Raw genomic sequence first — 72,089 nt, 5'->3', positions numbered from 1 at the left:
TAACAAGAGGCTCAGAATCAGTGACCTGGCTGAAGTCACGTGGCTAATTATGGCAGCAGCAGGAGAAGGAGAACACAGGTCTCCTGGCCTGAAGCCTGAATCTTTTCAGGATGCACAGAGTTGCTGGTCTTCCGTATGTCTGCTTCGGGTGCGTCCAGAGGTGTTCCTGGTACTTTGCACTATTTTGGAGCCTCAAAGAGATGAGAATGTCCATTCAGGGGCACCCACATGTTCCAAATCAAATGGGTCCCTACCCGACATGCTTTCTGAACTATCTCATTTGACTGGCGTAACTGAGCATCATCAGTCAGGGTAACTTGAATGTTTCAAGCACCAGTGTTTTGCTCTGGGTCCCAGGAGCCTACTTTCCCTCTAGAATCCTCAGCTATAAATGGCACCTTAACAGCACTTCCTTTCTTCATTTCTTTCAGTTTGACAATTCAGATATAAAAACATTTGCCAAAGATAAATGTAAAATAAGGATCCAAAAGAGAAAAATTACATGGGTTCACCTCGGAGAGTACGATTTGCTTCAATTAGGCCCAGTTGTCAGCCTGTGATCAGATGGCTAAGCAGATAAGATCCTCATGAAGAGTCAAGCTCTGAGGTTTCCCTGGGAGGGCAGCAGGAAGGAGATGGTCCTTACAAAGCAGGGTGTGGGCTGTAACAAAGTCAGTGTCCAGCTTTACAAATAATTCTCTTACTCAGGTGGGCTTTCTACCAATTTTGTTTAAATAAATCAGTAATTAAAAGCTTTCGTGCACATCACAATGGAACTCTAGTTAATGATTGTTCGATGGATTACTTTAGATTAAAATGTCTATCTCCATGGTTCCCTTCTAAGAATCTAAATCACAATCCCATCTCAACTCATTCTGTGAATTCGGACCTGTTGTGGCCAGGATGGCAGACACATTTCTGCTGAAGTAGTAACCTGGGTATGAGATACGGGGAGGAGCAGGGAACTAAGGTATCACAAGTCTTGATCTCTGATACCCAACTTAGTAATGCTCTTTTACTCTGCCACATGAAGGGCATGGAATTTATTCCTGGGTAGATGTGATATATTAAAGCACCTCTACCTTGTTCTCCTGCCTGAGATTCCCTTCCAGCTCTTTTCCCTCTGAAGAACTCCTACTCAACCCAAATGCATGATCTCCTGAGAGAGGCTAAAGGCCCCCAAAGTGCACAAATGGCTTTCCCAGCACCTATGAGCCATTCCTTCCAGTGGAATGATGGTGAGGCAGGGGCTGAGTAAGGAGGAGCAGTTAGAGGAACCAGGAGTAAAAGGAAGAGTATGGTGGGTTGTGCCCAGAGACACTGCCTCGAGTGAAAAACCAAACTTGCCATGGTCCAAGGGTTGGCACAGGATTGAGAACAGAGTTGCAACTAGAGGAACAAGGCCCAGGTCAAAGGTGAACTACACAACATAGAAAAAAACATCATGTGGGAACAAAGAGAGGCACGAATCTGGGAAGAGCTACACTAGTACTGTAACCAGGTGTAGCTGAAGCCCAGTCTAGGTGGTGTCAACTGCAGAGGTAAGAATGTTTTGCTTTTGGTGGGGTAGGACAGGACATTGTGATTGGGTTAGGATATTGTTGAGGTCAAAAGCACACATAAGAACATTTTCTCCATTGCATCATGTTTTTACTGCCACTTGACAAGAGCCCATACTCTTTATTACCTCTGTATCTCCAGTTCTTAACAAATCCCACCCACTACAGAGTAGGTGCTCAAAAGCAGGTATTACTGTATGTTGTTCAACTTCCCAAATGGAAGTACTTTCTTCGGGTAAGATAACCCTGAAAGGTGCTCAGTGGCCCCCACTTGATCCTGTCGCATGAATTCAGGTAAAACAACTCTCTTCTTCCAGGCAGACCTTTCCATCATTGGGCAGCTTTAGCTGCAGAAGGACCTCTCATATAAGTTGCATCCCTATAACATGCACACTTGAGTCAGCTCTGCCATTTGAAGCCACTAAAAATAATTCTCCCTATCCCTTTTCCACATGGCAGTACCCATCTCAAGGTTAGGGAACTATGGAATGACCCCAGAGACATCTTCTGAAGCTGACATGATCCTGCAACTTCACTCCTTTGAAGAGGTTAATTTGGAGTAATATCAGCTTAAAAACTCATGATGGAGCCTTTTCTCCCACTTTCCTCCTTAATTCCTACCCTTTATGTAGACCCAATCTCCTGCCATATCGCATCTCAGGGTCTTCCTGCCAAGGAAATTTCCAACAGCAAGATAAATGTCATTCTTCCCAGAAAGTCTTCTCTGAGCTCCCCTGCCCTCAACTATAGGGGGCCCCCCATATTTTGTCTAACATCTCCCTATACTTCTTTTGTATGATAGGTCTCACAATTGAATTTAAATATTCAATCATGGAGTCAGTTATTTAAGTCTGTATTCTCCACTAGAAGGCAAACTTCATGTCTGTCTTACTTAGCTTTGTATTCCCATCTAATGCCTGCTTCATTTAATGAGTTACTTAAATTTTTTTAATTTAATTAGAGTTTTTCATATTTTTTCCAAGGATCAGTATCAAGTCCATAGTACTATAGTTTATGGACCCCAATAAATGATATTGTCCTCAAGGTAATTTATCAAGCTCCAAACTTTTTGCAAAAGGAAAAGCTGGCAGACATTTGGATGGTAGGATTCACCCATGACACTGCCACATTTGAACTCTGTTTTAGTTATCACATCAACATCTGCAGTTTTCACCTGGCCAGGTAACTTATCATACACCCTCACCACTAACCCCAAGCCACTTATGTTCTCTCTACTTTTATGTTCAGTAATGTTCTCTACTGCGCATTTATGCTTCAGTTTTGTAAACATCCATAAATAGCTAAGGCTTTGGGGTATGCTTATCATGTCTGTTTCATCTGTTTACTTTGAACATGACAAACCTTTGCATGTTGTTCTAAATTCTAGCCCATAATGTCCCAGTGTTCTCTCTGTCATGGGATTTAGTTCGTAGTGTTAAGAATCCAGGTTGATTTTATTTATTACTTATACTCTGTATATAATCTGAGATCATGAATATAGTTCTCAAACATCTACCCTGTTTTTTTCTTCAGTAAATTACTGGGCACCTCCCTCATTACTATTCTTTCTGTACCATGCCAGCTATCTTCCTAGTATCTAGTTAATAGGTCATTTTTCTTCTTCCCTTCAAATTTCAGTTTAAGGCTTTCTTAGTTAGATTGGTGACTCTTCTTGCCCTTTTACTTTATTCTTTACTCTTCCTAGTGTTTTTGGTGTGTACTCTTCCTCTTGTCATTTTGCATCTTGAATGCTTTTAATGTCTTCCTCTTCAATATAATTTAGTTTCTGGTATCCTCCTTGGATAAAACGTCCTGCCTGTCCAGAAAGGTTTCTTCAGCCCTTCCAAGAAGCCAGGTTTTAGAGTGGCTTTCTTACAAAGGAATTTAGGGTATTTACTCCAATAACAACCTAGTAAGAAAGGAAAATATCCAGACATTTGGAGGACAGTTGAATACAATATCCAAGTAGATATTGATACTCAGGGACCCATGGTGTCACTCAAGTGTCCCCCGCTAGAGTGGGTTTTATAGTAACCAGATAATAAATGGAGTCCTGGCACCAGATTTACAAAGAATAAATCTACTTTGTCCATGAACTTACCTGGTAGACATTTCCATTGTTCCAAAATGTTTAATAGAAACCACATACTTGGTAATGGCAAAACATTTATGTTGGACTATAAGTTTAAGAGCTATTAAAGTGAGGAAGTCTGAATGGAAATCCTGAAGCTAACTCTACCCCAGCCAACACATTGAATCAAAGCAATATTAAATCCTAGGGACATGGTGAAGATGTGTGTCATGCAACAAAGTCAATTCTCCAGTTACATACGTACATCACTGCCACTTATTCAGACCATTCTTCAGTTATTACTTATTTGTTAATGATTATCTCCCTTAAGATTTACTATAATTAGACACACCTATAGTCAAAGGTATTCTGGAGGCCTTATTGATTTCCTCCTGCTGTTCCTTTCCACAAAAGTTACTGGGGGAGGGAAGAAGAGGCACCTATGTGATTCTAAGAGGGGAAATGGCAACAGGTGGCATGGGGTTTTCCTGCCTCTATATGAACTTGATCATTCTCCTTTGCCTTTCCCATTGTATAGCAGGGTTGTGTTTAATAACCAATTCATTCCAAAAACATCTGTTACAAGACTACTTCATATAAGACTGTACCTAGATGCTGTATATAAGTAAGGGTATTGGCAAATGCACATAGATTTTTAAAAATGTAGCTGAAGAATAACATTATAAACACACAACATTAAAAAAAAACTTTAAAGGAACTTTTATAGAGTCTAAAATACTTAGTGCCTCAATGGGTATTTAGTGAATGAATGAATGAATGAATGAATTGAGAAATGGTTCTCTTCAGACTTCTGGAAAATACTGCCTCCTTGATAAGAATAGTGATAACATCACTCCAGAGGGGCTAATGTGACTCCTTCACCAATATGTTTCTAGATGTGTATTGTGTTTTCAGGTCTTCATCTTTGTTAGGGAAACATCTTTTCTAAGCCAAATAACAGTTTTCCTATTTCTTTTTTTTTTAATTTTATTTTCCCACTGTACAGCAAGGGGGTCAGGTTATCCTTACATGTATACATTACATTTACATTTTTTTCCCACCCTTTGTTCTGTTGCAACATGAGTATCTAGACATAGTCCTCAATGCTACTCAGCAGGATCTCCTTGTAAATCTATTCTAAGTTGTGTCTGATAAGCCCAAGCTCCCGATCCCTCCCTCTCCCTCCCCCTCCCATCAGGCAGCCACAAGTCTCTTCTCCAAGTCCATGATTTTCTTTTCTGAGGAGATGTTCATTTGTGCTGGATATTAGATTCCAGTTATAAGTGATATCATATGGTATTTGTCTTTGTCTTTCTGGCTCATTTCATTCAGGATGAGATTCTCTAGTTCCATCCATGTTGCTGCAAATGGCATGATGGCATTCTTTTTTATGGCTGAGTAGTATTCCATTGTGTATATATACCACTTCTTCTGAATCCAATCATCTGTTGATGGACATCTGGGTTGTTTCCATGTTCTGGCTATTGTGAATAGTGCTGCAATGAACATGCGGGTGCATGTGTCTCCTTTAAGTAGAGTTTTGTCCAGATATATGCCCAAGAGTGGGATTGTGGGGTCATATGGAAGTTCTATGTATAGATTTCTAAGGTATCTGCAAACTGTTCTCCATAGTGGCTGTACCAGTTCACATTCCCACCAACAGTGCAGGAGGGTTCCCTTTTCTCCACAGCTCCTCCAGCACTTGTTATTTGTGGATTTATTAATGATGGCCATTCTGACTTGTGTGAGGTGGTATGTCATGGTAGTTTTGATTTGCATTTCTCTTATAATCAATGATGTTGAACATTTTTTCATGTGTTTGCTGGCCATCTGTATATCTTCCTTGGAGAAATGTCTATTCAGGTCTTTTGCCCATTTTTCCATTGATTGATCAGCTTCTTTGCTGTTAGATTGTATAAGTTTTTATATATTCTAGAGATTAAGCCCTTGTTGGTTGCATCATTTGAAACTATTTTCTCCCATTCTGTAAGTTGTCTTTTTGTTTTCTTTTGGGTTTCCTTTGCTATGCAAAAGCTTTTCAGTTTGGTTAGTTCCCATGGGTTTATTTTTGCTCTAATTTCTATTGCTTTGGGAGACGGACCTGAGAAAATATTCATGATGTTGATGTCAGAGAGTGTTTTGCCTATGTTTTCTTCTAGGAGTTTGATGGTATCCTGTCATATATTTGAGTCTTTCAGCCATTTTGAGTTTATGTTTGTGCATGGTATGAGGGTGTGTTCTAGTTTCTTTGCTTCTTTGCATGCAGCTGTCCAGGTTTCCCAGCAATGCTTGCTGAATAGACTTTCTTTTTTCCATTTTATGTTCTTGCCTCCCTTGTCAAAGATTAATTGACCGTAGGTGTCAGGGTTTATTTCTGGATTCTCTATTCTGTTCCATTGGTCTGTCTGTCTGTTTTGATACCAGTACCACACTGTTTTGATGACTGTGGCTTTGTAGTATTTCTTGAAGTCTGGGAGAGTTATGCCTCCTGCTTGGTTTTTGTTTCTCAGGATTGCTTTGGCAATTCTGGGTCTTTTGTTGTTCCATATAAATTTTTGGATTGTTTGTTCTCGTTCTGTGAAAAATGTCATGGGTGATTTGATAGGGATTGCATTGAATCTGTAGATTGCTTTGGGTAGTATGGCCATCTTTACAAAATTGATTTTTCCAGTCCAGGAATATGGAATATCTTTCCATTTCTTTACATCTTCTTTGATTTCTTTGATTAAAGTTTTATAGTTCTCGGCATATAGGTCCTTTACCTCTTTGGTTAGGTGTATTCCAAGGTATTTGATTTTGTGAGGTGCAATTTTAAAAGGTATCGTATTTTTGTATTCCTTTTCTAATATTTCATTGCTGGTATACCATCAGTTTTCCTATTTCAACCTGAGCCACCATTGGCACAGTTTAGACCCTAATCTGCACAATTACCCACATCTGATTTTGTCATTTCCCATTTGGCAAACTCCCTAATCTGTCCTTCATCTCACCATCACCATCATGTACCAACCCCATATCCTTTCATGCACAGTCCAAGGCTTAACAAGGCTCACAGAGTCTACTGGAGTGAGATGGTGAATACCCCTCAAGCCTCATTTCTTACCTCTTTGCAATCATCCTACATTGAATATCAATTAATAGTTTTTAGAGACAATAAAATGCACTTCTTCTCTTTGCATCTTTGCACAGACTGTTTCTTTCTTCTCCTGGGTAGTACTCACTGGCCGTTGAAGATTCAACTCAAGCATCCTCCCTCTTAGGAAGCTTTTCTAGAAAAAACTAGACTGTCATGAATGTCTCTTCTCAGGCTCCCAAAACATCCTGTACACACAGTGTCTTAAAATTTTATGTATGTACAATGTATGTATTGTATTATGTATGTACATACTGTCTTGCAGTATGTATGATACATATATATATTACCAATTCACTAGCTGCTTAAGGGCAAGAACTGAGTCTTTTTCTTTGCTGTACCTCTAATGTCCATCCTAGGGGCTGGAACACGGTAGAGAGGTGTACATATGTGTGAATGCGTGTGCGTATCCACACATATATGGTACAGAAAGATAATGGAAAAGGAGCAAAAAAGAAAGCAAAAGGCACCTGGCCTTGGAATCTTTGGCTCTCTAAGGTTGCTGGAAAGCAGGCAGGAAATTGCCAATGTTGACTGAGCTCTCTCTCTCTCTCTTTCTCTCTAAAGACTGGAGAGAAGCCAAAGGAATTGAATATTCTAGTACTTAGAGATTTTGCAGCCCAAGAAGGAAAAAAGAGCAGGCATTTAAAAAAGTAATAAAGCTTAGGATAAGCACAGGGATGGAGAAATACAAATCAATAGCATGCAAACTGCATTATTATTTTACGACTTGGTTTTTAGAAGATATTTGGTGATACAAACTTTTGGCATTATTTTCATGTTTGGGGAAATAAGGAGCTATAAGAAATACAGACCATCACCAGTGGCCACCTAAGACATCACTAAGATGATAAGCAAAGCATGTTTTCAGAGCCACCAGCACACTTTTTTTTTTTTTTTTTTTTTTGTCTTTTTGCCATTTCTTGGGCCGCTCCTGCGGCATATGGAGGTTCCCAAGCTAGGGGTCCAATCAGAGCTGTAGCCGCCAGCCTACACCAGGGCCACAGCAACGCGGGATCCGAGCCGCGTCTGCAACCCACACCACAGCAACGCCGGATCGTCAATCCACTGAGTAAGGGCAGGGACCGAACCTGCAACCTCATGGTTCCTAGTCGGATTCGTCAACGACTGTGCCACGACGGGAACTCCGACCAGCACACTTTTAACTACATCCTATCCCTCAGTCAGTGAGTTGGTTTGGAGGGGACAGATCACATGTAAACAGAGCTGGTGAAAGATGCCCCATTGGCGTTCTGCTGACAGAAAAAGGCTTCTCTGTGCCACTATCATCCTGATCCCCTGACTCTGCTCATAAAATAACTTACATGTCTGGGCTCGTTCCCATGGGCCCTGTTTTCTGACGGGAAAGGGAACACTTGTCCAGCATTTTCTACATACCACGCACATCTGATTTAATCTCCAAACGACTACAGGTACAGAAGAATATGGCCTTCTTATGAAAATGAAATTTAGTTTCTGAATAATCTGTGATCACATGGTTAATAAGCAATAATGCCAGAATTCAAACCCCACCCCTTGGTGCTAAGGACTGAACGTCTTCCATTACATTAAACTACTTATGCTAAGGTGGCTTTAACGTGTCTCTTTACCCATTAGAATTAATACAGGGACCTTTAGTTCTTTACCCCCCCAAAAGTACCCAACAAGGCCATGCTAAGAACCACAGCAAGGCTGGCATATTGGGGAATTTGGGCCATAAGAATCTTGCAACCTTCCCTCCAGCTACATCAGGTGGGTACCATGGACTCCTCTTAATCTGTCCTAACAGTCATTTTACTGAGTTTCTTTAAATGTTCAGCATGTGCAATCAAAAGCAAAATTATGTGGAAATTCATAGTGATGTAAAATAGAATACCTCATATATCCACAAAACTGCCTTTGTATTTATAATTTCATCGGGAAGGGCAAACTCACAGAAAGATAATAGCACCATTTATTCTCAAAAGCAGGTTTATACCTGTGACTACATATGAGTTAAGGTTAGTTTAAACACTGTAATCTCTTTTCATGCATTTTTAAAATTTTAATTTGTGTTTAAAATATTTAGATGGCTTCTTTGTACCCATGAATAAATAATCCTATATACGCTTTTTTGGCCTGCTTAGCAGAAAGTGACTGATCTATATTTTAATCCTTTTGTATAACATCACTGAAATCACAGCTTTCTTAGGAACTCAGGAGAGAAAATGTGAGCTCTGCCCTTTCACCTTCTGATTCTCCTTTGCCCTGACTCCAGACACAGGAAGAAATAAAAAATGGGGAAGGGGAGAGGAGCTTGGTATCAGGGGAGCCTCTGGAAAAATGATGTCATGTAAGGGAAGAGCTGCTTCCAGGTTTTTTGTACAGGGTAGTCAGTTGCTGTGCAAGGATTATCAGGGCGCATCCAAAGACCCTTGCATCACCTCTTTCCTCTAGGATTAGGGTCTAAACTGCTGTAAAAATTCTTCTAAGACATGTCTTATTGGAATTGTGCTGAGAACTGAGGTGGTTTATTATGACTGAAAGCTCAGAATGAACATGAAAGAAGAGTGAGATATGGAGAGAGGTGTTAATTTGAGGCCTGGCACTAGCATAGAATTATTTAGAAAAGCAGTCAGAGTTCAGTGTGTGAGCCAGATTTATTTTTGCACATGATTAGCTGAGTTAACCAACATCAGATACTCTGAAGCCAGGCTTCCCCACTCTCATCATCCAATCCAAAACTCAGAGTTGAAGCATTAATAGCAGTTAAAAACACAGCAAACAAACAAAGGAAAAAAAAAAAAAAACTTCATGAGCATGTTAAGAGGACTTCCCCTTTCTTCTGAGGTTCTCCAAACACCAAAGCAAAACGAATCTATGTGGCAATTTGCACAGCCTAAACTGCACAGTGAGTCTACCTGTATCAGAAATGTTCATAATCGTAGGGTATATGACGTTCATGATTTTCACTTTAGAGATTACGATTCTCAAGTTCAGCACCCAAGAAGTTATTTGTGGGGGGGTCATACTGACAGTACTAGAGGATGCCCTCCCTATGAGATGTGGTGCCTTTGTAAGTTGTTGTTTGACGAAAAAAAAAAAAAAACCCTAATATTCAGATAACCAATTCTCCAACCAGTAACTTTTATCAATATAAAACTCTTTCTCAAAGCACTTAGTTGATATTAAACAAAAAGCAAAAGAAATTTACATAGAGATATAAAGTTGTTTTGGTAAGAAATTGTGACCATCAATAAAATCTTATGACCAAAAAAAAAAAAAAGTTACACAAGGTCCTGGGGGAATGTGTTCCACATAAGTAGCAATTATAATTAAAACTGACACGATGTATGACAACATGACAACATTGGTCTCAGGCTAATAATAGCTTGTATTTAAATGAAATAAATGTGATGGAAACACACCGGCTTTGATAAAATTATATCTCATCTGTTATTTATTTACATTTTCACAAAATCCTCTTGTTATATATTAGGCAAATATTATCTTTTTCAATTTTAAAATATGAATTATGAAGGACTGGAGAAAAATTTGAAATGTATAATATTGGTAGAATTAAAACATCCACACAATATACTGACAGTTATTATAAGAGCTGAGATAAGATTACAGGTTTCCTAATATTCATTCATTCACTGGTTCTTCCACCAGACCAGTACAGCTACTTATACTTCTAATGCTCAGTGCTATCATAGGACCCAAAGGAAATATTAGTGCAATGAGACCAAACAGTGTTAACGATGTTTGTAAGTGTTTATAGACCCCTGCACACTAAAATTCCATTTGACATGAGGCAGGGAGAAGGTAAATGAAAAATGGTTGATAGAATTATGATCCAAAAAAGATCCTGACAGGCCATGGCATGGGCCATGCTGATAACACTCTTTCCTGAAGGGGTCCATCCATCCTTGGATACCTCTGATCTTTAGTTAATGACCCCTAACCATTCTTTCATGTATGCCCACACTTAAAACATATCTATTAGGTGCTTTCTCTAAAAGGTAGGCATTGGAGCTAGATTCTAGAATTACAACGGTATATCAGTTAGCTGTTGCTGCATAACAAACCACCCCTAAACTCAGTGACTTAAAAAAATACACATTTATTACTGATTATAAACCCACAGTCAATGTGGTGGGTCTATTGATCTAAGCCAGCCTGTGTCTGGTCAACTGGTGGGATGATTTGTTACATTAGTCTAAAATGACCTAATCCACAAGTCTGGCAGTTGACTGACTTTTGGCTAGGGCAACAGGGTGAGTAGACCACATAATGTTTATCCTTTAGCAGTGAGACCAAGAGAGCAAGCACATACAATTCTCCTTAGGGCCTATCCTAGAAATTGCACACACATTTCCACTGCATTCTATTTGCCAAAGCAAGGACAGATCCAACTCAGAAACAAGAGATGAGATAATAGAAGCCATGTCTTAATGGGAGGAGCTGAAAAGTTACATTGTAAAGGATACGGGAGCAGAAGGGCATGAACAGCTGGGAATTTTTTTTTTTTTTTTTTTTTTTTTTTTTTTTTTTTTTTTTTTTTTTGCTTTTTAGGGCTGTACCCGCAGCATATGGAATTTCCCAGACTAGGGGTTGGTCAGAGTTACAGCTGCCAGCCTATACCACAGCTGCAGAAACACCAGATCCAAGCTGCATCTATGGCATACACCACAGCTCACGGCAATGCCAGATCCTTAACCTACTAAGTGAGGCCAGGGATTGAACCTGGACCCTCATTGATCCTAGATGGGTTCATTACTGATGAGCCAGGATGGAAACTCCAACTAGGAACATTTTTGTAACCAAGCTATAGAAATCATGAAACAGACAAGCACTGACCCTACCCTATTAGAACTTAAGAACTTTATTACTGTAACTTTTAACCAGGAATTCTGGTTTATAGAACAAATCTAATCACTTTCCACATGAACAGTTCTTCAAATACTTGAATTTATCTCTCATATCTTGCATGAGATTTTTTTTAAGGCTAATTATGTCAAGTTCCTTCCAACCATCATGATGCAGTATGTAAGACAGGACTCTGCAGTAGTGAGAATGTTTATTTCATAAGGTTTCTAAAAGCAAAGAGGGAGAAATTATGGCAAAGATATGTTGCAACTTGTTTCAGTTTAGAGATAAGATACACTCTCAAAGTAACACATGGCTGCCTGGCAGAATAGATCTGCTACATATACTTACATATTGTGATTTCTAAATAAAAACTATTAATGTCAAATCAAATAAATCTTTTATTTTTTGCCCTTTTTTTTAGAGCCACTCCCGTGGCATATGGAGGTTCCCAGGCTAGGGCTAGAATTGGAGCTACAGCTGCCAGCCTGTGCCAGAGCCACAGCAACACCAGATCCATCTGAGCCACGTCTGCCACCTACACCACATCTCACGGCAACGCCAGATCCTTAACCCACTGAGTGAGGCCAGGGATTGAACCCGCAATCTCATGGTTCCTAGTTAGATTTGTTTCTGCTGTGCCATAACGGGAACTCCAAATTCAAATAAATCTTAAAAGTGATCCAGTAGAAGCTGTCAAAAATGTTGTAGGGATAAAGTAATATCAAGAGGAAGAGATTTTTACAGTGATGATGAACATGATATTGACCTAAGTTATCCATCCATAGGGCTTATAAAAAATGGCTAAAAGATAAGAGATTTGGAGTCATTCAAATAGAAGACTAACTATGAGAATTTAGGCTGACTAGGTAATAGTAGGTAAAGAAATAAGTTCACTCTGGGGGAAAAAATGAGTCATTTTTGTTTGTTTGTTTTGTTTGTTTGTTTTGTTTTGTTTTGGCAAAGATTGTACCACATACTGGTAGGACTAGTCGGAGATGACAGCATGGGTTTTTATCAATCAGGGAAAATTAATGACAACACACTATATTTAAGGATAGTAATAGACTATGATGAAACGTGTTTTCAGCATGACCAGAAAATAAATTACAAGTCTCTAATAAGAAGCCCTAAGAGCCCTTTAAAATGAAGCAAAAACAACAAAATCTATGTCCAAATCACAAATATAAATGATGCTGAATTTGTTTCTCTGGTATCTGTAGTATTTTTAAAGAAAAACTCATCCCTAAAGATGGACTGACTGTCAGATTTAGGATGAAACGATCTGAGGATTTGAACGTGCCTGCTCCATAAAAAGGAGTGGGCAGCAGCCTATTATAAGCTCTAGTTTGCAATGAGTTTTCCTTGAAAGTTTTTGATGGAAAACACCATCACCCAGTTTGACCACTCACTGCTGGCTCTGAATGACTAGTACAGTATTTCCCAAGTCAAATTCCATTTAAAAAGGCACAGACATGCCACCACTGCCACCTCATCTCTGAAGATAAAGTTTTTCAAAGCCCCTTGAAAGATAAAGCACTATTAGAGTAAGTGGGCATCCCCCTCCAGTAACGACTTGAAAAGAAGTTTTGGGTATTGGCTGGGCTGATCTTCATCTAGTAGACACTGGGAAGACATGTCTGATGCAGACAACATTCTTATATAAGATGGTAAACTAGGGAGTTCCTGTTGTGGTGCAGTGGAAATAAATCAGACTGGCATCCACGAGGATGCAGGTTTGATCCCTGGCCTCGCTCAGTGGGTTAAAGATCTGGTGTTGCCATGAGCTGTGGTGTAGTTCCCAGACTCAGCTCGGATCTGGTATTGCTGCACCTATGGTGTAGACTAGCAACTACAGCTCCAATTCAACCCCTAGCCCGGGAACCTCCATATGCCACAGGTGCAGCCCTAAGAAAAATTAAAAAATAAAATTAAATAAATAAAATAAAATGGTAAACTAGGGGTCAGAACTAGCACCCTTAGGCTAAATCCAGTCCTTGGACTATTTTTATTAATTAAGTCTTGTTGGAACACGGACTGCTCATTGTTTACATTTTGTCTATGGTTGCTCTCACCTACAATGGCGGCAGAGCTAAATAGTCCATAAAGCCTAAAATATGTATTACTTGGCACTTTACAGATGTTTATCTACTCCTGATTTAGACTATCACCAGTTATATACTTACTGACGTTTGTGAGTTTTCGACCATCTCTTTTATTTTATATTTATTTCTCTATTATTATTTGTTCATTGGCTGGGTTATTTGTATTGTCTTTGGTTTTTTTTTTTTAAGAAATCATTTCATTGAAAGATAAAGCAGAGATAAAGTACATACACCAAAAAATGAAGAGTATAATAAATTATTATAGGATAAAATCTTTTAACCAGGTCAAGAAATTAAATGTTTCCAAGCCACCCCAGATGGCTTTTTCAAGTGTCTTCCACCCAAATGCATAACCAATAGCCTAACTGTTATGGTAATCTTTTTCTTGCATTCTTATAGTATTATCACCCAAGTATGTATTCCTGGAAACTAATTTTACCTGAATCACTTTTTTTAAAAAATTAAAATTAAGTCACTTTAATATATAATTCCCACCATCGCCACCTCTACTTCTTTGTCTTCCTTACAATTTGCCTTTTGAAGGCCTGAGAATTCCCCACAGTCTAGCTCTTTCTCACTATATATTCCCAGCAGAGTTCACCATGTTCCTCTGTCCTAGGTATTTCCTACAATTAGAAGCTGAGACCAGAGGCTTGTTAAGACTGCTTTGAGGGAGTTCCCATAGTGGCTCTGCAACAAGAAACCCAACTAGTATCCATGAGGACATGGGTTCGATCCCTGGCCTTGCTCAGTGGTTTAAGGATCCGGCATTGCTATGAGCTACAGTGTAGGTCACAGATGCGTCGCAGATCCTGTATTGCTCTGACTGTGGCAGAGGCCAGCAGTTGCAGCTCTGATTCAACCCCTGGCCTGGGAACTTCCATATGCCACAGGTGTAGCCCTAAAAAGCAAAAAAAAAAAAAAAAAAAAAAAAAGAGAGAGAGAGAGAGACTGCTTTATTTTTTTGTGCAACTTTCATATGAACAGCCTTCAGGAAGCAAATGGAGTCAATGGAGTAAAATATGCCATTTCCATAAACATGGAAAAAATCATGACAACCAATAAAAACGTAGGTCTCATGAGTTTTCTTCTTCCCTTTTATTTGGTCCTCATAATACCTTTTAGAGTGGATATACAGTTGTCTGGGACCCTATTATACACAAAAGAAAAAGGAAACTCAAGGGGGGAGGGGGTTTGCCCAACAATGATCAGCCAGTCAGTGAGGAAGGCAGGACAGCAGTTAGGCCCTCGGCCTTCCAGGCATCCTGGTTGCCTGAACCCAGCATGATGGTTTATTTAACTTCCTAAATATAGTTTAATTAGTGTAATCAAATGTAATTAATACACATTAATTTAGCCCTTATAATAGGCTAGGTACCATGCCAGGTGCCAAGGACGCAGACATGGTCCTTACCCTCAAGTTACATAACAGTCTAGTAGAAATGAAAAATATCTTCATTATTCAAATAATTATTTAATCATAATGTGTTATGTGCAATAACAGAAAGATACAAGGTGCTTCTGGAGTAAGTAATATAATGGTAGGTAGCTCAGTTTGGGGTAATGGTCAGGAAAAAGTATGACTTAAACTGAGGGCTAAAATGGTAATGAAAGAGGCGGAAGACAAGAAAGAGAAAGCAGTAGGATGGAGCCAAAGTAGGGAGGGCCTCCAATTCCAGGCAGAAAGCACATATCTGTGAAGTCCCTGAAATGAGTAAGCTGATAGCAAAGCTTTAAAAGAACCAGGGTAGTGTGGTGGCTGAGAGCAGACCCAAGTCAGGCTGTCTGGGCTACTACCTGCCTGACCACAAGAAAGCCATGAGGTTGCGGTTTCGATCCCTGGCCTCGCTCAGTGGGTTAAGAATCTGGCATTGCCATGAGCTGTGGTGTAGGTCGCAGACACGGCTCGGATCCCGTGTTGCTACAATTTGGCCCATCTGTAAAAGGGGAGTGAAGAACTTAACAACCTACAGGATTATTTGGAGGTTTAAAGGGTACAGAACACTAACAGTACCTGATACACATTCGGCCATATATAGGTATTTGGTAAATAAGAGAAGGTAAGTGTACTGAGCAAACAGAGAAGTTAGTGGTGCTTACACTGTCATTTTTGGACTTTATCCTAAGAACAGTCGCAGATCTTGGAGGTGTTAAACAGGAGAGTGACAGGATCAAAAGGGCTGGGAAAACAAATACCTGAAATAGCAACAATGGCAAAGTGAACATAGCACAGTTGATCACCTGACATCATTAATATTTTGATCTGCTACAGACTTCTGAGGAAAAGAGCCACCATCAATTAAATAAACAAATGACCAGATTAAAAATGAAAATATTGGAATTCCCGTCATGGCTCAGTGGTTAACGAATCTGACTAGGAACCATGAGGTTATGGGTTCCATCCCTGGCCTCGCTCAGTGGGTTAAGAATCTAGCATTGCCATGAGCTGTGGTGTAGATCACAGACACGGCTTGGATCCCGTGTTGCTGTGGCTCTGGTGTAGGCTCCAATTGGACCCCTAGCCTGGGAACCTCTATATGCTGCAAGTGCAGCCTAGAAAAAGACCCAAAAAAAGTAAAAAAAAAAAGAAAGAAAGTATCCACATAAGTACTATCTCTTTCTCCACAGCTAATGATTCATCTGCTATGAATTTAACATTCAGAAAAGGATGACTTAAATGCTGAAATGTGATGTTTCCCTCCCTGCAAGAGAGTTATTGTATATGTGTTTCAAACCCAGGCTAGATGACAACTCCCTTTCAGGGCAAGGATTAAGTCTTATTTGTCTTTGCAACCCCTGTCCTGCATCTTTGTCCAGAGTAGGCACTCAGGAAATTCTTATTGCAGTGGGCTGAACAATTCTGTGACATTTGATCTCAGAACTGTCTCCATTCATGCTGTTCCAAGCCAGAAGAATAACCTACACAATGCCCAGCTGGGAAATTCAACCTCATTTCAGAGATGTGATTGGACTAGAGACCTTGATTATTAACTCATGAATGACTGTGCCGAATAATATGACTCTCCAACAAGAGCTGCTGCTTGGGCAAGCCGTAGTCTTATAATATACTATCAGACTGTCTCATTGACTCATTCTAGTCTACCCAGAAGCCTTTAAACAATTGACATCCATTTGTTCATGCTCTTGTGTCTAGCATAACTGAAAAATAAGTAATGTTTTCTTATGACTCCAATACCTTTTTGCCTGCCAAAAGTGTTGCTTTAGTAGCTGTGCTTGGTCCCAGCAGTCCTAATGTCATTAGAGAGAGAGAACTATCACTGAAAGCGTATTATCTGGTGACCTCCGAAAGAGTCACGAGGAGAGACTGAAAGGATGACCTAGTCTCAAACACAGCAAGAGCTTCCTCCTGGTGTCTGAAGTTGGACCAGATTCATTCTTTCCATGGTCAGATTCTTCTACCAACTGGGCAACCTTGGGCATGGATCTTACTGCTTTCTGTCTTAAGTTTATCATCTTTAAAGCAGTACTCATAACAAGACCTACTTCATATGATTATAGCAGATAAAAGGATATAAATCTCTTTGCCCAGTGGCAGATCCATAAGAACTCAATCTACCGAAGCTGCTATCACCTTCTCAGAATCTCTGAAGCAATGAATTCCAGCCCCAGTTTTATACTGTCCCAAATTCTTAAAACAAAGTGTTAATTCACTTTAATTTTAAAAGCACCAAGCAGCATTTTTAAGAAGAGTGGGAGGGTGCCAAGAAATCAAAAGATCTGGTGTTTGCAATTCCAAAAAAGGTCAGGAATCATAGCCCAGGAATGGACTATTTTGGTCAAGCCCTGCTGCCTCAACCAGACACTGTAGAAATTGTCCTTCTGGGTCACAGGAAGACTTGAGGGGACCCTCAGAGACAGGAACTTCTTCCAAGATACACAGCAAGGACATTATATGAGATGGAATTCCAGGAAAGGAACATGGAAGCTCTAGTTCAAACTCTGATCAACAAACCCCCAAACTTAGTCTATCATTAGCTCACTTTCCAAGGTAAATTTAACACATCTCACAAAGCAAGATAAACCTAACAAGCACATGTACCAGTAATGTAATTTCTCTCACTTACTTGCTCACTTGCCTGCACACAACAATTCAGGTTTAAAGATGTAAGATTAATTCTTTCTGTCCATTGCAAATAAATGGCAGTGCATTCAGTTTTTGGAACCATGGGCAGCAGACAAGCCCTGCAAAAGCTCTCATGTTTACACTCAGTCTTTAATAAATTAAACCCCTCTGTTCCTTATTCATAAAAGCACAAATGTGGCCCCTGAATCATGGAACATGGTTGCCTTTTTATTACAAGTAAATTGGCATTTATGACCAGGCTATGATCTTTTAAGTCTAAAAACCAAGGTTATTTTATTGTTAATATTTTCTAGAAGAGGAAATACTATATTTCATAAACTTTACAGCCTGCAGATACATTCTTAATGATAAATCAGCCTAATCTTCTGCGTCAATCATTGATGATTATTAACATGGTGATATTTCTTTTAATCTAAATGTACAAGGTCACCAGCCATTCTTCTGTTATTGCTCAGATATCAAATGAGAAAAGAGCTATAAATAGAGGAGAAATCTGGACACAAAACCCTCTTCTTTTGCCCCAACCATTTTCAAATTTCCTGGAAATGCAAATATCATCCTTGGGAATTTCAAATTATTTCAATTTTACACAATTTTATATCAACAATCAATGTGCACAAGCCCATAAAAGTCTTGCCAATATTTATTCAAGAGAGTTGAACATAAACAAACATAGTTGCAGACTGAAACAAGAGTAGTGAAGGAGAAAGGATAAACACTCTTACAATCATGTAGTCCTAAGAACAAATGAATTCGCTCTCTTCATAGGTAGGTGGATGGACAATAGATAGACAGATAGATAGACAGATAACAGATACAAGATAATAGATAATAAATCATTACTGTCACTGGCCAATGTGAGACATTGAACCTGAAGATTCCTCTACTATTCAAGGAAATGGGTTGTCCTAGCCAAGGTCTTCAACAGGGTAGGGCATTTCTGTCCATCATCATAGGGCCTAGAACAACTCTGAATCTCATAAGACCTTGGTGGATCTAGGGGATTAACAAATGTGTTCAGTAAAAGTTCAGCCTGATACACTGTGACCTAAGAAGGAAATGTTCCCAGCACCCCAATGGCTACCCTTTCGTGAGAGCCCACTGTCAGAATGTGAGGAGTCAGCTTCTAGACACAGTTTCCATTTGCATGACACCAAAGGCACTCTACACATCAGAATCTATGTGTGGAGTATGCAGTCTACACAGCAGGATGCAATAGCCCTGACCAACAATCTGTCTTCTATCCAGGTAACATAGTGACCAGAATGAATCTTTTCCAGGAAAAAGACACTCTAGAAAAACTCAGCCTCCTTTGCAAGAAAAGGGACAGACTGGTCCAGTACACACACCCCATATGACTCCTTCAAGAACAGAACTGCACTAAATGCATTCCTAGCTTGAATAAGAGCTGAAACAAGAAACTGCCACAAAAGACTCTGACAACTTAGGTGGCTGATCTTCAGATTTCCCAAGACGTGATGACTAGCTCCCTGAAGTAACCACCAGAACCCTGGGCTTTGGTTCTGAATCTCAACATTCTCTGTGATTTTAGGCAAATTTCTCCTTATCTCATTAAATTTCTCCTTTCTCACTTATACTTACCTTACTTAGATGAGGAAATAAACACGCAACCGGAAATAAACATGAGAAGTTTTGAATGTTAAAAGTATTATATATTAACTTTTATGATTATGATGATATTTCAATGGTGCAACATTAGAGAGAATGTGAGATTCAGAAGATATGCACCAGTTCAACTCTTCTCACTCACTCTGGACAATTTAACCAATCTTTGACTCACTTTTTTCATTCTTTAAAAACAGGGATAAAAAATTACTCTCTGTATTAATTCATTCAATCATCTATGTCCTAAATTCATGACACATGGTAGGTTCATAACAAAAGTGAGGTTATTCTTGTCAATAATGTCCCAAGAAGGACCTCTATTTAATAAAGGTGATCATTCACTTCCCAGGAATCTGGTTTTGGGGAGCCCAGAAAAATCCCCCACAGAGGGCTGGGGCCAGCTACATGGAAAGGAATTTCCCAGAACATGGCTCTTCCTCCACAGACTACTTACTTAGTTGTGTTTTCTATCCCAGACATATTTAACACAAGCAGCTCAAGGGAATTAAATGATATCTCTGGCCTGGTCTGAGACACAAAGCCATCTGGAGAACATAACTTCCAACACTCATTCCTGGTTGCATCATATCTAGCCACAAAACCCCATCCAAGCTCAGAGTTTCTCCACCACTTTCTTCTCCCCAAAGATTTAAATGCATGGGCCTGCACTGACCTTTTAAAGCTTACAAAAGGCAAATCATTCTCCCCTTAGTATCCTCTGGGCTACTTCCCTAATTAAGGAACAGAAATATGGAGATGGTATCTTAGGAATACAGCCATACCATCCAGAGTAAGTCATTTCTACATTGTTCTGGAATGTATGGCACAGGTTTCACTGGGAGGAAATTTATCTTTTTGATTGAGTTTTATTTAGTCAACTATTAAAATTAATTTCCACTCCCTGAGCATTCTATTTGAAAGCAAGGACAGGCAGCCTGAGATTAAATTCTCACTATGAAAAGCTGCAGAAGAAAGAGTTTGTGTAGCTAATCAAGAACAACACATCTTTGATAAAGACCTAAAGATTTCAAAGCTCTAGCTCAGAAATAGCACTCTGCGTCCTGCTGAACAACCAACAGCCTATTAAAATCTGCCTTCTTTCCTGCACATTTGGTCTTAATTCTAATCCTAGTACTATTCCCAAACTTTCCATCCCCATGGGGCTAAAGTTACCCCAGAAATCCTTCCACACAAGATGCAATCATTATACTGTTCTCTGCCACCTTGGCCCAAGCCAAGGAGAGCTGGCTGTTTCAAATGCCTCGAGGTAACTTATTGTTACTGAGAAATGTTTTCCAGCATGGAGAGTGTCAGAGTCTCCTGCAGTCCTGAGGTTTGGCTCTATTTGGTGAGTTGACTCTGCCTGTGACAGAAAAAAAAAAAAAAAAAAAAAAAAAAAAAAAAAAAAAACAGCTGAGTAGCAGGGTGGTGAATGTTCTGAATCAACATAAGGCAACCAGACGCTTCGAAAAAGGCAGTTATGAAATATATTCAATAAATATCCACATCCAAGTATGGGCTCTTTCTTTAGTTGTGACAGAGGGAATACAAACAAATCAAAATCACACAATTAGCCCTCTATCCGTGGGATGGAATTTCTCAAAATTTCCACTTGTGTCCCACTCTAAGACTGTCACATCAACCTAGACATTTGCAAGAATATTGCCAGAGATATAAACAAGGTGCTCCTTGGGTTGCCTTTGCCCATCATCCCAACTGTATTCTCAGACTCCAAATTTGATAAGCTTTCTTTCCCCTTGTAGTTGACAAAGGGCCAGATCTGCAGTCAGTCATTTCTTTGCAGCTAATTGATGAGAACATCACTGGGGATGTTTTTCCAGATCAAGAGGAAAGACACAGCCCTAACTGTACCAGTATCTGTCAAGAGATTTTCCATAAACATGTAACACAAATAGGTAGAGATAGAAACAAAACAATTATAAATTATGTAATCTAATTATCACTAGGCAATTTGATTCATTGTGACCCAAGTGATTTTATTTGGGTCTGAAAGTTGTGAACAAAAATCTTAGGAAGGCAGTACAGACAGTGATTAAGACATGGACTCTAGAGTCAAACCTGGATTCAAATTGCAGCTCTACTATTTACCAATGATAAAGCCCTGAACAAATAATTTAAACTCTAACTCAGGTCCCCCCTTTTATGTGCTTAGTGGGTATAATACATAGTAAGAACCTAATAAAAGTGAGCAATAATAAGCTTCAAGGACCAGGATGTCTTGGAACTGTGGTGCCAATTATCCCTAAATTTCAAAATGTCATAACAAACAACCTGAGCAAGATTTACAAAAGAGGTGTTCTCAAAGTGTTTTGTGACCCCTGTACCCTCACCCACTCACAGACATATAAAGGAATCATTTGATAAGCCTGGAAGAATTGAAGATTGGAGTGAGGAATTATTTTGAAAATTTCTACCCTCACCTCAGTACTAATGAGAGAGACTTTAAAGAGATCACTTGGTGAGCTTGTTAGAGGTCTCCTGAGACAAATTAAATGGAAACTGGGCCATACCTGAGAAATATAATGGGCCAGAGCTAGCTAGAGCAGCCTGTGGAAGGAGAGTAAGGAGCTATAGCTGGAAAGCAATTGTATTCTCACAGGGGCCAGGTGAGAGAGATGACAGTAGGTGAGGAGAATTTATATACCCTTCCCAAGAGAAACATGGTAGGCAGAAACTAAGATAACCTTTAGGATTCCTGCCCCCTTGTGTATAGTTGTGTATAATCCCCCCGCCACTTGTGTAATTGCCTCCATTGGATAAGACCTCTGAATATGATCGAATATCACTCCTATGATTAGGCTACTAATCCTTTGAATTGATCAAAGGGCAGGTTTTCTGGGTGGGCCTGACCTAATTATATAAGCCTTAAAAGAAGGCAGATGCTCTCCTGCTGGCCTGGAAGATGCAGCCTTTGGAAGTCTTGAGATGCAAGGAAATAAATCTTGCCAACAAATATGTGAGACTGGAAAAGGTCACTTAGTCACATTTGAGGTCACCAGTCTGGTCAACACTTTTATTTCAGCCTCGTTAGATCCTGAGCAGAGGACCCAGTTGTGCCCATGCCCGGACTTGTGGCCTATAGAAACTGTGTTATAATAAGTTTATTTGGTTTTAAGCCACTAGGTTTGTAGTAATTTGTTTACAGCAATAGAAAACCCTCGGGGGGCAGGGGCAGGCAAGGAAACCTCAGCAGAACTGTGCTGTAAATACATCATCAGATGCCCAGAGCTGAGGAAGATAACAGGCAGCCAGGCAGACTGTACTCCACTCATGACAGAACACAGCAGGCTAGAGATCCTCAGTGACGGGTTGTTGAGGGGAGTTCCAAAAACTCAAAAGCATGCCACAGGAGAATCAGCTTCAGCCTTTTGCCTGGCCCACAGTGCTCCAGTGCCAGATCACAAGAATTCCAGGGCTGCAGGACCTCTCCTGTCTCTTACCTTTCCTTTCACACCCATCCCCCAAATTCAAGCTGCCAATGTGGGAACAAGGGTCAGAAACATGGCAGGCAAGCTGGGGGAGGAAGGATAGAAATTTATAACACTAAGAATGTAGGTGCCCCTACATTCAGACACCCTCTACTCTGTCCCCTTTCCCACTTTCATCCTTCTACCTGCACAGGCCTAAAGCTGTACTTTTGAGTGCGTTCCTACTTTTCATCATTACACTAAAGTGGACCTAATAAAAGGAATTGAGTCTAGCTTTTTCTTTCCCATAAAAGTGACTGGAGAACATTTTATTATCTGAAAATAAGAAGATAACGTCTAAGTTTAGCCAGGATTTTATCCCAGGGTAGGGAAAGAGCCAGCTGGGTTTACAGAAGTATTGTTAAGAAAATATAAAGTTGCTTTTAGAATAGCACCATACTAGTCTGTTCTTTGAACATCAGAGTTACTGGGATTTTAATGATGATCCAACACACCAAGAAAAATCTTTCTGCCTTGTTCAAAGATAGGAACTACCAGGTTGGGACAATGAAGTAAGGAACGTATGTCCATGTTAGCTGAGGAAAGCCTTGAAATTGACCTAGTGTAATGACTGATAATACTGTCCAGGCCCGGTCTAAAAGTTCTGCATCAAGTTGTACCGAATTCTGCTCCCATGGGGATCTCAGACTCTTGGTTCCATATTAGGGGGTAAAAGGAAGAAGACTGGGGTGCTCAGTACAACTCTCAGACTCAAGTCTAACATGTTGGTAACTCTGCCGCCCACTGAAGTGGGAATGATTTCTTGCACACTGAGAACTGAAAATTCTTCCGTAGTAACTCATTATTTATTCAGTGTAGATACATTTGAGAACTGTCCGAGGCAAGAACTATAATTTACCTAAAAAGTCATGGTCTTCACTCCTGAAAAGACTGCCGTCTAATAGAGTGATTTGAATATACATCCTCCCCTGAAATAAAGGTGAGCATGAATGGTAAGTTTATGCAAATACACACTCACAAACTCTCCCCCTTTTTAAAAGGTGTCCATATTTTGGTAAAGCATGAGAAGGTGGCATTTTTATTTCTCCCCCTCCTGAAGAAATAGGAGGAAAAACATGTTGGGTCATAGACAGATGGGGGAGTCTGAAGCAGTGAGCAAAGAGAATGAAGATGAGGCAAGTGGGTGAGAAGAGGGCCTGAGGTTTAGATCAGATACAGGAGCAGGAAGAGATAAGCAAGGGGCCCATGTGAGGACCCCAGCAGCCCTGCAGTGTCTCTACTGACTCCTGGTGAGCACTAGGCTAGGAGGGCAGGCCCTAGTGGGAAGTCCTATCACCACATTTCACTTCTCGGCATAAAATAAAGGAGGGGCCACTTAGGAAGTCTCCTCCTTCTGAGCAGTTTTATCTCCTGCCTAAAGGAATCAGTGCTGACCACTGCATACTTCTAACAGTGAGTCATTTAAGACTAACTCTAAATCTTTGGTGGTAACCATGCTTACTCCCACCTACATTCCCTGACTGGAATGTCTTTCCGTGACACCCTTTCATCTCCCTGTTGAAATCTTGAGCTACCTTTAAGACTTAACTCAAAACCTACCACTCCATAAAATTTGTAGGCATATCCCTCCTCTCTAATCTCCTATTTCATTTAGAGAAAATGAGGAGGGCACTGATATGCTACGATCACCTACTTTATACAAACAATTGTGTTGCGTGGCTACCATTCTGTTCCCGTTGACTCTCACTGCCTTATAACAAACTATCCTCAAAACACAGTGATTTGAAACAATAGCCATTTTATTATGCTCATAAATTCTGTGCATCAGGGATTTAGAAAGCACTGTGGGGACAGTTCTCTTTCCATGTCATTTGGGGCCTTGGCTGAGGTAAACTTCATGGCTGAGAGTGACTCAGTAACCAAGAGCTGGAATAGCTGGAGGACCCACATCCCAGATGGCTTCTTCTACATCACAACTCCCATATCTGTTGACGAGCTGGGATGGCTGGGGAACGGCTCAACTAGGACTCAACCCAGAAGGCCTACATGTGGCCATTCCGCAGGGCAGCCTCAAGGCAGTGAGACTTTTTATATGGTGGGTCAATGTTCCAAGAATAGGAACTCTGTTTGGCCATTTATGACCTATCTTTGAAGGTAACATAATATCATTTCTGCTGTACTCTTTTCTGCTATATTCTTTTGGTCCAAGCAAACACAATCTGCCTAAATTCAAAGGAAGGGTATATACCCCAACTCTCAATGGAAGGAGGTACCAAAAATCTGTGGTCATGATTTAAACCTACCACAGATAGAATACTGACACATTTAATTTTCATGAAAATGTTTAGAGAATATTAGTATTTATCCCTCATGAATGAAGAAACCAAGGTTCAGAGAAGTTATACAAGTTGATTATTGGGTCTCATGCCTAGAAAAAGGAGTCTAAGTTTGTCTGATTTCAATGCAACCAATCTTTTCATTTAGACTTTCTGCTGCCCTTAAGTAAGTCATCATCACACTGACATTTCTCTAATCCTAAACTTTTTTAAGAGCACAGATGGTATCATTCCTTATTATACACACCTGTCCTAAATACCTAAGTTAATAGTGGGACTTCCCATTTAATATTAGCCAACTGATTTCCAACTCTTTCTCCTGCCAAAATTTTATATCTTTCATCTTGCTTTCACTCCTTATACTAACACACTTGATTAATACCAAGGCAACTCCCTCTCCAAAGAAAGTATGTCAGAAAGACATGTTCTGTTCACAAAAGCAAAATCTTTTTTCCTGGTAGAGAAAAAAAATTCAAAAAGTACCATTCATTAATTCAGCGAATATTTATAGAGCATCTACAATGTGCTGGACACTGTTCTGGGCAGTGGAAATAAGTGATTGACTAAAGTCTCTGCCCTCATGGACTCACACTCTAGGGGCTGAGTTGGATAAATCAATAGCTAAAAATATCTATTTTATTTATCCAGGAAATGATAAGTACATGAAAAAAAAATAATGCAGGGAAAGGGTGTAGAAAGTAGCAGGGCACTGTTTTTAGATAGAGTGTTAGAAAATATAATTTGAAAAGGTGACAAAGGAAATGAGGTTAGAAATTCAGCCAAGGGCCTGATGTGTAGAACTTCATAGGCCACAATAAATTCTGAATTGTATCCTGAGTGTGATGGGTAGGCATATAAGAGTTTTAAAACAATGGGATGTGACACGATCTGATTTACATTTTTTAAAGTTGACTTGTGATACTCTGAAAATAACTGATTATAGAAGGACATGGACTATTAAAGAGAGTCACAAATGTTTTGACACTCCTTTCATTGAAGGATGGGGTCTTTTTTTTTCCTCCCCTTGAATCTGGGATGACTCTGATTGTTTTGACCGATAGAATATAAAGAAAGCAATACTTTGCCAGTTTTTCAGACCCAGGCATTCAGAAACTGGCAGCTTCCACTTCCAGTGTCTTGGAACACTTACTCACATGTAACTCAGCCCCTGTGTCATGGCAAAGTCCAGGTATCCTCAAGGAAAGGCCCTTCTGGAGAGGAACAGAGGCCCCAGATGACAACCCTGGCTGAAGCCAAGCACCCGCAGCAACTTGCCAGCCAAATGAGTGAGTCATCTTGAAGTGAACCCTCTGGCCTCAGTCAAGCTTCTGCAAGTGACAGTGCAAGGAGTACAAGTGACAATGCAAGGAGTAGAGAGACAAGTCATCCTGCTGAGAAATTCTGAATTCCTGACCCACACAATTATGAGCAAACATTTTGGCATAGCTTTTTATGCAACAATCAATAATAACTAGAATAAAGGATGAAAGAGGAAGCAGGGGACCAATGAGCAATCTACTTCAGTAAGCTAGGTGAAGGAGAATGGGGCTCATATCAAGTTGCTGTCAGTGGAGGGACGGAAAATTATTAATGCTCAGGATGTGTCCTTACATAGAAAAAATTGATTACTGTCTATTGTTGTTTAAAATCTTGTGCCAGGGAGTTCCCATCATGGCACCGTGGTTAACAAATCCGACTAGGAACCATGAGGTTGTGGGTTCGATCCCTGCCCTTGCTCAGTGGGTCAATGATCCGGCATTGCCGTGAGCTCTGGTGTAGGTCACAGACGCGGCTCGGATCCCGTGTTGCTGTGGCTCTGGTGTAGGCTGGCAGCTACAACTCTGATTAGACCCCTAGCCTGGGAACCTCCATGTGCTGCGGAAGCAGCCCAAGAAATGGCAAAAAGACAAAAAAAAAAAAAAAAAAAAAAAAAAATCTTGTGCCCAGACTGAAAGAACTGTGAACTAAAATCAATAGTATTAAGTAACATTATTAAGTCAGGTAGTGTTCTAAAAAACCTTTATATGTTTTACCCACTTTAAATCTCATGAAAATCTATGAGGTAGGTATCATTGTTGCCCACAGTTACATAAGAAGAAACTGAGGCACAGAGGGGTTAATTAACTTTCCTCAGATTCTAGTTTGGGAGAGAGTTGCTACTGGTAACTTGAATACAGGCTGGCTGGTTCCAGAAACTTAACCACTGTCTTATAAAACACACACTACAATCAGAGTTATTCCGGTGACTTAAGTCTATGACCTTCGACAAGTTACTTGACATTCCTGGGACTCAGTTTTGTAATCTGTAAACTGAGGCTGAAAAGAGGACCTTTAAGGTCTCTGCAAACTGTAACATTCTGTGATTCTAAATGCCAGACTTCCTAGAATTTGGGGGTCTGTTTGTTTCTGGAATTCAGAATGGATAATCTCAAGTACAGTCATGAGAAATAAGAGACAGAAAGTTTACGACAGAGCCTAGAGACACTCCAGGCCTGTGTAATACATGGAAGATTAGGCGTTTTAAAACTAGCCCCCTCAAGATGAGATTACGTGCCCAGAGCCAGATGCAGCTTTTCTCTCTCCCATCTCTCCTTCTGGCTCTGCAGCACAGTGTGCCCAGGAATATGGTCCACAAGTTCAGCCCCAAGCTCAGACAATGCTACCTACAAAAGTGCAAATTTATTTTAGAGGTAAAGACCAGCCCGGCACATCATGGATGGCACAGGGATAGAGACAGCAGCACATCTGGTTCTAACCACAGGGCACTGCTCATATCTCTCAAGCATATTACCAAAAATCAAAGCATTTGTGTATTGAGTACATATACTGGGCTTAGTGCTGAGTTCTGAGTTTCAAATGTTTCCATTTATGTCAAATTATTTCAAATTGCCAAGATACCATGAAGACAACTATGAAGACAACATTTTGATTTCCTAGAAGAAGGGCATTATATATATTTGAAGAAACTGAAGGATCATTTTTTTTAACCAATATATGATTATTTTCCACTGAAAAACAAAATCAAACAGCTAACTTTTAGAGACCCTACTAAGTATGAGTCTAGTGTTTTGTGTGCATTTTCCCTTTTGACACTTACATCATCAGCCCAATTTATAGATGAGGAGACTGACATTAGAAGTAGAAAAGGGCAGATCAGAGATTTGAGTTCAGACAGCAAAATCCAGAGCACATGCAAAGATAGATGGATCTCTCCTGCAGATGTTGCATGTTAACATGACATAAGAATAAAGGTCTCAAGGCCTATGATCAACAACCTCAGGCCCCTGGCAGCCTGAAAGTCAAATTTTCTGTGTCTTTAAGGTACTAGGAGACTGTTTAGAAATTACTCTACTCCATGAGCATGAGCATTTTAGAGGAGAATGGAAAGACCCTAAGTCCTCCCTCCCTACCCATTCCCCACTCACATATCAAGAGAAAGCGTTGCTAATATTACTGGGCTGATTTCAGGATGCTGAGAGAATCACATGAGTAGGACCATCGTGCATTAAAAGATCCCACCATGGGAACTCACTTTTTTCTACTTCCAACTTTCACATCTTTGGTTGGTTAAGACAGGCTGGCTTGGTGATCTTGCTCTATCCTTGGCCGTTATCATATTATGGCCAGCCTGATGAGCTAGGTGAGATCTTCCTGGGAACCTGGCCATCTCACTGAGTATCGTTCTGTTCCCATGCGGCTAAAGGCCAGGTAAGCAAGCCAGGATCTACCTCAGACCCATTCACTTTACCCTTTGCCATTCTCCCATGCAGTAGGTTTGACTGGATGAGCCATATGCACTTGGGAACTGGTGTCTTGATGTTCTTTCACTAAGGTGCAGCATTTTCTTTCTTCTAGACAAGGTCCCTGCTGGCAGAGATGGAGTCGTGTTTCACTAAGTGGAATCACTCTACATTTACAGGCTACCTAGTTGCACATGCCTTTCTTTCACTATTCCCAGCTTTTATCCTCCTTGGTGAGTCATAGACCCTCACCTGAGCATGCAGGCCGTCTTGCTTTCCTCTGTAGCACTTGTTTCCCTTCCCCAAATATCATAGGGTAAACTGTACCAGGATAACCTAAGGCCCAGATTCTTCTCTCTTCTCAAACATGATCATAAATTCAAGTAACATGGAATGTGTCTCTGTATCTAGTGGTTTGTCAAAAGGCGTAAGCTTCAGAGATTTGGAGTGTATGGAAGAATAGTCCTTGTGGACCTTTGGATGGGCCACCTATGTTTTCACTAAAGAGCCCTACATTAGTGAAAGGCATACTCATCCAGGCACTAACAAAGTAAAACTTGATTTCTCATTTGTCATTTCTATCCATGAATGGAGCTTCCTGGGAATCTTCCAACAGTATGGATGATCAAGGTAAAAATTCATTTATTTCTAGGTCCTCTGACTGTACTACATCTAAGTAATATCAAAATATAATCCCAAATTCTTATCACACTAACTAAACTTTTACCAAAGAAGTTTACATTGATTTTTGCCATCTGATTTAAAAGCAATACTTTCTTATTTGCTATTGTCCATAAATATCTGCCTCAGAAACCTTTAGCAGAAGAGTGTTTAGGATAATACAAGATCTAGGCAGTCTTCTTTCCCTACCCATAATACTATCAAAACTTTACTTAATTCTCCCTTCTCCTTCTTAAGGATGGAAACCAGGAACAATATTCTTTCCCCTCTGCTGGGGAGAAGCGGAGAAGTAGGGATAATATGGTCCAGTTACTCTCAAAGGTCATCAACCAAATTCAGATGGGGGAGAATAAAGTAACTCTTTAAGAAAGCCACCCTCTATAAATTTGCCCCCTCAAGAAGCATGTAAATTGTTTTGTTACAAGACTATTCCCATAGAAGTAATGAAAACACAGAAACTTATGAGTCCAAAATCACTTGGCACATTTTCAATAGCATCAGTAGGAACAAAGGTGCCATAGTATAATCCATTAAGTTACCTCATCCCTTAGTCCAACCATAGAATCTTATAGTAAGGTGTGGGACCCTATAGGTCATGCAATTCAACTGCCTCTTAATAGAGAAATACTGCTCACAACCACCTCTGCATCTGGTCATGAGCTTCCATTCTTTTCACAATTAGAAATTTCTGAGTGTAGAAATATCTTTTATCCTGACAGGTCTCCTGATAATGTCCTCACTTTGCTCTCTAAAGCATCAAATAATGAGTCTAGTCTTCTCACACTTTTTGCCTCAAGTATTTTAAATGCCCTTTTTGATCCTTCGCCATGAACTACCACCAAGTCTTCAGCAAAATTAAACTTCTCAATTTGACTGGATGTTTTCTCATAGGATGTGGTTTCTAGACCTCATGCCATTTATTATTATTATTATTATTATTATTATTATTTACCTCTGGATGTGCTCTTGATGGCTAAAGCTCTGTTTAGGTGGAGAGCATGTCTACACAAGACAGCATGGTTCTGGATGCTATGACCACCACAGAGTGAAGCATGTCCTTCTTTGTTGATATAAATTCTCACATCTCTTTAGTGAAGTCTATGAGTGTTGAATTTTTAGCAGCTAATCACATCAGTGACTTCCTATCTGCAAGTAGCCAAGGATTTGGCTTTAAATGGGAAAAATTTAAGAAAATGACCAGGTCCCTGGCTTTTTCTTTTTCTGAGCCTAAACTCTTTCTTGGTTATAAAAAGTAAGTTTTCAGGAGTTTCTGTCATGGCTCAGAAGTTAACTAGAATTCAGCTAGTAACCATGAGGACGTGGGTTCAACCCCTGGCCTTGCTTAGTGGGTTAAGGATTCAGCATTGCTGGTGAGCTGCAGTATAGATTGCCAATGCCACTCAGATCCCATGTGGCTGTGGTGTAGGCTGGCAGCTACAGCTCAGATTCGACCCCTACCCTAGGAACCTCCGTATGTCACAGCTGCAGCCCTAAAAAGAAAAAATAAATTTTTAAAAAGCAAGTTTTCAGCACTCATGTGTGAAGGCATCATCCCGTCTTGAGAAATGTACTGTAGCTGTGTAGAGAGGGAATCTAGCTACAGGAGTGAGGTAAGACCGTTGAAGAGATGGAGAGGGGCCTCTAGAAGGAAAGCAAATGGAGTATATTCACAGGAGCTTCTGGTAACATTTCATTAGTCCTCATCCAACCACACACAGAGTTTAAGAAGCTTGGTCCAGATTGCAGAGCTATTCAGTAATAGAGCTGAATCAATTTGTCTAAGTAGTAGTATTCCACAACTCTATACTCTCTAATCTGCTAGTTTATTATTTCTCAAATTATAACCCATGGACCATTACATCAGAACCATGAAAATACATATTTTCAGATGCCACATCAGTCTTGTTGAATCAGATTCTCTGATGGGGGCCTGAAATCATCTTTTTCACAAACTGTCCAAGAGATTCTTCAGTGGGAAGCATTATGTTAGGCAACTACAGTTAATCTACTCTCCATCTAGGAGAATAAGAAGGGAGCCTTTAGGAACGCAACAAATGTTCCTAGGTGTATAAGTGGAAACTCATTCTCTCATATTTTTTAAGATTTGCTGGGATGCAAAAAAAAAAAAAAATGACTTAACCTCACAAAATATCAAATAGAAGTCAAGCAACAGTGCTCACAAGACACTGCCTTTTTTGTTTGGTGGGAAAAATGTTGATAAAAGCTGGTTAGTCTCATGGGACTAAAGATAAGAAGATCAAAAGATTTAAATAATTGCTAGTTGCTATTCTACTGCAAACAATATTATTATATGAACTATCAACACCCCAGGATCTCTATGATTTAGTGACCTGAAATGGAATAGAGTTCAATAGGCAAGATGAGGTTCTAAAGCTAAACTGGAACAAACCAGAAGTGACCCTAAATTCCTTGGTAAAGATTTTAAACTCTATCTCCCTTGAGATGAAGAGTTGTGACAGAAACTTATTACTTGTTCCGCTACTCTTTCCTTTCTTCATAGGTAAACGACTGCAGTGAACAACATTTCCCAGACTCCCTTTTGTTAGGTGTGGTCATGTGACTAATTTCTGGCCAATGAGCTCTGAGAGGAAGTTTTTACTCTACTCCCAGACCCGAGCCAAAACAACCTCCCATTCTATTTTCCATCTGTTTTACAGGTTATCTTTCTCCCCATCTAGAAGCTGAGGGCTACAGAGATCTAAAAGTTGGTAGAGTCAACAGAAGGAAGGAGACTGAGTTCCTGGCTCACCATATTGAAAGCTGCCCATTCAAACACTCATTATTACACAATTATTTGAGCAAGAAATAAAATTTCTATTTCATTGAGATACTACAGCTCAGGGATTTATTCATTACAACAGCTAGCATTACATTAACTAATACAAGAATTATTATAGGACTTGAATTAACATGAAATTCTTTATATAGAAAAGCTACCCTGGGAGTTCCCATTGTGGCACAGCAGAAAATGAATCTGACTAGGAACCATGAGTTTGGAGTTCAATCCCTGGCCTCTCTCAGTGAGTTAAGGATCCGACATTGCCATGAGCTGTGGTACAGGTCACAGACATGGCTCAGATCAGGTATTGCTGTGGCTGTAGTGTAGGCCAGCAGCTGTAGCTCGGGTTAGACCCCTAGCCTGGGAACCTCCATATGCTGTGGGTGCAGCCCTAAAAAACAAAAAATAAAAATAAAAACAAAAAAAAAAAAAAAAAAAGGAAAGCCACCCTGATGTCACACCACTTGGCAAAAAAATTTTTGTATATTTCATTTATTTTTAAAATTTATTTTATTAAAGTATAGTTGACTTACAAATGTACCAATTTCTGCTGTATAGCAAAGTGATTCATTCATACTTATACATGCATACTTTTTTAAAAATTATTTTCTATCATGGTCTATCCCAAGAGACTTGATGTGGTTACCTGTGCTATATTTGTTTACAAAAGGTAAACAAGAACATGAGTTTCTTACAGAGAAACTCTTCTTTGTTTAAAACAAAAAAGAACAAAGATCAAGGATACTAATGACCATTTAGCTGAAATCACTTCTTATATCATTTAATTTAGTAACCTGCCTATGGGCAGATGAATATCCATCAAGCATCCAAATTAAAGCATTGTTTACATATCTTTAATAAACTCCATTATAGTACCTCCCATAGTAATCCAGAATTTTCCTTTGGCACAAGGTATTTTTCTGCATGTATACATATCATTTTGCTGCATTTGAAAAATATTCTCTGAACAATTGGGAGGCAGTCTGCTAGTTTCCCCCTAAATCCACTTTTCCCTTCTATTAAACTATCATAGTTCTTGAAGGGCCTATGGATAACTAGTTAGAAACTATGTTTTCCAGCCTCTCTTTCAGCTAAGTATGACTATTTGACTAAGGTCTCTCCAATAGAATATGAATGGAAGTGCTGAATGTAGCCAACTCAAGCCATAAAAAATATCTGTTGAAATAACTGACAGTGCAGTGCTCTTTCAGAGTTCCTGACAAACAGGTACATTCAATAAATGTTAAACCACTTTCTACCACACTCAAACCATATGTTTAATGTGATACTATTTTCTTAGAGGAAAAAAAACAGAAGTAGAGGACAAGGAGTTGATCTTTCTGGCTCATAGTACCACATTGGTGCTCTATTTGGTGCTCCATCCCCAGGCCTACAATATTTCTCTAAGACAAAGAGAAACATTTTAAAGTATATCTAAAGCAATCATCATTTATGCACTTCTTTCTTAAATTTAAAATCACATACATCTTCTAAGTTTTATAAAACTAACCAGCAAAATTTTTGTAATTAGAAAAAAATCAAATAAGCACAAAGAATTGGAAAAACACAATTTCCTCATAACTTCATCCATAGTAGTAACTGTTCCATTCTAGTCTTTTATTAATATATTAGAATATATAATTTATCTCTTTAATTTATTTTATGTATTAATATTAATATAGATTTTTATTAATAATACTATATTTTGTTTTTACAAAAATAAAATTATTAGTGCATGGAGTTAGGCTACTTGCTTTTTTTCTTTCTAATCTTTCTTTAATAATAGTTTTATTGAGATATAATTCATGTAACATACACTTCAACCTTTTAAAGTGGACAACATACTATTTTTAGTATATTAGGAGTTTATAACCATTGAACTACAGAAAAATTTTCACAACTCCAAAAAGAAATTTAATAGCAATCATACCCATTTCCCTCCTCTGCCCAGCCCCTGGCAACCACTAATCTACTCTCTGTCTTGGTATATTTGCCTATTATGAACATTTCATGTAAATCAAATCATATAGTATGTGATTTTGTATGTCTCTCTTCTTTCACTTAACATAATTTTTTCAAGGTTTATCCATGATATAGAATGTATCAGTAGTTTATTCTTTTTAAAGGCCAAATAATATTTCATTGTATGGATATACCACAGTTTATCTATCCCTTCATAGCTGATTTATATTTGGGTTGGTAACTTGTTTTTTTGCTTATCAAATTTTTACTAAACTGGAATTAAAAATCATACTTAATATCTGTAGGATATTACATTAAATAAGAAGAACAATTTCATTGAACAAGATGTATCATATTACTTAATCCAACTCCCTATTTACAAACTACTTTACAATAAACACCCTTATAGACAAATCTTATCAATTCTGTCTCACTTGAGTTAGAGTTGGGCAACTAGAATGTAATTGACTTTTTCCTTAATGCCATTGCATTCTGGAGGGGAAAGTAAGTGCACATATGGAGTGAAATAAGGCAGGGGGTAAGAGAGAGAGGCCACTTTTTAAAGTTTTCTATCATCTAGGAAAGGAGATTCAGGAATATGCTACTGAAAATGTCTGTCATCCTGAAAATAAAATGATTTGCCTGACCAAGGGCAGAGGTAGGTTACGGACTGCCAAGATGTGATTCTAATGTGTTTCAGACCTGAAGTGGCCTGAGGCAGTACTCTCACAGCTCTAAAAGACTGAATATAAATCATACTTGTTGGCAATTTCTGCTGACGTGCTGCCTGACACATGGCTAAAAGCCTTTCTCAGAGCTGAGGATAAATTCCAAGGCAGCAATGACAGCTATAACAATGATGCCACATGTTAAAGTGTTTAAAAGCCCTCATCAGTAGTAGTCATCCAACACAATATCCTTTACTTAGATGGATCCAGACAATGGGGAAAGGGGGGTGCTATGCTAAAGAAGAAAAAGAAATATTGTTCTGCAAAAGACTACAGGAGTGAGGTTTATAAGCAATATTTAGATGAAATAACCCCTGTTCCACTCTCATCACCCTAAGTCCAAAGGGATCAAGTGCTTCTAAGGCATTTCAGTCATGAGCAGATGTCTACTGTGCAACAGGAAAATGAGACAAAAGGGGATATAGAATCACTTGATAGAGCATAATAAACACAAATTATGCTGCTTCCAATAGACTGTATGGCTTTCATTTGCAATCTGGTTTATTCCACGTGATTTGTTTCAAAAGGACTCAGGTTTGTTCTAGGATGTGTTGGTAGGAGGTGGTTAGGCTGACATTGTGTCCTAGGGATTAGCTTCTGGGTGTCCATGTGGGAACATGTGCTCCAAGAGCATTTCTGGAAGGGTTTTGTTTAAAAAGCCAAGTCATAAAAGGGAGAAGTTTTGCTGGCCTCTCTGAAGGGGTAAAATTTTATCCTTTTCTAAAGCAGTCTGCCTTTGCAAGAATTTGCCAGAGACTAAATTTTTAACCAATAATACTGTATGTGTGTGCATATGTGTGTGTGTGCTTTCAGAGAATTGTTTTGCAAGGAGAACATGCCTTGAGATTTACAAAAAGAATTGGCACCATTGGAGCAAACTGAGGGACCTTACTGAGACAAAAGAAAAAAAATTCCCAGTGGTTTCTGGCTCACAGACACTCTGAAAAATGTCCTGGGATGGGGACCATCTGGATAAAGATATTCCCACCCCACCAAACAAAATGCAAGTTAGAAAACAGGAAAAACACACCCCCACACATAAAGCAGAGCCAAGAAGCCAAATGATTGAAGGGCGGCAACTCAGCACAATGCAGAAGGAAACGGAGCTCCACAGGCACCTCAGAAAGCAGGGCTGATTGAATCCTGGGAGAATGCCTCCCAGAATGTCCCAGAAAGGGAAAGAGCATAGGTCCTGTTGAATGTGGGCCTATGGAAGACCAAAGGGAAGGGGGAAGACAGGAAATGGAGAAAGTTCCATTTTCATAACCATTTTCCACGCTTTCTGTCGCACTCAAAAGCTGTCCAAAATAAAGGCTACTTCCTGGATGGCTTTGGATGATAGAATGGCCATTTCTTGGTATTCTTTAATATGTTTTTACTCTTATGAGGCCTAATAGGTTTCATGTGCTAAATCAGATGGACAGTCAAATTATCAAACATATAAATAAACATGCAAGATGGACACAAACAGACAAGGAACTTTAATTGACATGAGAAACAATGCAAACTTAGCGAATATTTTTAGTTTACTAATGTTTACCAAAACACTTTTAAAATTCTTCTTCTCAACGACCTTCTCTAAATTTATAGGTTTCAAAAAAAATCTCACCATAGTCATTAGTGGTCCACAGGAATAACACAAATACGTGTGCTGTGGTATCATTGTTGCTTTTATGGTATTTGTTTTCCAAGAACAGTAAGATGTCAGGCAATCCATTCTCTACATAGAAAAATTACCAGTGATATTATTGGGAGTGGAACCTAAACACATAAAAGATTGTTTTCCCATCAGAGTGGTGAGGGCATGCATTTTCCTTCATCCCATAGCTGAACACCCCACTCTTTCTCCCACCCCATAAATCAACTTCTACTTCTTTCCACTACATCTTTGAACTATATCATCAGAGTCTTTTCTGCCAATCAACAGCCCATCCTTCTCCATTTAAGAAGTCTATCAGTTATGGACTTCAGCTTTTTAGAACAGCTGTCCACAACTTGTGGTCCATAGTTCTATGCTGTTCCAAGACTTGGCATGTGATCCAAAATGCCCTCTCTAGAAAGAGGCAAAGTTTTGTTTGCTGCCTTTCAAACAAAATAGACTCAGAAAGACACATAGGGAATCATTAATCCAGAACACAGGATTGTCTTCAGCTATTATCAGAGCTTAAAAAAAATAAAATCAGAATTCCCGTCATGGTGCAGCAGAAACGAATCCAACTAGGAACCACGAGGCTGCAGGTTTGATCCCTGGCCTTGCTCTGTGGGTTAAGGATCCAGCATTGCCATGAGCTGTGGTGTGGGTCACAGACACGGCTCAAATCTGACGTTGCTATGGCTGTGGTGTACGCCAGCAGCTGTATCTCTGATTGGACTCCTAGCCTGGGAACCTCATATGCCATGTGTGTGGCCCTAAAAAGCAAAAAATAAAAAAAAATTCAAATTAAAAATAAAATCAATCCATGTGGCCATGCCAGAAATACTGTGGTCCTGGTTGCTAAGCATTCACTTTCTGGTCAGGAATTCTGCCTCACCATCCAGTTTCCATTGCTTTGCAATGTTTTTGTTTTCTTTTCTAAAATGCTTTTGTGTGTGTATATCTCACCATGTTCACCTCTGAAATAGGAGATAAAAGGATATAGGCAATTTAAGGTTAGACCATTAAAAAAAGAAAATAGAGTGAAGAAAGATGGTCCTGTGGTAGTCTTCCTTCCTTCATTTTTTTTTTTTTTTCTTTTTGGCAATAGGATGTTTTCCTTTTTTTTTCTTTTTTTTGTCTTTTGTCTTTTTAGAGCTGCACCCCATGGCGCATGGAGGTTCCCAGGCTAGGGGGCTAATCAGAGCTGTAGCCGCCAGCCTACACCACAGCCACAGCAACACCAGATCAGAGCCGTATCTGCGACCTATACCACAGCTCACGGCAATGCCAGATCCTTAACGCACTGAGCAAGGCCAGGGATTGAACCTGCAACCTCATGGTTCCTAGTCAGATTCGTAAACCACAGAGCCATGACAGGAACTCCAGGATGTTTTTCTTAAAGAATATTAGCAATAACCCCATTACATAAAAAGGTAAAAGTGGACTTGCGCTGGTCAAAGATAGATTAAATGACCCTAATTCTTGCTCTATCTCTCCGAACCAGAAGAAGCAGAATGATCTAGGTGCTCAGAGACAGTCTCAAAAGGAGTAGGTCAACCAAGTGGTGGAAAGGTGTTAGCATAGCTCCCATGCTTCAACCAGAGTAGCTCCTCTTAAAACTGGCTGCTATGTCAGGTTTCCACTGGGGTTCCAGTATCTGTAAAATTACTTGAAAAGGTGATCTCAGAAGCCTCTATACTAAGCTTAATTATGAAGCTCTACACTAAGATTCTAACTCAGTTGTAGTACATCTAACTTTTCTTTGGAGAAAAAGCTTTATGAGAGGTAGCAGAATATAGTCAATTTATTCATTTTCCAACTGTTAAGTGAATGCTATTAATATTTTCCATTACTCTATCCCTTGTAATGTTTAAAGTCTCATAGTAAAAATACCTGGCTACTCTTCTTTAAGAAAAGAAAGCTCACCCTGAAAGTGCAGAAAGCAAGCAAATTAATTCAGTTCTGTTCTTTAAAAATGGTTTATTATAGCCATTTACATAAGATATAATCACTTTAACCAAATTAACTTTATGATTTTGGCCCAATTTGAGTCTTTTAGCTATTCTTAAGTACACATATTTAAGAAATTCATCTTCATAGTTTCCCAAATCATATCAAGCATCAGTGGGTTGTTTGTATAAAAAGTACATATTGAATAAATAATAAGACTACAGTAAATAACTTTTTTTTTTTTGTCTTTTTGCCTTTTCTTGAGCCACTCCCATGGCATATGGAGGTTCCCAGGCTAGGGGTCCAATCGGAGCTGTAGCCACTGGCCTACACCAGAGCCACATCAATGTGGGATCTGAGCCACATCTGCGACCTACACCACAGCTCATGGCAATGCCGGATCCCCAACCCACTGAGCAAGGCCAGGGACAAAACCCGCAACCTCATGGTTCCTAGTCAGATTCATTAACCACTGCACCACCACGGGAACTCCAATAAATAACTTTTTTACAAAAAAGAAAAATTAATCCCCAAATAAACCAACTTTACCTCTATTCTCAACTTTTTCAATTACCTTCCAGTTCTTACATATACTTTATGTGGCTGTTACCACAGTGTCCACATCAATTTGCAATATGATTTTCAATTATTTCATAAACAGTTAATGCTTCTACATTTTCTTCCCAGTTGTAATTGGTAAAGGCTGCATAATATTCTACTGTATTGATGCATTATAGTTCAATATCCATTCTCTGACTGACTGTATTTCAATCACAGATTGAGCAGCAAGAAAAGCTCAGAATCATAATGCCAGAGGTTGTGGTTCTGCTTTGTGAAGCCCTATTTTTGAACCACCAAAATATTCTGTTTGTCTCACACTACCACTGGTCAAGAGTCATCAGATTATAGGATCTTTCTTGTTGTTCTAAAGGTTGGAAAATGGAAACCTCTATAGATGGCAAGTGGGGTGGAAAATGCAGATGATATAAGGGCATTTCAGCTTACTTTGGTCTTTAAATACAGAGAAAACTGGAAATGTTGTCCTACACAATCTCATCAGGTTTTGATCACAGTTCCCATGTTGTAGATATTGCCATACTGAAGTGATTCTTAGTTATCTCCAGTCTTGCTTCCCAGGAAAATCTAAGTCAGAAATTTCTATGGAAGTGACTCAATTGAAAAGTAATTTCTTCCTCAGAAAGTATTTAAATGAAATAAACTCAAAAGCTTTGGAGCCAGAAAATTTTAAGGATGGACCCATGTGTGGGGTCCAGGAAATATGTCATCATAACATAAACATAAAAATAACATATTTCTGTTCAGCATTCTGTAAGCAACTGGCTATGTTGAACAAAGCTTTTGTAATCCTCCAACATATCATGCCACAGTGGGCCTTCATTTGTATATTTCAGAATGGATAGGCCTCCAATCCCACGCCTGTGTATATATCTGAAGAAAACACTAATTCAAAAAGATACATTCACCCTAATGTTCATAGCATCACTATTGAAAATAGCCAAGTCATGGAACCAACATAAATGTTTATCGACAGATTAATGGATACAGAATATGTGGTCTATAATAAAATATAAAATGGAATTTTACTCAGCTATAAAAAAGAAAAAAATAATGACATTTACAGCAACATATATGGACTTAGAAATTATCATATTAGGTGAAGTAAGTCAGATAAATACAAATATCATATATCATTTACATGTGGAATCTTAAAAAAATGATACAAACAAACTTATTTATAAAACAGACACAGACCCACAGACATAGGAAAAAAATTTATGGTTACCAAAGGGGATAGATAAGGGATTACTTATGGTTACCAAAGAGAAAAGAGATAAATTAGGAGTTTGGGACTAACATTTACACACTACTATGTATAAAATAGATAATACGTACCTACTGTATAGCACAGAGAACTAAACCTTGTAATAAGCTATAATGAAAAAAATCTGAAAAATAATATATATATGTAACCATCACTTTGCTATATACTTGAAACTAGCACAAAATTGTAAATTAACTACACTTCAATTGTGTAAAAAAGAAAGGATAGCCTTGACTTTTTCTTTAACCAGAATTTGGTTTTCAGATGCAGTGGGTGGCTATTTTGATTATGTTTCCCCGTATGTTCAGAGGGTTTTGTCAACAGAAGCTTAAAAATGTCACTTCCAAGAAACGTTCCTTTTTGTTCCCCTCTTACTGCTAGTCCTTGTCATTCTTGCTCTAAAACATGCTAAATAATTCCAACCTTCCAAAATGCTGTTTGCACCTTTCCAATGCTCATAGCAGGTACTTGGGGCTGTATAAAAACTAACAAGGAAATCAGTCTCTGAAAAGTGCTAAATAATCACATTGTTGGAGCTATAACAGCAATACAAAGCACTTTCATTTTCACAAGTACATTTTGAATGTAATAAAATAAAGAGTGTTAGTTAAACAGAGACATTTGCACCATGGGAGGTTGTAGAACTATTCAAAGGTAACATTGATAGGTTAATATATGAAAGGGGCTGTTGGAAACAGATTATTATTATTATTTTAAGTGGAAATATACTTAGAGCATTCAAAAGGAATAGGACTGCAATCTTAATATAATAGGTCCTCAAATTCTTGATTTTTTTAAAAACTACAAATTTACATGTGATTAGTATATATCATTCAGTGAAAGCTGAAAGGTTTCTAGCATTTCTCCACCTTCTTCCTTTTTTCCCTAAAAAATTCAGTATGTTCAGTACGTCAAGTTGGTAAAGTCCAACTGGAATAAACAAGCAGCTCAAAATGAACCTTGATTCTCAGCAGCCACAATCATGCAAAGAACAATGACTGTTTTCCTCAGGGGTCACCAGAGCACATGCATCATTAAGAGAAAGAAATCCAGTCTTCGTCTCTACCTAAGACACCTACTGTTGGAACTTTGAAGATGGAAACTCCATTGTAATCATCAACAACAACTACCTGGAAGCATCTTGTGCAACAAATAAGTAGGCCTTTTTCAATACCTTTTCCAATAAAAACTCCAAAACTATATTTTGACAATCACTAATTTTTTTTTTTTAGAATTGTATTGACTAGTGTAGTCATAGCAAAAGAGATACACTTAATCAAAGCAGTGTTTAACTTTCCATAATTGTCCTAATGCATTTGAAAATTCTCTTTTTACTTTCCTCTGCTCTCCAACTCATGTTTTATGCAAGGAGAATTTAAAGATACACTAAATATTTTCAATACGTTGGACCACAGTTATTGGGCCTCATTGAACAGTATTCCATCAAATATGTTTTAGAAATATCCTGCTTTCCAAATCACTGTATAATGGAAAGGCAGAAAATGTCTCTATCATTGCCTCTACTTCTTTTGTAGCCCTCACACTCCTTAGTCTCTTAATGATGTCATCGTTGGAGTGCCCAAAGCTCTGAGACAATAAAACAAAACAAGACATATGCTCAAAAAACAGCCCAAGTTCTGGACCTCATGGAGCTTACACACATGCCTACAGCAACTGGGTAACTCATAGGGCATGTACGGATTGGCAAGAGTCCCAACTCTTTCATTTTTTTTGTTGCTCCTCCACCCCAACTGTAAAAGTTTTAAGTTTTGCTAAGCAAACATCTCACTAGACCCTGGAAAACAATAGAGCTTACTGATCTAAAGCAGACATCAAATCAAATCACATGTCTGCCACTCCTTAGTTGTTCAGTATATGATAATTACTTAACTTATCTAAGCTTCAGTATACTTTTCTGTAAAATAGGTAATTGTACCTCATGGGATTATTGTAATTTAATAAAATGCTCATGAAGGAGTTACATGAGGACCTGATACAAAGAAGAAAAAAAAAGTTTAGTTTTTTACTACTAGCTTTGTTTTTATTTTATCCATCTCATTTTATTCAGTCATGGCCACTTACCCAAGACTAAATTAATGTGCTCTCTATTCATGGCACAAAAATTGAATCTACCTGTACCATATTATCTTTTCTCTGATAATTTGATGCCTTAAGAATAACATATTTTAAATTTCTTTTTTTTTATTATTTCCCTTTTAGGGAAAGAATCATAGCATGTGTTTTTCTGTTGGACTGAATTGGATTGAAGGGAAGAAAATTACTTACAGAACACACTGTCAATCAATCGGGAGCTTTATTGAGTGCTTCCTGTCTACATATAAATATCACCAGAATGGTTGCTAGGTCTCCTGGGTTTACCTTGAGTGGAATTATCTTTTGACAATTTCATCCTCATTTTGTAGAAGTTTCATGTTTAAAATAGTGGAACCACTCCTCTTGATATAGGTGTATATTGCCAGCAAATCTTCCTATTTGAATAAATGTAAACTTTTCAATATGAACAAGAAGTTCAAGGTCTATTGGAAGAAAACACTTATGTACAATAAACACAAAGTAATAAAGATATCACAATTTCATTTCAAGTCTGCAGGGAGCCTGAGAATCCTACAATAATATAATGTTATAATTTCAAAATACTTTTAATGAGCATCTGTAGGAATTGAGTTCTAATGTCTTTTTTCAAAAGATATGCAACATGACCTGAATTCCCCATTGGAGTGAACCTCACGTTAGCATCCAATTTAAAATGTTACAGAAATGGCATTATTGCCCAACATCTGTTTTACTATCTAATGATTCTGTGGTAAGATTATGATGGTGAGGTTATTTCAGCAGAATTCAAGAGAGACCTTTATGATGCCATCATCCTTACATTACTTTTCTATTACTCCCACGTAAGGCTCATGACTGGGAAAGTAGAGAGTAATCTAGTTAAAGGAGACTATAGGATAGAACATTAGCCCATTCTGATTCCATATAGGGTTCCACAATACCTGCTCCAAAGAAATGACTATTTGTCAATGAATATAATTGCTACTGTCGGAAAGTTTTTAATCCCCTTAAAAGTCATATGTTGAAATCTTAATGCTCAACATGATGATATTAGGAGTGAGGTCTTTGGGAGGTGCTTCAGTCGGGAGGTGCTTCAGTCGGGAGGTAGAGCCCTCATGAATGGGACTAGTGCCCTTATAACAGAGACCTCAGAGATCCCTCATCCCTCTTACCCTATGAGAACACAGAGAAGCCAACAACTATAAACCGGGAAGAGGGTCTTCACCAGAAGGCAATCATGATGGTGCCTTGATCTTGGAATTTTCAGCCTCCAAAACTATGAGAAATAAATGCTGCTTATAAGCCACCCAATTTTTTTCATAGCATCCTGAATGGACTATGACAGTTGTTAATTATCAAACACAATTTCTAGAAATTCAGAGAGGAAATGTGTTGTGATTTCAGCTTTATTTTAATAAATTATTCCTTTTTTGACCCCAAAGTGTCTTAAGTTGGCAGATGTGGGGGAAAAAAAAATGTGATGATCTGTCTACTGGTAAGATATGTAGATATGATTTCATGGATAGATATTATTAATAAAAGCCATCATATAGTGCTTTACAAAAGTAATTACCATACATATGATTAGTATAAACTTATTTTTGTGCATTTAAACTATTTGAAACAATCCACTCAGACTAAATTCGTTATGAAACGTTTCATGCCCCCATCCCTATGCATAATAAGCAATCAATTATATGATGTAAACATTTAAATTTTCCATTTCATGGAACTTTTAAAACAGCCTTGAACTTTATATTTTGGCCATTAAAAAAGCAAAACCTCACGAACTTTCCTGGTGATGCTAAATATTACATACACACCTGCTCATACATATTTTTGGAGGAAATGTTGTGTGGGCAAGAGAGTAGATTCCACAAATTTCTCGCAAGACAAGAGGCTGAGGTATTAGCTTTTTTTTTTTTTTTTTCCCAGAATGAGCAAAAAGACAGGAGAAACCTAAGATACCATGTACACATTACGATCACTATTCCTAGAGAGAGCAGTCCCTCAAATAGAGGGACTGTGTTTTCACATTGGTTGTAATTTTTAAGGTGAATCTATTCAGTTATGATATATATAGGAAAAGCCTCTAGCACAGTCCCTGAGACACAGTAAAGAAACACAGTAAATGATAACTATCATCTTCCCACACCATACAAGTTAAAATAAGAATAGGTACAGCAAAATTCTCACAATACTGAACTCCCCATCTTGCCCCCACATTTCCAATTAAGACCAGAGGTAAGCTTCTAGAAGGCAAGGATTGCCTGTTTTATTCACTGTTATATCTTTAAGATACAGAAGAGTGTCTGGCACATAACAAGTACTCAGTAAATAATTGTTGGCCAACTAGCTAGCTCTTCCCCTTCCTCCCCAAATAACCCTGTTCCTGCCTCTTCTCCTCCAACACTGAGGATCCTAAACCCAAGAGGAGAGAGTAGGGTATTGGACAGAGAGGAAGGTGGGTAGGGCTTGGGTACCAAATGAAGGAAGCCTCATATTCTGGCTCGGACTTCATGGTCTTTTTTTATCTCTAAGTTGCCTGTAAAAGCATTAAAGATTAATGCACTAATGCAATATTACAACTTGACTGCTCATTATGGTAAATAATGTTTTGTCTGAAATTTGTAAATAAAAAAAATAATTTCTTCAGGAGTTCCCATTGTGGCTCAGTGGGTTGGGGACCCAAGATCATCTGTGAGGATTCAGGTTTGATCCTCTGGCCTTGCTTTGTGGGTGTAAGATCTGGCATTGCCACAAGCTGTGGCAAAGGGGGTAGAAGCAGCTCAGATCTGGTGTTGCTATGGCTGTGGCGCAGGCCTCAGATGCAGCTCCAATTTGATCCCTGGCCCAGGAATTTCCATGTGCTACAGGTGCATCCATTAAAAAAATAATAATAATAATAATAATAATTTCAAACTTCACAAGGGTTTCCATCTAAATCAATAAGACAGTTCAAATCATTCAGAATAGTCAAAGATTCAGATGAGAAAAGCATTTATTTATTTATTATCATTTATTTATATTTTTTTTTCTACTGTACAGCATGGTGACCCAGTTACACATACATGTATACATTCTTTTTTCTCACATTATCATGCTCCATCATAAGTGACTAGACAGAGTTCCCAATGCCACACAGCAGAATTCCATTGCTAATCCATCCCTAAGGCAACATTCTGCATCTATTTACCCCAAGCTCCCAGTCTATCCCACTCCCTCCCCTTCCCCCTTGGCAACCACAAGTCTATTCTCCAAGTCCATGATTTTCTTTTCTGTGGAAAGGTTCATTTGTGCCGTATATTAGATTCCAGATATGAGTGATATCATATGGTAGTTGTCTTTCTCTTTCTGACTTACTTCACTCAGGAAAAGCATTTAAAAATGCAAATTATCTGTCAATGGACATTAGGGTTGTTTCCATGTCTTGGCTATTGTGAATAGCGCTGCAATGAACATGAGGGTGCATGTGTCTTTTTTAAGGAAAGTTTTGTCCGGATATATGCCCAAGAGTGGGATTGCTGGGTCATATGGCAGTTCTATGTAGAGTTTTCTAAGGTACCTCCATACTGTTCTCCATAGTGGTTGTATCACCTTACATTCCCACCAACAGTGCAGAAGGGTCCCCTTTTCTCCACGCCCACTCCAGCATTTGCTATTTGTGGGCTTATTAATGATGGCCATTCTGACTCATGTGAGGTAGTATCTCATGGTAGTTTTGATCTGCATTTCTCTAATAATCAGTGATGTTGAGCATTTTTTCTTGTGCTTGTTGGCCATTTGTATGGAGAAATGTCTATTCAGGTCTTTTGCCCATTTTTCCATTGGGTTGTTGTTTTTTTGCTGTTAAGTTGTATAAGTTGTTTGTATATTTTAGAGATTAAGCCCTTATCAGTTGCATCATTTGAAACTATTTTCACCCATTCTGTAAGTTGTCTTTTTGTTTTCTTTTTGGTTTCCTTTGCTGTGTGTCCATTGACAGATGATTGGATTAGGAAGATGTGGTATATATACACAGTGGAATACTACTTAGACATAGAAAAGAATGACATAATGCTATTTGCAGCAATATGGATGGAACTAGACTCTCATACTGAGTGAAATAAGTCAGAAAGAGAAAGACAAATACCATATGATATCACTCATATCTGGAATCTAATATACGGCACAAATGAACCTTTCCACAGAACTCATGGACTTGGAGAATAGACTTGTGGTTTCCAGGGAGAGGGGGAGCGAGTGGGATGGATTGGGAGCTTGGGGTAAATAGATACAGATTATTGCCTTTGGAATGGATTAGCAATGGACTCCTGCTGTGTAGCACTGGGAACTCTGTCTAGTCACTTATGATGGAGCATGATAATGTGAGAAAAAAGAATGTATACATGTATGTGTAACTGGGTCACCATGTTGTACAGTAGAAAAAAAAATGTATTGGGGAAATTAAAAAATATTTTTTTTAATTTAAAAAAATAAAAATGCAAATCAGTATAGGGACTCCATAAAAAGACTGAAAAACAGTATCAGTTAAAAAGCAGTATCCGTTATTTTATTTTATGGAAAAAAAAAACTGAACTAGGCAATATGCATTGAATTACTTCCAAGGGTCATCAATCTCTAGATTGAAAAATATCATATTCTAGGATATCATGATATTGGCAGCTTTATAAATCAGCCTTGCTTTATCAATCATTTCAGAAAATATAAGATTTGAGCCTTTTGTCTTTATAGAGATAGGCTGCTCCAGAATTTTAAAAAATAGTATTTATATATACTCTTACATGTATATAGTTATTTACATATGCTACATAGAGACATATACATACATATATGAGAAAAATGCCTACATTTGATTCATATTCTTTTAAAAAATCCATAAAACATTCAAAGAGATCAAAGTTGAATTATAGACTCTATTTAGCATTGTTTTATTTCCTATTATTTTCAATTTTAGCCTCCTGGGTAAAACATTTTTTCCTACAAATAATGTAGCACAAATATTCTGATGGCAATGTGAAAATCATGCTAAATACAATGGTAAAATGGTATTAGAGATCTATTAATACACACACATACACACACAGAAACTTAAGCAACATATAGGTCAGAGATTGTTTTCTTCATTGCTCAAATCAAGAAGAATTTAACTTGTTTTACAATGTTATACACTCATAGAAGACACAGAATTTCTAGCCAAAAGACAGCTTATATTCTAATAGTTATAGGATGTTTTTTTAAAAATCAGTTTAATAAGAAAGTCAGATTTCTGGAAATGCTTAGATCCTTAACAGCCTCATATTGGGGAAGGAGTAAGACGTAAGACTACTATAATGATTTATAGATATTCCCCAATGAATTAAATTTCATTTCTATTAGTAAAATAGGATATAATTCTAAAAGAATGTCTGAATACTCTTGAACATGTGGGGCAAATTATAAGTAAGAAACTATGTAAAACAGGAGATGCACCATCATTACATAAAAAGATGACTTCAAGAGGTGTAATTCTCTAAATAAAAGGTCAAGGTCTCTTTCCTCACATCATGTACTCAATAAATGTTAATTTGAATAATGAATCTTTACAGACAAATCGTAACTCAAAAATTTAAATATCTTGACTAGATCAAACTTTTAGAATCTGTAGATTGAACCCCAGATTTCTGAGTCCTTATCATCACCAGCCCAGCCTCATAAAATGCAGACAGCTCAGAGCCACGTCTAATCTTGCAATGGGAAGACGAGAGAGGAAGGCAGGGAATAAGATGGGAAAAGAGAGTAAAAAATGTAATGAGATTGTAGATCAGGGAAAGGGAAGAAGTCAGAGTCCAAAATCTTAAGTCTAAAGCGCAGGAGCCAAACTCAAGCCTATCTCTAGTAGGGATGGATTCCAGGCAGGAGCCAGGCAGGAGAGAGAGGGCTGCAAGTTTCCCACAAGGTGGTGGTTCTTGTCAGGGAGCGGGGTTATCAACAAGGCGGTAGACAGGTAAAAGCCAAGTAAAGAAAAGGTTCCTGGCCTACTGACAGGGGGTCCAAAATAAACCCTAAAACAGTGGAGCAGACTCATCTTCCACATAGGGGGAATGCAGCAGAGAGTACAGAGGCTAGACTTTAGTCAGAAGATCTGTTGGGATTGCTTGGCCACACATGGATGAGAAGGCCTCAGTATGAGACTTTCACTAGACCAAGAGTACAGTGGTCTCAAGACCCTTGGACAGCCAAGCCTTATTTCCAAACCTTATCTCTAATAGGGGTATGGCTACAGACACCATATCTATTTAGTGCCCACTGGTTCCAGGGCTGAGAAGGCTGAATCTGCAGGTAGTAGCTAGGTGGGGCCATGACAGGCAAAGACTTATGCAACTCAACCAGAACTGTTCCCATAAACCACTCAAAGTCCAATATTACCATATCAGAAAAATTGGCATATATTCAGGCTTGGTGTTTTCAAGGTCACATAATAATGGGCAAAAAGGTGGCGATACTGAAAGTGAGGTTAAAAATTTAGTTACACTATAGAAGCCAACTAAAGAGACAAAGTGATGGACATAGTGCCATGGAAGATAATATGAGGTTGAAAACTATTAAAGATGTGAAATATCAATATTGCACTTTAGTAAAAAAATTCCAATGGATTTTTAATAATAATAATAATGATAATATTACATGCAGTGAGTGATACTGGCACTCTCCTATACTGAAGATAAGTATGAACTGGGGAATGCAACTTGGCTCTGAATATATAGAGTCTTAAAAATTGTTCCTACTCCCAGTAAGTCTACTCCTAAGTATCCCTCATGAGGAAATAATCTGAGATTCAGATACTTTTAAACCACCATGTTTATACACTATTACATATCATACTAAAAGAAGTTGGAACCACTTAAATATCTAAAAATAGGTAAATTACAGTGCTTACAGTCCATGAAGCTTTAGGTAATCACTAAACACGTTAATTCTGAAGAATTCTTAATCATTAAACATGTTGATTCTGAAGAATTTGTTTATTAAACTGCAAAATCATTATATACTGTATGATCCAAATTATGTGTGTATATGTATACAGAGGAAAATCTGTCTGTATTTGTTCATATGTACTTCACATACATAGCTACATGAATATAGATATAAATATAGGTACAGATGGAAAATATACATCAATATAAGCCACAGATAGAAAAAGACTAAAAGGAAATTGAACTTTATCAAAACATAGTACTGAAGTTCCCTGGTAACCTAGCAGTTAAGGATTTGGCACTGCCATTGCTGTGGCTCAGGTCGATCCCTAGCCTAGGTGTATCCAGAAAAACAAACAAACAAAACATAGTACTGTGATTTTTATTTCATCATATATTTGAATTCTATAAGTTTCCTACAATGAACCTATATTACAGCTGCTGGCCTATACCACAGCCAAAGCAACACAGGATCTGAGCCACGTCTGCAACCTATACCACAGCTCACGGCAATGCCAGATCCCAGACCCACTAAGCAAGGCCAGGGATTGAATCTGCATCCTCATGGATACTAGTTGGATTTGTTTCCACTGCACCACAACAGGAACTCCCTTTATTGCTTTTTATAGCCAGAAAATTATAATAAGTTGTTTCTTTGTATTGGTCTGTTTTTCATTTTAGATAGAAAGACACAGACTTACATAGAAAGGTTTGGATTTTTGAGTCATGTAGCTTTATACTAGAATACTACTTTGCCCCTTATACTAGCTCTGTGAGCTCTGGCAGGCTAGTCATCTCTGAGATAAATTTTTCTCACACATAAAATGTCATCACCTCAAAGAGTTATGAAAATTAAATAAGAACATGAAAATAAAGCACTTGTTATGATACCTGAAAATGGTTTAGAGATTCAATAAATGGCAGCCGCTATAACAGTATTCCCAGTAACTTTGCCCCCTTAACTCTACCATCCTACCCCATATACCTCCCCAAACACACACATCCAGTCTTCAGAGAATAGATTTATAACATCATCCAATTAGCACCCTATATCAGGCAGTACACTACTTCTAGAATTATGAGGAACTAAACCCTAGGATTGGAAAACTATTTAGAACTACATGGTTCATGCAATTAAGTCTCAGCAGCTTCTCTGGCAATTCATTCCAGCCTCACAATCACTTCCTCCCATAATCTGAAAATCTTTAAAGTCACTGCTACTTATAAATCTAACTCTTTTGTTGAACTGCACAATGTCCTATACTCCCATACTCTGTAAGATTACTTTTGCGTGCCATAACTTGACCCCCATGCTAAAGATGTAGTCTCCTTCATCTTTATTTATTTTTTGGACATTTATTTTCTCCCCACACAATTCTGGGCATATGCTAAGTTAAACAATTTGCTGAATACACAGTGTCCCATTTGCACTCTCCCCAAAATAATATATTCAGCCAGTAATTCACTTCAAAAAAGAAATGTGCATATAAAGACTAAAGACAATTCAACAGGCATAAATTAACACTCAGCAGAAAGACTGCCATACATGGTTTTGCCTGGGAAAGTGAGGATTATAACTTGTTAGTCTAAGAGATTTTGATGTACAGAGCTGCTGTTTACCTGGTGCTACTTGAAATAAGAAATGAAAGAGAGAGGGGGAAAGAAGGGAGAGAGAGAGGGAGGGAGGAAGGGAGGAAGGAAGGAGAGGAAGGAGGAGGGAGGGAGGAAAGAGGAAGGAAAGGAGGGCAACAAGAAGGAAGTGGGGAGGGAAGGAGACAGGGAGGAAAGAAGAGAGACAGATCAAGAAGAAAAAGTTAACAGCAAGATAAAAAGCTCCCAGCAAAAAAAGAAAAAAGTAATAAGGTTCTTCAGGTGATTGGACTCTTTAAATACTAACATAAATCCTTTGGGGTAGAAATGGGAGATGGGAGAAAATATGGAAATAGATTTTTATTTGCCTAGGCTGATTGCTAAGATGGGATCCACTGATTCCACAAATCAAAACATCAAAACTATATGATTATTCTCCTTTAATCCTCTTCTTTGAAGATTGTGTACAAAAGATAACCTACATGGTAAAGACATTTTCAGATTTCTGAGATTTTTCTAAGTGAGGTCAATGTGAGAGAAAAAAAAATGCTATTCTACATAACAGCTGTCATTTGCAGATTACTAATTGATTCATTCAATAAATACTTATTGAGAATCTGCTCTGTGCCATGCCCTGTTCTAGGGCTGGGAATACAGCAGTGAACAAGATCTGCAAGTCCTTAATCTCAGGACTGCATATATTAATCAGTCTTAAGACTATGATAACACACGTCACATTTGCAATGTAGATTGCCCTCGAAAAATTATCAGAAATGAAGGGTATGCTTCACGCCCTCAAAATAAATAAAAGGATAAATGGACCGATGAATTGATGGATGGAAGGGGAAGTAGATAGATAGATAGATAGATAGGGATAGATAGATAGATAGATAGATAGATAGATAGATAGATAGATAGGGATAGATAGATAGATAGATAGATAGATAGATAGATAGATAGATAGATAGATAGATAGATAGATAGATAAATGGCTTTCAGAGCATGTGGGAGAGATCATATACAGTGAAATGAAGACACACGGTTTTTGTTTTGTGGTAAAATGTCTTGCTTTAAATAGACAGAAGTTTGCCTTGAATTCCTCTGGAGCAATCAGCTCGTTAGGAGGTTGAACATCCTGAAGCAACATTCTGAAAAGGGAGGCTAACTCTTAAAGACCTCCATGTGTGCCAGCTGTTGGCCTTTCCTGCATGCTCCATCAGAAAGGAATATTTTCCCAGGCATGTGTTTGATTTCAACACTCAATTATTTTCTTCAACCTCACCCACATGCTAGTACATGTCCAATAAAGTGTTGAATTTTTTTCTCTTTAGCTGTAAACACAGTACAAATCCAACTCCCACATAAAAAGTATCTGCTGCAAAATCATGTAGCACCCACATATTTGTTTAATGAAACAAGCCCAAATGGAAAAGTTACAATCTAATTTAAAGTTTAGATGCCTGGGGACAATTCTGATAATGTTTAGAGGTGGATAACTGTGGGAAACAGAAGAAATGAAAGATAAATATTGGTAGTGACTGAAAGAAAAGGAAAAGGCTGTCTTCAGATTTATGAGCAACACTAATAAAGGGCATGAAGTAAAAAGACCAAGGACTTCATGAGTATATGATGTCAAGGTATATATTTTCCTCAAGTGCCAGAAACCTTCTGACTTCCACAAGGACAATTGCTTATAAAAGAAATAAGAAGTATTTATTATTGCAAATCATTCCACAATGGCCTTGCGTTTACAGAATTTAACTAGAAGTCCTACTGTTTCCAGAGACTAAGGACATCTAGGTAGCTAAAAACACTCTAAGACATTTTCATATCAGTATCTGGATAGTATCATGAGGTAAAAACGATGATAGAAAGATGCTTTGGAAGCCCATCTTCATTCCCAAAAGAAAGGTATCACATTCCACGAACCTTAAAGGGCAAAACTTCATAGATGAAGTAAATAGAAGGCAAATAGATTAATCTTGGGACTAATCCCAAGAATCTCCTTTTGCTTGTTTTGTTTTTCAATATTAAAAAAAAATTAGAAATTACATAATTGGGCTTCAATGTTTGTGTAGCTTAGAAGATGACATTGCAACATTTTGACTTGTTTTTACAAGAAACCTTTCAATTTACTTATTTTCATTGAAGGATTCAACATACTTAAAATTTACTTGAAAAAAGGAATCATTTCTTAGAATCATCTGATGACCAGATTTTGATTTATCTAAAATTGCAGACATTTATTATTCTTGTTTTCTCATCTAGTGTGTGTATATGTGACCGACACTGATGTTTTTCTAAGGGGAATAGATCAACAGAGAACATGGGTGCCAGGAATCCAGTCATTATGATGCTGAGGTTAAATTGGCCTAACTAAATACTCTAAACTGAGAAAGCATATTTTGTACTGTTCTGTAGACTCTGCCTACAACAACCTGGGCACCCCAGCAAAACATCATGAGTCCTAATAAGACCAAGCAGCTCAACTCCTATACAGACCCATGACTTTCATTCCACTTCACAGCCAAAGACATTCTTCCTCTCTCTAGTACATCACTATCACCCATGTACACACTTTATCAAAGTCTTTATCATGCCATAGTTTAATTATAAGACACAGTGGTCATATTATGAGTTCTGGAATCAGACTTCCTTGGTTCAGGTCCTGCCTATACTAGTTTACACTACTGTGGCTTTGGACAAGTTACTTTTCTCATCCAAAAAAGGTGTTCTAGTAAACACTTGTCGTTTTTAATTTTTTAATTAATTTTTTTAAATTATTATTTATAGCATTACTTATGTTTGAAGAGTCTCTCCCTTTATCAATCTTGGTGCAAGGCAAAAAGCCTAGCCTCCCAGGCTGCCTTGCAGCTAGGGTATAGTTACATGGTCAAATCTAGCCACTCAGACTTAACCACTGAGGACTTTGATTCAAAGAAACAAGGACAATGGAGAATCATTCTGGGACTAGGTGGCATATCTCTGGTCAAGAAGGTCCACTTTCTTAGGCCTCAGAGGCAGAAGGGCCAGTGGTGACATCACAGTTGGCAGTATCAGCAGTACAAGCCGAGACATCTAGAGCTTACGGGGGTGTGTTCTGTGGCAAAATTTTGACTGAGATGAAAACTAGTTGCTTAACAGAAATATATTAGGACTAGAAGGAAAACAGGAGATAAAGCAAGAAAAATATAACTGATAAAAATCATTCTACTTAAAAACTTATAATAGCTTTCTATCCAATAAAATAATACACAAATGTTACCTTTACTTATAAATCTCTTCAGAATTTGGTTAAGCCAAACTTTCCAAACTGAAACCCTGCTGCTAGATCCACACAACTTAGTCTCAAACCACAACAGATTCTTTTCCAGGTGCAACATTATCATATAGATTTATGACTTCACAGTCTAATCCTACTTACTATTAAGGGTCTTTCTCAAAAATTCCTTCCTTGATCAGCCTTCTCTAATTCCTCTGTGAAGGCCGAATCAATTGTTCCCTTTCTCTCTGTTTCCCCAGTCTTTGATAAGTACCTTCTGAGAGCATTTGCCACAAGGAATTGTGATATGCATGCCTTCCCCAGAGCAGACTGGGTTTTTAATTTCCTGATTCATAGCATCTACCATATTATCAGTCAATTGATGGGCACTCAACAAATAATTAAATGCAAGCATGAAGGTCAAGAATCTAGTTTTTGGAGAAACCAATTTAAGAAAAAAAAAAAAACCTTTAAGAATGAAGGTACAGTTTGCTCTCAGCCAGGAAATACATTCGGGTCAAAAGAGTATATGTAGTAAAAGCATACAAATGTGATTTTTACACAGAGTTTACTGGTAGGGAAACATAAATTCAGGTTCCTAACTAGAAGCAGAAGTAAGTGAATAGATCCTGGGATTCCAATAAACATTTTTCTCTAATAAACACATATAAACAATCAATGCTCCTCAGGCCAAAAAGAAGTTTGTTAAGGCAGGAAGCAAGACTAAGTGAAATCTAAGATAAGCTGATTGTTTCACTCTTCTACTTCACTTTGGAAGCATGAGAATTTTTGTGGAGGAGTTCTAAAGATATTTTGCGATACATAAGGCAAAAAAAAAAAAAAGGATGTAGGGCATTTTTAAAAGTGAAAAGAAAAGAACCAGTGTCCAATGCAGGGATTCTCGTCCATTGTATCACTATTGCAGTTCACTGCCTTCATCCAGTCTGCAAAGCCACTGATTTCACTTTGCTCTATTCCTTAAGCTCCTCATGTCCTCACTCTGCTTCTTACCCAGGTTAAAATCTTTGATCTATCATTAAAATTACATCTTGGCAAATACTTGAAAATTCCCTGCCCCTCTGTGGTCCTATAATCCCTGCCTAGCAAAATCCCAATCTGCTATGCCATCCTGTCATGATTCCCGCTTAGTCTACCAACCCCTCCCCAGACATTCTCAAAGAGGTTGCCCCATTACAAACCCCTCTCTCCTGCATCCTTAAATGCTTTCACTGTCTTGCTCATTCCCACCAGTACTCATATTTGCTCAAGTATCTCCTGCCTTTTAAGTCCTTTCCTGATACAAACCCCCACCTGAGACCACTCTTCTCTCTACTCCTCTTCACAGCCAGTCTTGTCATAAAAGGTTTTCTGTGCATCCTACATCCACTTCCTTACTGACCCTTTACTGTTCAGACTACTGTAATCTAAGAGCTGTCTCTACTTCCAAAGTATTCTTACCAAAGTCTTGGATTACCTCTAAGTCATTAAGTTCTCATTTTACTAATCTACCAACCACCTTCAACAAAGTAGACTTCGCTCTTCATGTTGAAATGCTCTCTTCAGTAATTCTCTGACACTATATTTCCCTGAACGTCTTCTTCTTTCTCCTACTGGTACCTTCTTAGGCTCATTAGGAGGATCACTTCTATGTCACCTTTATTTTTTTCTTCCAGCATTGTATAAGTTTAAGGTGTACAGTATAATTATTTTACTTACATACATCATGAAATGATTACCACAATAAGCTTAGTGAATATCCATCATCTCATATGTGAACTTTAAATTTTAGAGTTCCTCCGGGCTCAGTCCTGGGGCTTCTTCCTTTCTTACTATATGATATTTATTAGTAAAATATTATATAACGACATGGCTTTAAATAGCATCTAGGTACTGATGAATTTTCAACTTGTGTCTCTAAACAGAGACCCTTATATCTTCTTTTTTTTTTTTTGTCTCTTTGCCTTTTCTAGGTCCGCTCCTGCGGCATATGGAGATTCCCAGGCCAGGGGTCTAATTGGAGCTGTAGCCGCCTGCCTACACCAGAGCCACAGCAACAAGGGATCCAAGCCACATCTGCAACCTACACCACAGCTCACGGCAACAATGGATGCTTAACCCACTGAGCAAGGCCAGGGATCAAAACCGCAACCTCATGGTTCCTAGTTGAATTTGTTAACCACTGCACCATGACGGGAACTCCAAGAGGCCCTTATATCTTTAACATCACCACTGCAATGTTCCAAATACATTTCGACCATAACATATTAAAATATATTTTGATTTCCCCTCCAATTTTCTCCAGCACCAACCTTCCCTTTAAAATGGACCACATCTGCATGCTGCCCATAGCTCTAGACTTAGCCCCTACCAGTAAATGATATCTTTTCCATTCACTTAACTGCACTAGCCAAAAATCTCAAAGTCTTTCTTCCATATCCCATCATCCAAGCTATTTCTAAGTCCTATCTATTTTACTGACAAAATATATATGAATCTACTAGCTCCTGCCCAGCTTTGTGAAATCTCTGGAGTGTAAGCGGCTGTGACCCTGTCTTAGGCTAAAGCAGTTTTACTCCATTTTTCATTCTTGCTTCCTCCTCCAACTGATTTTCCACATAGTAGCAAGAGTGGTCTTTAGCTACTTAAATCCAATTGTGTAATGCCTCTGCATAAAAGGTACAATGGCTTAGTTCCCATCGTGGCTCAGTGGTTACTGAACCCAACTAGTAATCATGCGGGTTCGATTCCTGGCCTCGCTCAGTGAGTTAAGGATCTGGCACTGCTGTGAGCTGTGGTGTGAGTTGCAGACACGGCTTGGATCCGAACTCCTGTGGCTGTGGTGTCGGCTGGCGGCTATAGCTCCGATTCGACCCCTAACCTGGGAACCTCCATATGCCGCCCGTGTGACCCTCAAAACACACACACACACACACACACACACACACACACACACACACACACCATGTTCCAGGCACAATGGCTGCCTTTCCACTCCTTGAGATCCCAGTTCCTTTCCCCAGGGTCTTCATATGCTTCTGTCTGCCTAGAACAATCTTCTCTCCAAATCATTCCTTCACTAATGCTTACTCATCCTTCAAATCATCTTAGTGTCATTCTCAGAAGGGTATTTCCTGACTTCGCTAACTAGCATCAATTAAAATCTTAAGTCAAAAACATATATTTTTCACCACAATTCTTACAACAATTTGAAGTTAACATAATTTTCATTTAATTAATGTCTGTTTCCCAAGTGATCACACGTTCTACAAGGGCAGAAATTGTGTTCAATGCTGATTCTCAGCATATACATCAGTATCTGGCCTACCGATAAATGTTTTTCGAATGGATGGGAAATTAGCCTTTTTTGTAAAGCTGCATTTGGCTGTCCTCGTTTGATTTGAGGAGAGTGGGAAATTGCTGATTTCAAAAGTGGACAAAAAGAAGTATATTCCTCCAGGACACAGAAAGAAAACACAGAGAGCAAGGGACATGGCTAAAATGCTGTGAAATAAACTCCAGCTCAGTTCTCTGGCTAAATGGCATAGAAACAAGGGGTCAGAATGTGAAATTAGAACTGAGTAAAGTTATATATTCTGTTAGATGGAGTTACAACATTCATTTTAATTTTTGCATCTCATGCCTCTCTTCATATTGTTAATGAATTTAAGGCTCTATAAAACCACCAGACAAATCTTCAAGTGCATTTATAAAAATATGTACTTTTGTACATTTTGAACAAAAGTATTAGGCTTACTGCCTTGTTTCATTGAAATATACAGCAGTTCCTCTGTCCAGAGGTGCAAACTAGAACATTTTGCATTGGATTTTATGACTCATCTAGTTACAGACATAAAAAATTAGGCTGAAAGAGATGCTACATGGATTAAAAAAAAAAAATGTCCAGAGCTGTGGATAATATTCCTGAAGATTCTCAGTAAAATTAAATAATAAACCAATCTCATATCACTCCTGGTCCAGTCCAAATCTAGTGATTTAAAGTGTTATAGTCCAAAAATCTTATCAATAATCATGGGGATTACATGCACCAAAAATCAGAAGTTTTCTCAGCCTACCACTGTTGCTCCCAAAAGAACAGAGGTCAGATACTTAAAATCATAAAAATTTGCCTCTTTCTTGTTTCCTTTCCAGAATCTTTCTCATTCTGAAACTAAAAACCTGAATTCATGGTTCTTCCTTTAGTCAGTTGTATATTTCCTCAGCATGATTTCCTTCTAGTCCACAAAATATGCAAACCAAATAAATTAAGAATGAAGTAGATATCAATTCCTTAGCTAAACTGGTGACCAAATCTAAATTTAATTTACAGCCTGCAAAATATACTATCTTCCATACTAAATGGAAGATCAGATACCCACATTCCATTTAAGTACCTAGCTTAGCAAAATTTAGCTCTTTTTTCGAAATGATTGTAAAACAAATGAATCAGCATATTCAATATAAGATATGATAATCAGGGTTGTTAAGCAAGAAGAAAAGTTTCAAACTCTACTGATTTTAAACCACTCTGAGTCTTTAATGATTCAACCTTTTGCTGTGCCTTTGGTCACTCCTGAATATTAATCCTAGTCATAAAGCATAGTCATAAAATAGCAGGTATGAGAGGTTAAACAAATGTTTCAGCAATCCAAAACTGTAAAATAAAGGGTGGTTTCTTGAACAAAGCTCCAGTAAGTACTTCACTAGCATTTACCTTTTTCTCCCAAATGGAGGGTATACAAAAATTTCAGTCAACTGAGGATGCTATTCAATTGAGGCCTTTATGCTTTAAGAACAACCAAAATGTTTCTAGGTAAGTTCCATAGAACTTTGGAATATTTCATAGAAGAATCTTTTGGCTACATTAAAACTAGTCCAAGAGTTCACAAGCAGTTTCCTCTCTCGGAATTCAAAAGCAGGAATACTGTTCTTAAAAAGAGGGATAGGCTTCTGATTCAGAAAGGAACTAAAGCTATTTGCTCAAACCACTGAGATCTATACTTACTGAGTCAAGGTGTTGCCATGAAATATTTACCATAAGTATTTTAAACCTGTAATAAACTGATATGCAGCTTGAGAAATCACATATTTTCTCAACTGTACCAAATAAACCCGGAGCCTACACTTCAAATGTTGTACCACTTTTCCTTTGTGCTCTAAGTTCCCAACTTAAGCCACAAAAACCTTATCTGACAGGCTTATTTTCATCCTCAGAGTTCAGTATGTGAGAACAAGCAATTTTTAAAATCAGCAGAAGTTATGCAAAAATAAAAATAAACAAATAAGGATATTGGCTATGGAAATTAAAGTAAGCATTAGGGAAAATAATCACCATTTGAATCATGCTTATGCTTGGACCCACTTGTAACTTACTCTGACACTGATACAGATCAGCCATCCAAGAGCATGAGAGGAAAGGAGTCTGCTTTCCAAAGGTCTCTGTGAAATGGAATCTGCACTGCTTCAACTGCTGACATCGTTCATTTTACCTTTGAAGACCCAAGCGAGCTAATGCCAGAAAAATCCTCCCTGTGTTCTCCCCTCATACACCAGACCATGCAGCATTCCAGGTCTGCATCAAGAGGCTGCTGAGAAGCAGAGTTCCAGCCATTCTCCTGATTCCTCTTATCACATGCCTAGGGTGTCAGAGGGTCAGAGCCAGCGGAGCAAAATCTTGAGCCCTGAAGAACTGTTCCATCTTTATCAGGCCTTCAGGACTCACATCTGAATGACAACTGGCCTCTCATCTTAATATGAGGAAAATGCAGTCTGGAGACAATGTGTTACTTACCCAGGGTCACACGACCCACGAGGGCTCATACTGGGAGATAAAATGACCGTTCGGCCCTGACCAACTGGTTTTTCCTTTTTTACTCTACTACCAGCCCTCAACTGAATCAGATAGCTGGAATAAAGTCTCATGCATCTCTATGTTTTGTTAACTTATTTGTTTAAAACTTTTGCTAATATGATGTGAGTCCAGAAGAAGAATAGTCAAGGAGGAAAGGCAGCAGTTCATAATGTGATACAATTTTACAGAAGTCACTTCTCCCTGTAAGATGGTCCAGCCACCAGCTCTCTGTTTCTCCATGTTTCCCAACCATTTTGGCAGAATGTCATCTCTCCAGCCTCTAGAGTTACATATGGTGTAAGATCTCACTGTGTAAACTGACAGCAGAACCACTCCAAGTTCTCCCCCATAGAAAGGACTGGTGGGATCCCCCTGTGTCAGAAAAACAGAAAGAATTTTTATTGCAAGTAGCAAAGTTTCCATAGGGAAAAGAAGGCTCCTAGGTCTTTATTGTAAGAAAGGGTCTCTAAACTTTTTGTGCATGGACCCCTTTTCAAAATCATGTAAAATCTGTGATGCCTTCTTAAAATAATGTTTTTAAAAGTATAAAATAAAACACACAGGAGTGGAAAGGAAACTAATTTAAAATGTAAATACTAATATAAAAATGTTGAAAAAACAAATTAGTGATATAGTAATACATTATTATTGTATGAAATAAAATCTATTTGCAGGTGGGATAGTTGTATTCTTGAAGTACTGTTGAATGTAAACAATATCTTATGACATAGCAAATGTTATACAAAAATATCTGTGGTTTCTATTAATGACTGCAACTTCTGTAATTAGTTGCCCATATTCATAATGAAAGAAAATGCTAAAGTTCATTAGAAATTAGAGAAAAGCAAGATGTACTCTCTTTTCAATCCAAGTTCACAGAATTCCTAAATTCTATTCATGGAATAGATAGGATAGAATTCCTAGGTGAAAAATTTCTGCTCTAAAGAATCATTATGACTTTTGATAGCCGCATGTTCCACTTAAAAGAGTACATACCACATACACTTGAGCACACTTAGTTTAACATTTCTTAATGCCATTACCTTTAAATTGAAGGTTATCCAGGAGCCAGTAGGAATTAGATTATCCTGCCATCACTTTCACTAAACCAATAGCTAATACATTCTCATTAGCTCAATTATCTCATGAGCATTATTTCTCAGAGTGAGATCACTGCACCAGTAAATATTGATTACTCACATGGATTATAGCAGGTCTTAGGTACAGGTCTGTCTCTGGGGTTGTATGCAGGCCACTATCTCAGCTGAGAATATGGTGGTGAATCACTGGTTAAATGAGTTTAGAGCACTCCATTTATCACAGTGAAGTAAAGAAAGATCCACTACACAGCAAGAAGGGGACCAGCTGTTGCCTTCCTCCATTTTATGGAGTTAGGCAAAATCATAACCACCAACAGAGATTCAATTTAGTTCATAAAATTTGCATTGCCTTCTATTGTGTTTACCAATATTCCTATCCTATTTTCTTACTCTTGTCTCTTAGCTGCAGCACATAGTAAATGCATTTTCAACTGAACACTACCTCTAATCACACTCTCTTCTTATCCCTGCCTATTAGTTTTCGCAACACAACTGAGTTATACATTGTGCATAAGGTAGAATACATGCTTTATTTGCAAAGCACTGAGCACAGTGCTGGGCACATTATAGTAATTTTTATAAATATCCCTGCCTGTTAGTTTTTGCAACACAACTGAGTTATACATTGTGCATAAGGTAGAATACATGCTCTATTTTCAAAGCGCTGGGCACATTATAGTAATTTTTATAAATATTTGCCCATTCACCAGAAATAAATAAATACTTAGAGAGGATAAAATATATTAACTTCTTCACTAGCCACTCTTTGTTTTTATGGTTGTTTCATTTCTGGAGAAAAAAAAATATGTCAGACATGTCAGAGGGAATTGATTCCACAGATGAATAAAGTTTTCTTCAGGGAGGCCACATGAGCCAGAATGTAATTTAGCAAGGATGGCAAGTGATGGTTCTTAGCAACAGCAGCATCACCAAAGTCTAGCATTCATTTAATCATTCATTCATTCATTAAACAGAAATGCAAATGAGGGCTCACTAGGTATAAAAAAAGAAAAACTCGTGTAGGCCTTAGGGGAATCAAAGCCTGAGAAGGTAACAACAATCCACTTGATTTCTTCTATTCCTTTTCTTTGTTGCTACCCAATTTAGGCTTTAAATCACTGAAACTTCTTCTTGTCACTGATTCCCACTTCCAATCATGTGTTATTTGTGTAACATAACCTTCTTCCCCCAAATCATATTGCTGTCAAATTAATCTTAATAAAATAATTATAACACTAGGTAATAATATATACATATTAACCCAAATGTTTGATAATAGAAAAATGCTTGAAGAAATAATAGCATTTCCACAAAATATTATACAACCAATAAAAAATATATTCATGAAGTTTTTAATAAATGTGGAAATTTGTTATTATTACATTAAATATAAAAGCTAAGTTGTATACACAGTGTAATCTCAACAATACAAGCACACACACCCAAAGAAACAGAACTAGACAGAATGAGCAAAATTTCAACCATGATTATGATTATTGGTGACCATAGGAATTTTTGAAATTTACAAATTCATAAAGAAAAATTATAATGAGAATATATAACTTTTACACATCTTTAAGTCCACCACTTCCTTTTATTAACAAAAAAGAATTTTTAAAACTACAAATCCAATTATGCAAATCATAATCCTGTCTCAATATCCTTCAGTGCCTTATGATGACTTAGTGAACAGAAGTCAATTCTCTTAGACTAGACCAGCCTTCAAATGCTTCTACGTGCTGATGCCCCTTCCTCTCCCACTTTTCTTCTACAAATTTCAAATCATGTTCTGGTATGTTACCCCCTAGCTCTCCAGCCTTTGCACCTTTGCTCAGGGTGTTGCTTATTCCCAGAGCTAGATTAGGGAGCGAGCCAGATGGCAACTACTCCAGCAGTGCTCAAGTGTGTAGTGAAATGGAGCAAACTGTGTTTACTAGAACTCCATTCAGAAACAGCTCTGTATGTGTTAGAAACGGATAATTTAATAAAACCACTTGGGGGTGGGGGTTTGGCAGGGGTAAGTGTGAATAACCACAGATGGAAGGTGGCTAGACTGCCTTACAGGGGAGTGGTCCCGGTAACTGCAGGGACTTTATCCTGCTAAATAGAGTGTACAACCTTGAGACCAGAGATGGATGACTTGGGGCAGTAAAAAAGAGGCTCATGTGGGTCTTTTGCTCACCGCTAAACAAATATTAAGCAAATATTTTAAAACCACCACTTGAAGGGCCACCCAACCATAGACCTGGTTAGAGGACTCACACCTTTGTCCTGCTTCTACTGCTTCTCCTGTAAGACTCTCAAATATCTCCTTCTTTATTATCTTCTCCTTACCTCTCCCACCCATCACCACCACTCTTCTCTGAACTCCTCTTGCTCTTGGTTGGTAGGACTTCTCATTCTAGTTTAAGATTATTTGAGAGTGTTCTCTATCTCCTTCATTAGCTGCTAAACTTCTTATTTATTTAACTGCATCTAGCATACTACTCAACACATATTAAATAAATGAATGACAATTAATTAGAGAACAAGAAAACTATCCAGATGCTAGATAGAGATGGATTAAGAATAAGAGGTTCTACAGACACATTACAAAAGGAGATTCATTTAGGCCAATTTAACCCAGGGCTGGGCAAGAAAAGGGCAGAAACTTGCTGAAGATAATACCTTAGTATGGTCACAACCTAGAGAAATAAAACCCCAAAGTATCCAGGGCTTTCCTCAGAGCACAGTTCAGTGTTACTGTTGGTCTGACAGCTGGCTATAAGCAGGCCTGTATCATTCATAAAGAAATGTCATTGAAATGTGAATAACTTGAAGCTCTATTGGAATCCCCTATGTAATTTCACCTAGATGAGAGGCTTTCTAGCCTGATGTCACGTGGAGTTCTTTGGATGGAGGTGGGAGTTGATAAAACACTCAGAAGAGCATGCTATAAATAGAAGACTGCCTCACACATTCTAATAACAATAACCACCCCTGAACTATTTAGCCATTGCCTTCTATATTTCACACTCCTCATATTTCCCCACTCATTTGCAAGAGTCAAGCCTCAGCTGTGAGTCACTGTGTTGTTAGCTCAATCCATTCTTCCAGAATTAACCTCCAGACTCAGCAGAAAATCTCAAGTCCTAAAGTAAGTCATCCTTCACACAGGTAAATTGGACCATCTCCCAGTCAATCTTCTCAGGTCACATCTCCCCCGGGGGAAGCTGTTCCCCAACAAGTACCGCTCAAGCTCCTTTCATTGTCTTTCCACAGCAGCGTTAGTGCTCTTTCTAGACCTAGTTGCCAAGACTCAATTTTATCCCTTCCCTATGGCTTGCTTGGTAGCAATTTCATTAGTATCAGCTGTTGCTATCCAGTTAGACTGGGATTTTATTAAGGTCCCGGTCAGATCTTCCCTTCTCCTCTCCACACAGAACTCTGTAAGTAATATCTGCTTTAAAAAATTAAAGGCTCATTTATTGCATCATTCATTTGCAATCTGGTGGGACTTCCATTAAAAATTCTACTTTGAAAGCAATTCAAACAAAAGGAAAAATAAGAATACAGCTCAAAGAAGATGCTTATTATACATCTGTTTCCATGTTATTGATTAACTACAATGTATATATCTTGGGTCCAATTGTCCATGTCTAATTGACCATTCTAACTTTCACAGTGCTGGTGAAAAATATCCAAATGGATTCTCTTAGAGTGGCTGGATGGAATTATTTTAAGCTCTGCTGAAATAAAGAATCTACTAGACAAAATTCCTCCTTCACTCAGCACTAGAAGTCAATCTTTGTGAACCTAATTAGATACTGGGATTTTAGGATCTAAAGAAATCCTTACTCCCCATGTATCTTCCCAACTACAACAGGCTGCCAAGGGATCTGAAGCTGCTCAAAGCACATTTATGCCCTTGAGTAAAGGCAGTGGGTTTACAAGAAGCCTCCCCATTGGGTGTTTGCATGTCCCCTATAATACCCTTGACACTGCAAGTAAAGGGACACTGCCTTTTGACTCAATTCATCCTCTTCCAGACAATTCTAGTTCAAAAAAATAATTTATTAGGACATAAAAGTAAAATATACACCCAAATACATTGCATTTAGAATTTAAAATTTTGATATTTTGTCTTTTTTCCTCATTTTTATGAAAGAAATTAAATACTAGAGATAAAATTGAACCCCATTCTCACTGGTCTCCTTCCAGAAGAATTTGGTATGATAAACTCAAGGCTATTTCTTAAACATCTATGTATTTAGTCTGAATAATGTAAATTTGTTAATCTTCAAATGGTTTTTTGACTTAAAGAATGTCATTTCACATGTTTAAACCTACCATATATATGCTTTATGGGCATGGCTTTTTATTTTATTTTTATTGTATTTTTCTTTTTAGTGCCTCACAGGTCACGTATGGAAATTCCCTGGCTAGGGCTCGAACTGGAGCTGCAGCTGCCAGCCTACGCCACAGTCACAGCAATGCCAGATGCAAGCCACATCTGCCACCTACGCTGCAGCTAGCAGCAATGCTGGATCTTTAACCCACTGAGCCAGGCCAGGGATCGAACCTGCATGCTCATCGATTCTAGTTGGATTTGTAGCTCGCTGAGCCACAGTGGGAACTCCTAGGTGTGGCTTTTTAAATGTACATAAACAATATTATACATATTAAATATATTAAATATATGTCACATATTAACATATTGATATACACATTAAGCAATATGGCACTCTGTAATTTGCTGATCAATATTATGTTTTAAAGGTATATATATATATGTATATACATAGGTGTGTGTGTGTATATATATATATATGTATGTATATGTATATACATTTAGAGCACTAGTACATTCACTTCCACAGCTATATGGGATCCTATTACATGATGGTCTGCTTTGTTTGTTTGCTATACAAAGAAGGCTAACAATGGACATTTTTGCTCATTCCATCGTTAGGTATAAGAGTGAGAGAGTGTCAAGAATATACAATAAAAAATAGAATTGCTGGGTTATGGAATACATTTTCAGTTAAACAGGAGATTGCCAATTTGCTTTCACCAGTGATTATACCACTCACACTTTCACCAACAATAAAAAATTCTTACTCTCGCACATTCTTGCCAAACTTGATACTCTCAGACTTTTTAATTTTTGCCAATGTGAGGGGTAAGAAATTATTTCTATCTGGCATTTTAACTTTCATTTTTCTGATAAATAATGGAATTGTGACAAACCTAATCTTCAGATAGTAGTTCCTTACTTTAAGCTAAAATATAATTTTTACTCATTTATTTCCTATGTCAGCAGTCCTCAACCTTTTGTCCTCAGGACCATTTTATAATATTTTAAAATTATTGGGTACCTCAGAGAGCTTCTGTGTATATAGATGCTATTTATTAATACTTAACTGTATTATAAAATTTAATTATTATTTAAATATCTAGCAAATAATGTAAAAAACAATTATATGTTAGCATAAAATACTTTTATTAAAAATAACGATATTTTAAAAATAACATAAAATAAAATAAAATGAAAATGAAAATAACCATATTTTGACAAAAAAATTAATGAGAAAAGTGAGATGTTTTGCATCTCTGCAATTCACTTTAATGACTCCTGCTTAATAGAAGGTGTCTGGAACCTCATTCATGCTTCTGCACTTGATCTATTGTGATATGGTAGTTGAGGCATATATATTAAAAAAAAATACAGACTCACACAAGTATTGGAAAATGGGAGAGAATTTTAATAGCTTTTTCAGATAACTGTGAAAATTCTTCTTTGATACTACTCAAAACTCAACATGTGGTGGTATCTTAAATTAGGTTAGCTGCAATATGGAATCCAAAAGCCTATCAATGACAATTTTGTCTTCTATTGCATTAAAATCCAACGGACTACATTACACTTTAAATTGATCTTTGATCCATGAATGATTTTGTGACAGTATGCATTGGTTATTTAGAAAATTTTAATTCACTGTGGTATCAGATCTTCTAACTAATGATATATTTCATCATATCAAAAAGTCATATTAGTGTTTATCATTTATCAAAGTCATCTTAGTGTTATTGGTAACAATCTCATCAGAAAAGTCTTTAAGGATTGGGAAGCTGTCAGGCTCATAGAAGCAGATATAAGTTTTCCAAAACTGTTTTTCACTTGAAACCTTGAATTTTATCATTGGCAACAAATGCTCAGTTTTCTTTGGATTGACAGGTTCATTTTGTTAATTTTTAAGAAAATGTGTACCAAATAACCAAGTCTTCATAACCATAGTTTGTCAATCATTCTTTCAATTTAAAGTGCCATTCTATGGGGGGGGGGGGGAATGGGGAGTGGCTAGTTCAGCTTGCAATTTATTTTTTTTAATGATTTTTATTTTTCCATTATAGTTGGTTTACAGTGTTTTGTCACTTTTCTACTGTACAGCAGTCACCCAGTCATACATATATATGTATATATATATAAAGAATGTGTGTGTGTGTATATATATATATATATATAGACACATTCATTTTCTCACATTATCCTCCATCATACTCCATCATAAGTGACTAGGTATAGTTCCCAGTGCTGTACAGCAGGATCTCATGGCTTACCCATTCCGAAGGCAATAGTTTGCATCTATCAACCCCAGATTCCCAGTCCATCCCACTCCCTTCCCCTCCCCCTTGGCAACAAGAAGTCTGTTCTCCAAGTCCATGAGTTTCTATTCTGTGGAAAGGTTTGTTTGTGCCATATATGAGATTCCAGATATAAGTGATATCATATGGTATTTGTCTTTCTCTTTCTGGCTTCACTTAGTATAAGAGTCTCTAGTTCCATCCATGTTGCTGCAAATGGCATTCTTTTGTTTTTATTTATGGCTGAGTAGCATTCCCTTATGTATATACCACATCTTCTCAATCCATTCATCTGTCAATCTGTCAATGGACATTTAGATTGTTTCCATGTCTTGGCTATCATGAATAGTTCAGCTTACAATTTAAAGAACTGCATACTTGCTTTTCCTCAGAACAATTATCATATTTGGATACACAGCAGAAATTACACATTCTTCCCATCCCATCACACAAAATATTAAGAGGACATGTTTGAAATGTCATTAAATGAATCATTTCTACTGTTTCATCAAAGATATTCTTTTTTTCTCTCTCTCTCTCTTTCTCTTTTTTGGCTGCCCCACAGCATATGGTGTTCCCAGGCCAGTGATCAGATCCAAGCCACAGTTGCGACCTACCCTGCAGCTGTGGCAACACCAGATCCTTAACACACTCTGCTGGGCCAAGGATAGAACCTGTGTCCCAGAACTGCAGAGACATCGCTCAGCCTACTGCACCACAGTGGAACTTCATGGATTTTCTTAAAAGAAATTATTTGTTTACTATATGTGTGGTGGCGAAAGACCCAGTTAGTATAGTTTGGTGCCACTTTATTTTCTACTAAGATACCAGTAATTTTACTACCATTGTTTTCATACTGTGAGTGTCAAAACAATAAATAGACAAATAATATTTTAGTATTATTCTGAAATAGTTTTGACTTCATAGATCCCCTGGAAGATTTCAGAGAACCTAGGAATCCATAGATCTTACTTTGAGAGCCGCTATCCTTTGTTATATGTCCTTTAGGGCCATTTTCCAGTTATCAATTTACTGCCTCGCAGCTCCAAATTCACCCTTCGTGGCCTGCTCTGTAAAAATGTTTCCTCTGTTAGTGGGCATGATATTGAGCTTTTTTGATAGAGGGTGGTAGAGAGACACTGCAGGAGGAAGGGGCCTTCTTTTTTCTTTTTTTCTTTTTTTTCACTATTATTATTATTATTATTATAGTTGATTTACAAAGTTTCATCAAGTTCTGTTGTACAACAAAGTGACCCAATCACACACATTATCCTATGCCATACAGTAGGATCCCATTGCCCATCTACTCCAGATACAACAGTTTGCATCCCCAGAAACACCTAAAATGCCCATTCCTCCCACTCTCTCCCATTTCCAACCCTGAAACCCCAAGTCTGCTCTTCTTGGCCATGCTCTGTTTCTGGTTTTTGTTTATTTTTATTTTTTTTTTATTTTCCCACTGTACAGCAAGGGGGTCAGGTTATCCTTACATGTATACATTGCAATTACAGTTTTTCCCCCACCCTTTCTTCTGTTGCAACATGAGTATCTAGACATAGTTCTCAATGCTACTCAGAGGATCTCCTTGTAAATCTATTCTAGGTTGTGTCTGATAAGCCCAAGCTCCCGATCCCTCCCACTCCCTCCCCCTCCCATCAGGTTTTTGTTTATTTTTTATGTTTAGATAGGATCATCTGTTCCATATTTTAGATTCCACAAATAGGTGATATCATATGGTAGTTGTCTTTTTCTTTCAGGCTTGCTTCACTTAGTATGAGAGTCTCTACCTCCATCTATGATGCTGCAAATGGCATTATTTTGTCTTTTTATGGCTGAGTAATATTCCATTGTATATATGTTGTACAACATTTTCTTAATCCATCTATCGATGGACATTTAGGTTGTTTCCATGTCTTGGCTATTGTTAATAGTGCTGCAATGAACATGGGGGTGCATGTATCTTTTTCAATGAAGGTTTCGTCTGGATATATGCCCAGCAGTGAGGGCCTTCTTTTCTAGTTTCTGATTCAGCATTCATGAATTCTACAGCACCCAGCTTCTGCAGCATGTATGATTTCTCCAGCATCTGGCTCCTGTGGCCAGGAGCAGTTGATGGTAAGCAGCTTCCCTGGAACCATTTGCAGGTGGTTTCACAGCAGGAAGATATTCCTGTGAAAAGCTTTCTCTGGAAATGAGAGGGTGGGCTTCTGATAAGTCCAGAGCACAAATTTTCAGACAGTTTCACCATCAAGGCACCAAAACAAAGTCTTCACTACCCAGTAAGTCATAGCCATCCCTCCAACAAGGTCTGGGTCTCAACTTTGGGGTGGGGTGGTGGTGGGAGTTCTCCTAAGCCCTCAGGGTAGTAGATGCTCCTTATATATGCTCTTCGTATATTATTTAGGGTTCTCTTTAGTTCTTACTTCCAGTCCCTCAAAACTCCAATCCACTTGCTATAGTTAATAATAATAATAACAGTAATAAAATTCTTTATATGCAAATTTCCTGGTTTAAATATATATGTGGTTTATATTTCCTGATGGGATCCTAACTGATATAGATATACCACACAGAACCAAAAAAATGTTCTCACTTCAAGAAATCTTCAAGAGTTATTATCAGAGATGTTCTGATCTGTAGAAAAAAAATGCCCTAAACAGTGAGAAACAAGTGTGTTTTGGAGAAGAAAATAGGAAGAAATGAAAAGTCCATGGAATAGAGTTTGAAATGAGGAAACTATGAATGAGGGCTTAAAATGGGAACAATCTCAGGAAATTCAGGCAGACAATTTGAGAAATCTGATCATCCAGGACATGAATTAACTAAATAATCTGTTAGCATGGCCTGTTTTGTGTTCACTTTGTGAACTGCTTTCTATTGCTGCAATGTATTACCATAAACTTAGTGGCTGAAAACAACACAAATTTATGATCTTACAGTTCTGGAGGTCAGAAGTCCAAAATGGGTCTCACTGGGCTAAAATCGAGGTGTCGGGAGAGCTGCATTCTTTCTGGAGTCTGTAGGGTAGACTCTGTGTCTTTGCTTTTTCTAGCTTCTGGAGGTCATCCATGTCCCTTGGCTTGAAGCCACGTCTTCCATCTTCAAAGGCAGCAGTGAAGGGCTATATTCTCATATCTCATCTCTCTGAACTTCTCTTTTGCCTCTCTCCTCTGTGCTTGAGGACCCTTGTGGTTACACTGGATCCACACAGAAAGAACAGGATAATCTCCCTATTATTGGGTTATCTGATTAGCAATCTTAATTCCCCTTTGCCCTGTAATATGCATACATATTTAGAGGTTCCAGGAACTAGAAGATGCACATCTTTGAGGGACCATTATATTGTCTATCACACCTTTGTTGCTTTCTGGAGCTCACTCAACAAGACTTACAGGAAGGAATGCTGATGGGAAAAAATTAATGACACCAAACAAAGTCACTATTTTTGAAGACTTACAAGCTTTTTATGAGACTGTGTTATGTTTTGCTTTTGTTAAGTATATTTATGTATATGATGCCAGTTTTTACTCTCAGGGAGGTTAAAACCTAACACAGAAAAATAAAACAAACCAAATATTTCTCCAAGAGAAGAGAACCTTTCTATTAAAGAGAGAGAACATTTTATTCTTTGTTTTTCTGAGCCCAAAGCACAGTGCCTTTCAGACAGGAACAAATGTTTGTTTAGCGGAGAAGCTGTAGAGAGAGAGGGTTGATCTAAAGAATGATGATATTTTATACACACATGTACACACATATTCTGGAAGGCAGAGAAGAGGATGTAAGTTAAAACAATATTTAAAAATAAAAGGGAGATGTGGATATAGAAAAAGTTTTCATTCTAAGACCATATTACATTATCTTATTTCAAAGGGCTCTCAAAAATATCCAAATGAAGTGGGCTTTCTATGATTCTCTTCTAATTTTAGCGTGGTAGGGAGGGGAATGGATCCTCTCTCTCTTCAGAAAAAATGCAAAATATCAGCAAATTAAGTCCTGTAACTTTAAAGTCAGAGGTAAATTTTTATAGTTACATTAAATTATAGTCCCCTGGGGTCTCGGTG

The sequence above is a fragment of the Sus scrofa genome, chromosome 15, assembly GCF_054392235.1.
Source record: "Sus scrofa isolate SSC_HxYL_T2T_F1_AM1 chromosome 15, Sscrofa_HxYL_maternal_Yorkshire_Landrace_v2.0, whole genome shotgun sequence".
Lineage (NCBI taxonomy): Eukaryota > Metazoa > Chordata > Mammalia > Artiodactyla > Suidae > Sus > Sus scrofa.
This window is presented reverse-complemented; position numbering follows the sequence as displayed.